Genomic DNA, 72,089 nt, shown 5'->3' on the forward strand with positions numbered 1-72,089 from the left:
CTCTATAAGTCATGCCCATCAGATCTAGGACACGGTCCCATCAAAGATATAAATCCACTATTCTGTTATGATCTTATTCTTCCTTGATTGTACAAATTCTACTTTAGAATCCCTGACAACAAACGACCTTTTATTTTATAGAGAAGTCCGTGATCTCTCATTTCTAATTCAAAAGTTATCCAAATCCCCTTATGCCATTGAAACCATCGTCCTTTCTTGTCTAATCAACCTTGACTCAGTAGAAACCTTCAAACTAGTCTCTTAGGAATGAGTCGGCATCCAAGTGTCCTTACTTGTCGCTATTTGTTCCATGTCGACAAGCCTGTACTCTGTCTGTTCTAACTTTCCCGCGCAGGTGACAAACAATGCCTTTAATTACCTTTTTAAATTTAGTTTGAAATTCCATCATAGATCTTACCTAGCCTAGCGAATCAAACAATCACCAATGGTCAATCTAACATTGACCTTCCATCGTGGCATGTGAACCCATCAAAATATGTGACGTAGCAATGCCATGTCATCCTTCAGCCTAATGTTGTCAATAGCCCCACTATCGGTCTTCTTGATCAGCCTAGGACACGTGACATCATCTCATGATGTCGTGGTCAATAACCTTCTTGCATCTTCCTTCATGAGGTTATGAGGGTCATTGGATTTGTTTTCACTTTACTTTATGACCACAGTGGCTGCCAACCTTTGCAAATTAAACGTCAAGCACCTTTTCGCCTGATTATAACGTCGTCATCCATTGAAGCACATGAAAATTGATGGAACCATTAGTAGTCCAGTCTTTACCTTCTAGGAACTAGTAACATCAAAGGTTTGAAAAGTCAAACCATTGGCTTAACCTTCCCTGCTGAGGACACGTGGCATCATCTCATGATGTCGTGGTTCTGATCTTCCTTGCACTTTCAACTGCGAGGCTGCGCAAACCATAGGATCTGCTCGTGGTTTACCATAAATTCACCAGCAAAAAATATATAAGACTTTAAACTTAGTAAAATTTAATGTCCTAACATAAATATTAAAGGGGACTCGACCATAGGGAGTTTTCACGTGCAAGCTTAGGAAAATATAAGTGGCAGACAAAATAATTAATTGCTAGGAAAATAACATGCCCCCTCGACGATAAGCTAGCCCTTGACCTAAGCGGAAAAAAATTAATGAAGGAAAATAAAAAGCTTAGGGTTTTTAAACAAAATGCATAAACCCTTAACCTTGAACAAATGGCAAAATTAATCCATAATGACCAATATTTTGACTAAGGTATGAATATTTTTGCATAGTCACTTTTAGGACTATCAGGTGTATGACTAGAATCTAGATAGAGATGATAGCATACCAATAAAAAGAGTCATGATGGAGAGTGATGAAGAAACTAAGGATGTGGATGACAAAAGTGACAACCCTCAAGTATCATGATAATGAATTTCTTTTCGTCTTTTTCCTGAATTAAAATCTTCTCTTTTTGACAAACGTCAAGACAATTTTTATAAATTTTGAAAGATCCATTTTGAAATTTTGCAGCATAATACTAAGGATCGAAAGTGTATACATATATTTGTACAAATTCAGCACATAAATGAATATATGTGTGTGTGTGTGTGTGTGTGTGTGTGTGTGTGTGTGTGTGTGTGTGTGTGTGTGTGTGTGTGTGTGTGTGTGTGTGTGTGTGTGTGTGTGTGTGTATGTATATATATATGTATATATATGTATATACATGTATCTATATGTATCTATATGTATCTATATATATGTATATACATGTATATATATGTATCTATATGTATCTATATGTATCTATATGTATGTATATGTATGTATATATATGTGTATATATGTATATATATGTATATTTATGTATATATGTATATATATGTATGGATATATGTATATATATCTATGTATATACATATATATACATATATGTATATATGTATGTATATATATGTATGTATATATGTATATATATATGTCTATATATATATACATATAAATATGAGCTTTAATTGTTAAAGCTTAAGCATGGAATAATAGAGCTAATATCATAAGTAAAAACTCCACTTCTTAATTGAAATTTAAAATCCAACATTCACATTGACTATGAACCAATTTAAGCTAGGTATCCCAATCACTACATACAAGAATTAGTGGTCCAGTAGAGCATACATGTTAGTTGAATGATGTGAAGGGATGAATTGAAGCACCCACATTCAAACCTTAGCATGTTATGTTCTTGGACAACACCATTTGTGAGAGTATGAGAGCACTACAAAACTTTATGTTGTAGATATCTGATAGACGTATTACTACCTCATGAAATGAAATAACACTTAGCTAATAATTTCCAAAGCTTAGAGTGTAGGGAAGCAAGTCTGTGGTACCAAACATAAAAATAAACAATGCAACCCTCAAAAGGAAGCAAGTTTGTGGTACCACATCTTGGCTAAAAGAGGGAACTATCTAATCCTATCCTAACCTAACCTATACCAAAAATAGATGGGCTAAACAAAACCATTCACAAGTTTTTCAAAACAACTTCCCTTGTTACCTAATTTATGACGTTTTGCATGATTTTGAATAAGAAGTTGAGGGAAAGGGAACATAGGTAACTTGAAAATTTCTTGGATGCCTCCCATGTGCTGGAGGTTAAGAGGTCTTTCCATTTGTCAATTCTATCCTCTAGTAGTAGGGGAAAAGGGGTTTTTTTCTTGAAAGACCCATTTTCTTTTTTGGAGGCGAACATGATAAAAGGGAACTAGCAACTCCCTTGTTGGGCTAGATGTGAAATAGGACATCCTTTTAAGATGTTGGATATGAAATTATAATTGTTTGAAATACATGGTCTATGATTTGTCCTTTCGCATAGCTTGTGGTTACTAACTCCTTTAGTGGCATAGGGATGAAGTTCCTTTGTTGTTTCTCACAATTTTCTATCTTATGAGATAATGCTTTGACCTCTATTAATGAGAAAAAAGTTCCAATTCATCCCAAAATTGAGCTTCATCCATCTCTTCTTTTCTTTCCCCTCGAGTAGGTAAATCTTTTACTTAATAAAAATTTATTACAGAGTCAGAAACAAATTTATCTTCTCATTCAAGGCTTGCTTAATTTTCAAAGCTAGTGTTGCATTCTAGGTGCTCATGGGGTTTTATCATGTTACCTTATAATTTAGGTACCACCTCTAGAATCAGTGCAGACTCATTGTCCTCTTCATCTTCAAAGAGAAAAAAGAATATCATGAAAGAATAAACATGACCCATTTATTTTCTCTTTTAGAAACAGAGTTATCATCTTGCTATTCAGGTTGCTCATTGCTTCTCGTCTTTCTCTCCTTATGTGGGTGTGGGACCCTATGATCTTCATGCTCTTCCACCCTTCTTATTTGTTTGTGAGATCAATATGATCTCCAAAAAATAGGTCCACCTTTGAATAGTGTGATAGTATCGAGGTGAGGAATTTTCAGAGGAAGAAATTTTCTCAAGCATGACAAGGAAAATTGATTTCCCTGAGTAGGTGTAGGTTCTAGTTCTAGATTTGATTTTTCTTTGTATACAAGCATGTCTTTGTTTTCTACAACCATTTAAGTTGTGAGAATTTCATCTTTCTTTCTTCTTCATTATTCCAACTCTAGTATCTATGAATGAGCATGATAAGCAAGCTGATTTTTCCACTTCAACTTCCCTAAACTATTCTTGGAAATTTTCTATTATCCCTTTGATATTGACATCAATGGGGTTTCTCCCATTGGGGTACAATGCAATATGGTTGTTTGGTTGGTAAAAGTGTAGCATCGTAAATTGTACTCCTTTAATTAAGGTGTCTAATTTCACACTCTCCTAGCACTCATTTTAGTATTTCTCATTCCTCTATGCATTAGGTGAACTTTATTTATTTTAATTTATATTTTTTCAATATTATGAGTCTTATTCCACTTTAATGCATCAACCCTTTATTATTTGGGCCATTAATTTTAGGTTTGCCCTTTATCTTTTATTATCCTAATTTATTATACATCTACCCCATTTCAAATATCAAGACATGTTTCCCCCATCTAAACATTATATATTTTTGCACAAACCTATTTTTGGCATTAGAATCCTATTATTTTGTATCCCTAAAAGTCAAGCTGAAATTGTCAGGATTCCAAGTTGCCCCAAGCATCATGGTTCGGTGCTTTTTTCCTTGAATTCTAGGAGGATAATAAGGTTGTCCTAGTCCTATTCAAATATAGCTCTATAAGAAAAAATAATTATTATTAGTTAGCCTAAAGGTGATTTTATTGTGAAATCCCTATATAAGGCATCCCTCTCAATTCATTTCATCATCTATTATTATCACATTCTTCTGTCCTCGTTATGCTATCATTTCAATTCAAGAGAAACACTTCAAGAGAAGATCTAATTCAAAGAGAAACAAGCTACATCAAGACATCTTCAATTATATTTCAATTATGATATCATGATGGATTTTATGTGATTTATCATGTTATTGTGTCAACACATGGAGGACTTATCCTAAGGACATTGCTTCATCAATTAAAGGTATAATCATTTCAATTCAAGAATTTACATTTAAATTTCAATTAGATTCAAGGGTTAATTCAAAACTTAGGGTTTGACATAGGAAAACCCCTATATGAACAATACCATTTCATCTCTTTCTGTGTGTAGGTGACAGGTTCAAGAACCAGAATTATAGAATATGGAAGAGAAGAGAGAGATGACCAAATACAACTTTTGTAGGAGCTAAAAGAAAAGGATTGGGTCACCCTGTTGGAACCCTAAATTTTGCAATTTTTAGAGTTCCAGATTTCAAGACAAGGAACAAGAAAAATTCCAAATACACACACACACACACACACACACACATATATATATATATGTGTGTGTGTGTGTGTATTGAATAGGTACAAGTAATATGTTTTATATTTGTTGAACAATATGAAACCATGACATAAACACAATAATGGGCATAAAAAATGGACTGTGAAGCATCAAAGGGGGTATTTACATCATTTAAAGACCATTTATCCATTATATACCCATAAAATAGCCTTAAAATACCTCTAATATGCCTAAACAACTTGTAAAGTGACAATTAATTACATAAACTAAGGCAATTTCGGGATTTGGAATTATTTTTATTTAAAAGGGGGGTATCTTTTCACCCAAAGAGGTATGAAAACCATTCAAACACATATATATGTGTGATGTAAAATGTAAAGAGAGAGAGAATATAGATACAAGAGGTGGAGGCAATTTTGTACTTTTAAACTTTTTATAAAAAATAACCAGCTGCATTTTCTTTCTCATATGTGTTGAGAGTTAACGTATTTTCAGAAGGCAGTTGCTTATGATATTATCTAAAGGAGATAAGGTTATTCATGTTCTTCTAGTGAAATTTTGTGTTTCATATTGTAGATTTGGATCAAAAAGATTTACTCGCGAATTGTAATTGTTCCTTGTATTTCTTCCTTGGATGGTCTCTTAAAAGTTAGGGTTAAATTCATTCAAGCAGTTTACAATATAGACATTGAAGTAGAGCTCATAAGAAATAGTAACTGATAGACTCATCGAGAGGGGGTGGGTTTACAAACTGTCTCATAAGTTTACACAATAAGTCCTAAAGAAATATAAGACTCTATAGCCCAAATAAGAGAAAAGGCATTGATCATTTGTAAACAAACCCTTTAACCATACCAATTACCCTTTACTTTTAAGCATTAGGATTAGTAGAGTAGGTATATTAGGTAATTTAGCCAAAGTGTAACATATATACTTTTGTAAGATACATAGATCAATACACACATTTGAAATCAGTTTGTTTAAGAAACTTATGCCATTCTGAGACTAGGAGATATCAGATTAAGACACTAAATCTGCAATAAAAAGCATTAGTTGAAGGAACAACTACTGAGTAGGTATACCCTCCTAGGTCTTGCAGAGCCTAAAGTGAGAGAGTTAGTAACCAAGTAGGCTCACTCTATAAGTTGGCCAAGTCAATTGGAGGGTTTGATCATAGGAGTTGGCATTTCCTTAGAACCTATCCAATCTGTTGATTTGAGACCCAACAGATTGGTGACTCTGCTAGGGAACATTTAAAAAAAAAGGTACTCTGCTGTGGGAAAGAACTTGTATACAAAATACAAATTCCTTTCGAGAAGAAAGGTGGCGACTCTGAAATAAGAAATTTTATGTACGGAAGGAGGTCAATAACACAAGGCCACCCCATAGTCCAATTAAACTTTGATCAGAAGAGAAGTAAAAGAAATCCAAAGGAGAAATCAATAGATAGTCCGATGGAACCTAATAATGACTTTATGAATGGGAAGTATAATCAGCACTATTCTGGAAATTTTCACGTCCAACCTTGAGTAAACAGAATTATACAGTTCCCACATACCCCAGGGACAAGGACTTCGTAGCTATGGATAGAGTGCAGAAAGGGAAATACCCTCCTGGCTTTGAAAATCACCATCCAAATTCAAGGACAGGGGCTTCAAGTTCCTCAGGCTCAAGCAAGGTGGATGCATCAGATCGTATGACAGACTTGATAAGGCAAATGATGGAAGCAGCCATTGAAATGAAAGATGAAGGAAGAATACAAGGATGTATAGAATCGTGTGATAGAGTGGGTATAAATATCAATGAAGATGATATTGATCATGACTTGGAGAGATACAGGGCAAGGTGTGAACAGGCAGCCCAAGGATCAAATAGAGGGAGAAACAGTACAGATAAAGCCAATGTGAAGAACAACACTTACAAGGTGTTTGAAAACCCTCTATACAATTCTAAGCCAAATAACTTTCCATATAATAATATATCTCTTGAGCATCAATACAATCACTTCAACAACTTCTCATACCCCAATTTACCTTCTAAGTATCAGCATAACCAATTCAATAACTTTACATATCAAAACCACTTTCAAACACAAAACCAATTTCCATTTGGTAATAACAATGTGAGACCAAACTATGGAAACTTCTTCCAAGGTGGATGTGGGCTGATGAATACAAAATGCATTAGGCAATTCGACTTTTTAGGGATGATGGTGTATCCTCATCCTATCCCTAACGAAATTAGGATTGCAATACCAAAGTTCACTGGGAGTAATGCCATCTCAGGGGAAGCACATTGCAAGGCTTTTGACACAGTTATGGAGGATTTTTGTCTCCCATATGATGATGTCAAGATGAAATTGTTCATACAGTCATTAATAGAGAATGCTCGAGATTGGTTCACAGCACTGCCGGATTTTTCAATAAACAACCTTACAAAATTCAAGAGACTTTTTCTTGAGCAGTATGGAGATCACAATAGCCCAAAGTTTGCCTTACATGAGATCATAAGCATCAAGAAGGATACAAATGAAAAAATGGCTGATTTCAATAAGAGATTTAATAGAGTTATGAATAAAATCCCTAATAGAATAAAACCAGTTCCTAGAGTCAGCATTTTGTACTACATGAATGCTTTTGACAGTAAAACAAATTATGAGCTTAGAACAAAGAATAATACAACCCTTCAAGGAGTCATGAAAGTGGCCATAACTATAGAGAATAATAGAAAAGCGGCTGGAACTATAGGAAGAAGGGAGGATGCAAGGTTGTTCAATCCAAAGGCCCCTAAACAAACAAAGGACAATGACAAGTTGGACAAGGTGTTGAATGTTCTCAAGGATTTGTCTGTCAGAGTAAATAAAACAGAGAAACAATAGTTTTATCACCATGATAGACCTAGATTGCATGATATGCCTTATAATACTGCATGGAAAGATGGAAAACCAGTGGATAAGAACTTGAAAGAAGGTAACCAAATACCTGATCCTTTGAGAAAAGTGGTGAACCAGGTGGTTGATGAAGATATGTGGTGCATAGCATGTGATATGCCTCATTCTCCTTACCAATGCACGGTGGCAATGAAGTTGCAGGGGAGAGAGGAAGAATATGAAGAATATGTAGATGATCATGCAATAAACTTACTATCCTTTGAGGATTGTGATTCATTTGAGGGGAGTGAAGGAAGTGATATAAATTCTAGGCAAATTAATCAGTAGTGCTGTATGCAACAAATATTCTCAGATGAGGAAGATGAAGTCAAGCTGAGGATCCCTACTAAAGAAGAACAAGAGAGAATTACTACAACCGCTGTTGAACAAGCCAAAAGGACTTATATGCTAAGGAACAAAACTATAAACCCTGAACAAGGCAAACCATCAGGTATGTTCATAAAGGGGACTAATAAAACATCCAAACTGATAACTAAGCCAAGTAAGACTCAGGGAGAAAACACAAAGTTAATTAGGGAAAAAGAGATGCAGATTTATAGGATGCAAAAGGGTGATAAGGACGGGATGATGGACACTCCAGTATTGCCTGCTACAACATCATTCGATATTGCCAACACCTTGACACAGATGAAAGTCTCTGTTCCATTACTTGAGATGATGATGTTCCCAGAGTACCGAGAGAAAACCTTGAAGGTGATCAATGGTGTATCTAAGGAAGAGACCAAAGAATATAAAACAAATGGCCAAATATAATGATAACCCTGTTCCAACCATATATTTGGGGTCAACAATAACAAAAAATCCCTCTCAAGTAGACCCATTTTATTTAACCCTAATGATTAATAACAAGAGGATTAAAAATTGCATGATTGACTCAGGAGCTGCTATAAATGTTATGCCTGTAGGAGTCATGAAAGAACTTGGAATGACAGTGGACACAAATTTTGGTAAATGTTACGCCATGGATAACCGCTTCGTCCCAATAGTTGGTGTGATGAAGGATGTTGAATTCAAATTAGTAGCATGTCCAGAAGCATCTTATAAAACGGACATCACCATGGTTGATGTCCCTCCTAATTATGGCATGTTGTTGTCCAGAAAATGGTCAAATTTGATAGGAGGCTATGTCCAGTTAGACCTATCATATTCTACTATACTGGTAAATGGACAGGAAGTAAGGATTGAGAGAGAACCTCGTTCTGAATACATTATCGAGGAGGCAAAACCTGTTGAGTCGGTATGTTTCATCCAGTCAGATATGGATAACTTCAAAGTAGAGTTGACAAAAACAAGAATGGGAGGCTTGACTCCAATTGAATTTGCAGTCAAGGAAAAGAAAGATCAAGTATGGAAGATGTACTTTGATGGATTATGCAACAAAGAAGGAAGTGGGGTTGGAATTGTATTTATCTAACCAGAAGGAGAGACGTTCAAGTATTATTTCAAACAAATGTTTGAGTGTACAAATAATATTGCAGAATATGACGCCTTACTCACTGGACTTAATTTGGCTACCAAGAATGGAATTAAATTGCTCAGTGTCTTTGGAGATTCAGAACTAGTAATATCTCAAGTTAAACAAAAGTATGCCTCTAAACATCTCAGGTTGAAACAATATAGGGATGTTGTATGGGATACCATGGAACTTTTTGATGCCTTCTAGATAAGTTGGATTGATAGATCAAAGAATATCATGGCTGACTTCTTGGCCAATGTCACTTTGAAGGAAAATGATATAACACTGAATGGAATCTTAGAAATAGAAATAAAACTCAGACCTTCAGTTCCAAATAACTTGTACAACTGGCAAGTTTTTCATGATGACAATGATTTGTTAAAATTCTAACACCGTGTGGATCACTACCAAGCACAAGCTATCAACTTCAATGATTTTGTAGAGATGACAGATGGGAAAGAGACTCTATTAGGACAAGAAATCATACAATTAAAATCTAATAAGATACCTAGAGGACTAGTCGCCCTAGAAAGAGCTTTCAACATACAAGACAAAGTCAAAATCAAAGGAGCCTCAGTCAAAGAAACTGATGTTGAGCAGATTAATTTGGGAAGCAAAGAATCACCAAGACATGTTTTTATTGGGAATAAATTGACTCCTAAAATGAAGCAGCGGTTAGTGATGTTACTCAAAAAATATAAACATGTATTTGCATGGTCTTATGATGACCTCAAAGCATACAAGGAGGATCTCTTCCAACATGAGATACCTTTTAAGCCTGATGCTAAACCATTCAAACAAAAGCAGAGGCCTCTAAACCCCACTTTACTCCCTAAGATGAAAGAGGAAATAATAAAAATGAAAGATGCAGGGATAATTAAACCTTGTAGATACTCTACTTGGGTTTCAAATTTGGTACCTATCAGAAAGAAAAATGGGGACATAAGACTATGTGTGGACTTCAGAAATCTGAACATATCATCATTAAAAGATAATTATCCTTTGCCAAACATGGATAATATGCCACGGAAAGTAATCATATGTGATCTACTATCCATGATGGGCGGGTTCTCAGGGTATAATCAAGTAAAAGTTAAAGAAGTTGAACAATATAAGACAACTTTCACAATACCATGGGCCACATATGTATATGCAATAATGCCATTCGGATTAACAAATGCAGGGGCAACATTTCAAAGGGCAATGGATGTAGCGTTTGCAAAACTGATTGATGTAATAATGGTGGTGTATCAGGACGATTTAATAGCTTATTCAAAAAGGGTTGAAGATCATTGCGATCACCTTGAGAAGGTATTCAAGAAAGCTTTGAAATATGGGATTTCCCTCAATCTGAAGAAATGTCATTTTGCAGTTGAAGAAGGGAAGCTCCTGGGACATATAGTGTCCAAGGAAGGGGTGAAAATTGACCCTGAAAGAGTAGCTGCAATAAATGAAATACCTATCCAAAAGACTATCAAAGTTGTTCAATCGTTTTTGGGACAAATCAATTTTGTCAGAAGATTCATCCTTAACTTTGCAGATATCATAAAACCTATAGTGAGGATGCTGAAAAAGGAAGCTAAGATTGATTGGGATTTAGAGGCATTAGATGCATTTCTAGGTATAAAAGGGGCAATATATGAGGCACCAGTATTGATATCCCCAGATTTCAATAAACCTTTTTTAATCTTTTCATTTGCATCTCATCATAAAGTGGCAGCGGTGTTATTACAAAAGAACTAGGACAATTGTGAACAACCTATTGCGTATTTTAGTAAGTCACTGAATTCATCCGAAATTAAATATGACCTAAATGAAAAACAAGCTTATGCCTTGGTAAAAGCAGTAAAACAATTCATACCATATTTGGTAGGTGCAGAATTTATAGCATATGTTCCCAATGCAGCGGTAAAAGACATATTCAGCCAGACTGAGGTCATAGGGAGAAGGTGCAAATGGATCAATCAAATTCAAGAGTTCAACATTGAGCTCAAAATTTCCCAAGTTACCAAATGTTAGGTCCCGGAGACAACTGAGAGGGGGGGGGTGAATCAGTTATCTAATAAATTCAAACCAAAAACCATTTAACCAACTTAATACTTAATACCGGTAAACCAGTTAAGTATGTCGGTAGACAGTGTTAACAGTAAATTGCTATACTGGTAAAGATTAATGCATGAAACATAAACATAAAGTCATCCACAACACATAACACTAATATTTGTACGTGGAAACCCTGTAAGGGGAAAAACCATGGTGGGAAACCTTACCCACAATCAGATAATACTACTACAGATAGTAAGTGATGCTCTGCAAAATGGACAAGGTTAGCAAATGACAAACAACACAAGACACAAGAAATCGTTAGTGTTAGTCAATCAAAAACTAATCTAAACAGGCATATCAAAAGAGATGCCAAAAACATGAGAGAATATTTAACTACAAAAGTAAATATGATGAGGCATCTCCAAATGCCTCCTAACATGCTCTTAGCTCTTTCTCCCTTGTTCCTCTCCTCTCCAAGTTCCAAAATAGTGTAGCTCTCAGCAGCTTTTTGCACTATGGATGCTTATGGAGGATTGAGATTTTAGTATTTTGCTCCAACTATAAAATGAAAAGCTAAAATACTAGATGCTATTAAAATGATTGATTTTAACCAAAATAACAAGATTTTAGTTTGCTATGCTAAATGCTCTCTAAAATTCCTAAATGCATACAAGTTTTTAGGATTTGGATTATGAAGAAATGGGCTCTATTTATAGGAAAAATGAAGCAATGGATGGTTGAGATTGAGCAATCTCAACAAGAGTCAGGATTGAATGATTTCAAATCCATGTGAAGGCTTTCAACCCAATCCCAGGATGACAAATGTCAATGTGAGATAGGTTGAGAGGAGAGGGAATAAACATTAAATGCTTGATATGACCTTGGGAGTTAAGGTCAAGGTTAGTTGAATGAATAAACTCTTTATTCAAAGAATAAAGCTTTTATCCAATGGATAAACTCTTGTGCAAAAGGCAAGAGGGATAAACATAGTCAAAGCAATAAATGTTTGGGGAGACAAGTTTGAAATAACCATAAATGGTTATGTAAGAGCCATATATGGTCATGTAAGAGCCATTAGTGGTTTTGGAAGACTTTGGAGGTTAATTTGTTGAACACACAAAGCATTAAATGCTTTTCAAAGACTTTTGAAGTCTTTGAGAAGTGACTTCATTTTGCTTAGGAATGTGACAATAATTAGGGGATGGATTAGGCTAATTAGGAAGGGGTTAGAAGAATCTAGAAGGGGATTTAGGAATGCAATTGGATTTGGTGGGTGAGGGAAAATAGGATTTTATTAAAATAAAAATTCATTTATTTCAATAAATGTGTGCAAGTTGCATTTGTAGGAAAATGCAAGTTGGGGGGATAATGATTTAAATAAATGTTTTTATTTAATTTATTTAAAAGAGGAAAAGGGGATTTAATTAAATAAATAGATTTTATTCATTTAATTGATTGTGAATTTGGCTTAATGAAATAATTAAAAGAAATTGAATAATTTATTTAATTAATAGGAGAATGTTTGGAGATGAATTAATTTAAATATTAATTTAATTAACTGATGGCTAGTGGATTTTTAATCAAATAAATAGCAAATATTTATTTAATTAAGCTAGATAGATTTGTGTGACTACATTTGCCCCTCTTTGAGACGGTGCGGTTTTATCGCGTCGTTTCAAAGAAAGAAAAATAGGTGTGAAGAAATGCCCCATAAAATATTAATTTAATGGGTGGTATGCCCCTTCGAGAGATGGGCCGAAAAATTTCAAAAAATCGGGTGATCTCTCGAAAAAGAATGAAAATTGGCAGGGTGTTAGAAGAGAAGGAGTCAGTAATATGGGTGAAAAATAGAAGAAATCGGGGGGAAAATGAAGAAATGGGGGGCTCGGGAAGTTTACGGGGACCATGGCTGTGAGCGGGGGGAAGTTATGGTGACGACGAAGGGTATAAATGGGGTGAAAGGGATGGAAATAGGATCATTTGTGACCGTGACCAGTGTGAAACCAGAGCTCTGATAGTGACATTTTGGAGGAGTGAGCAACAGTCAGGATGCTGGTACCGATTACAAAGCACGGATTTGAATGAGTCCGTCGGTTCCAGCGGCCAGATGAATTTTTATGCATTTTTGATAGGCTTTTTGCTGAGTCCAAGTTGAGTTGGAGCAATAGCGCTGAAACTATGGTTTTGGCGCTATTGCCCAATTAACTAGTACTACTATGCTGCAATGGCGCTATTGGCCTATTGTTTGAGTGCTTTTGAAATGTTTTAGCGCTATTGCATGCATGTTTAGGCGCTATTGATTAATAAGCGCTATTGAGTGCTTATTTGAGTGCTATTATTCTTAATTAGTGCTACTGTGTAGTTGTTTTAGCGCATTTGTAGTTTGAGCATTGTTGGATGGTTGATTGAGCGCTTTTGTTAGGGTTGTAGCGCTATTGTTAAGAAACTAGCGCTTTTGTTGTAAAAATAGCACTTTTGTTTTAGGATAAATAGATGCCCTAGTTTGGATGAAAAAAATCTCCTGATGCCAATGAGGGATGGATGGCAATGTGAAATGGGAGTTGTTTTGAACCATAGCAGCCTACTGAGACTTAGGTCATTTTTTTAGGATAAATGCCTATTGAAGTCGAGGTTGCCATGATTGCTTACTTGTTGAGACCTGAAGATACTTGATCAAAGTATCTGTTGATAGTCTAGGTTGAAACTTAAGAAAGTTTGAAACAAAACAACTGATGATGATTGATGAATGTCCATGTGCAGGAGGATCTAGGCATGTTGCAGTTATGCGAGAGACATCCTATGACACAGGGGTTGCAGGATTGATTGACAGAGGCGGAGATAGATTGTATTGCCGCGATTGGATTGTATGAGGTGATGCACATGCCCGTGATTTGGATGAATCACAGATTGATTATAGCGTTAGTCGAGCGGTGGCACAGCGAGATGTGCACCTTCCATCTAGCACAGGGGGAGATGACAGTGACCCTAGAGGATGTGTGGCGCATCCTACAGATTCCGATTCGGGGGGAGCTGGTCACGTATGACAGATCCTGGGGGACCCTTGCAGTTCAGAGGTTCTTTGATGAGGATGTTTTTATTGATGATGGCTCTATTGCTTGGGAGGAGATAGCTGCGTTATATGAGCCTCTACCACTAGTTCTATCAGGTATCGTGGGAGGACTTCTGTGTCCTGACAGGCGATCACATGGTTTGACCGTGGGTTGGGGGCAGGTGATCGAGATGATGATTACCGAGGGGACTCGATTTTCTTGGGGGCCGTGCATGTTGGCATACCTTTACTAGGAGCTTCATGAGGTGGTTTACTGGGGGAGTGGTTCCTTGGCAGTGGGAGTGACGCTGCTACATATTTGGGCCTGGGAGCACCTACCAATGACTCGACCAGTGAGTCTAAGGTTCCACGCAGTAGATTAGCCATATATGTTTATGTATAGTGGCATGATGAGTCAACCCCACTTAGGGAAGTTAGAGTGGTGGCGGCAGGCATTAGATGATCTAGATGCAGTCATATGGCGACCATACCTAGAGTGCGAGCCATGGAATGATGATGCAGAGGCACTGCCCTATGTATTTATGACCTAATTTCTCATTGGGAGGACCTCATACCATTTAGAGAGACAGGTGCCAGGGAGAGTGATGAGGCAGTTTGGACGGCAGTAGAGACTACCTAGTGGATCAGGGGAGTATGCACGAGTGATTCGGGAGAGGTATGCATGGGGGCCAGTGCTGCCATATGACCAGGCACTAGCGGAGTTTCGGATGCTACAAGCAATACCGTGGGACATACGATTGAGGGTCGTGGATGCAAGAGTAGCAAATGAGTATACACAGTACTGGGCGGCGCACCCGATCCTACGGATATCTAATCCAGCAAAGCCGATTCCGTATTTTGAGGATGAGAGGGGATGGAGACAAAGGAGGGTAGGAGGTCAAGGACTGAGAGAAAGTGGAGGAGGTGGAGGAGAGGGTGGAGGAGGAGGTGGTGGAGGAGGAGGTGGAGGTGGTGGTGGGTTGGGGATGCAGATTTAGTGGAGAGGGAGAGGTGGATTACCACTATGGATAGCACAGGGACTACTGATATAGGGAGGAGTTCAACTGGGTGGTAGGGGTATGGAGAGGGAGATCTTGATGGACAGAGGGGAGAGAGCTACTAGAGAGGGTGGTACAGGTGAGGCTGCAATGGATACCGAGGAGGGAGCCACGGGAGATCTTCGAGATCACATGATAGCACATTTGCAGACCCGGGTAGAGGATTTGGAGGCAGAGGTGGCGGCTAGGGATGTGCAGCTATTTGCACGGGAGTCAGAGCTAGCTGTAGTGCTGCAGGAGAGGAATAGTGCAATGGAGAGATTAGCAGAGCTACAAGAGAGAGTCTGGATTGGAGTAGGAGCACAGGGGCCTACGGGGGAGGTGATTAGGGAGATGCGGCGAGCATAGGCGGAGATAGACTACTGGTGAGGTTTATATGAGTAGGTGGTGCCAGCTAGTCAGTGAGCTCTTAGCTATTCTCAGATGCGGTAGGCTAGATCAGAGCAATCATAGAGGGTGCAGAGCAATGGGGGTGTGATGGGTCCTCTACGGAGGGAGAGATTAGGGGATGTAGGAGTGAGTGGGGGTTTGATGAGGCCTCCACGGAGGGATGGATCAGGTGGTGCGGGAACCAGTGGGGGAGTAGGTGGTGATGGTGGTACAGCATCTGGCCAGAGTGGCATTTGAGAGAGCATTTTTGCATATATGTATTTGTATCATTATTTATTTTTTGGACTGTATCTTGGATGGCTCTTGGTAGCTGATTTTTTAGACTTCATTGTACTTTGATATATGAGATGATATATATGAGGAGATCCCATATTTTGATGATATGCATTTGATTTATATGGATGTTTATGCAAGATGATGAGTTATTGCTTAGATGGATATGTGTACATGTATGCATTTTATGAGATGTTTCTTATATGCATGTTTTTATGATGAGTTATGATGTTGGATACTGACATATGAATGCAGGTTTATATATGTATGATTTATTTGATTTTTGATGTAATGCTTTATGTATGTAATGTCATGATGATGATGTATGCTTATGATGATGTATGAACAAGATGTTTGTGTTTCATATTTGTGATATAATGATGAGATAATTTATGCGATGATGTTAATGCAATGGTTGAATGAATGATGTTTATGTCTGGATATATATCTAGATTTTTGAAATGAATGGAATATGGATAAACAAAATGTAGAGTACAAATGTTTATATGATGATGCCTAAATGAATGCATATGTAAAAATGGATATATATAAAATGGTATGAACCAATGTCTTTTTGGAAACAAATGGTTTTATGATTCTAAATGCGTAAATATGTTTAAGTAAAAATGATAATATGAGGATACTACCACTGATGGTTTTAATAACTTCACTTTAATGCAATTAAAAAAAGAGGATAGTGAATGCAATGTGAATGAATCCTAAAAATGAGCATAATAAGATACTTAATAATGGATGAATGAATGCACTTTTTAACTATAAATGAATGTATGCAATGATAAATGATAAAGGATAATGAAATGATGATGGATAATCGACACTAAATGAATGCATAGTAAATGATTTAAAACAATCAAGGACAATTTTATCCTATGAATGAATCTAATTATTTATGATTTATGCAATGATGCAAATGATTAATGAAAACTAATGTAAAAAATGAACTATATGCAATGTTAAGTTAAAAAATGACATGAATGTACTTAATGAAAGATGCACCTAAATGCGACGATGATATGACCATGAGGAATGCAAGGTTTTTGAGACTTTGCATGATGCATTGATGATGTATCAGAGTACTTGGTTGTGATTGTATCCAAGACCAGCTTTAATGGTCATATTTGCATATAAAGCCTACATATGAATGAATGAATGGATGGGTGATATGCAACGGAATGCAATATATAAACAGATGAGATGAAATGATGATCCATAGTGCTCTATTTTCATCATTGAGCTTTTAAAATGTTGGAAGAGAATACAAGCATCTTGACATAATTATTCAAGATGATTTGAGTATTTCTTACATGGATTTTATATAGCAAGTTAATACAAACGACTTGATATAAGGGTCAAGACGACCAAAGTATTGCTTGCAGAACAGACAAGGATTATCTCCATTCATGCATGACTTGGATCATCCTCCTTGATCTTAGGCTGATCATATCCTGAGACAAGTGCATACCGTACTAAGAGATAAAAACCTTTATCCAAATTGGATGAGGGGGAAGGAACCAAAGGAAGAGCAATGTTCTTGCAAACAAATAGTATATAAATAAAGAATAAAGAATAAGGATCCTTGGTAATGGTTCATGCTCATATGGCCGAGGTATACGCTGTAGTCAACAAGCCGTAATGATCTATGACTGCATTCTGCATAAGATCATGTAGCTTGGTGAACTTCCCACGCAGACACCATTAGTACATGCCTCAGTACTTCATCGAAAATAATGTGCAGACGATACAAAATAAGGCTTGAAAGATCTCGATATACATAAACGAATGAATTACTCACAAATCAACCAAGTATTTGATAGCTTAACATAATTTTCTTGTCAAAGAAAATGTCACTTTTGTCTTTGTTTTGGTAAGGAAGGATGCATCCTTGCTAAAGACAATTTTGATTCCTTGATGTTGATCGTGTGGTTTGATTGATAAGTGGTCATCGTGTGAGTATTTTGTCAATGTTTGTTTTGTATATGTGCGGATGAGTATGTACAAGGTGTTGCCATGTTTTTTGTGTGATTTCCAATGGTTTTTTTTGTTGTTTGGGGATTTTGTATTGTTTTGAATGTTTTTGGATTTTGTGAGATGTTTTGGAATGTTTTTGGATTTTGTGAAATAGTTTTGAATGTTTTTGGATTTTGTGAGATAGTTTTGAATGTTTTTGGATTTTGTGAAACAGTTTTGAATGTTTTTGGATTTTTGTGAGACAGTTTGAATGTTTTAACCGAATGAATCACAAGTAATGCAGAATCGACTTCCATCAACTAGAGTTAAGGGCATTTGCCCCCAAGCTTAGACATGACTATTAAAAAGTGGGATGTAAGACACATGAAGTACTATCTCTATATTGCAGATCAAATAACAAGCCATGGTTTGGATGGATGGATGTGTGTATGTATGAATGTGATCGCAACGAGCCTAAAAGATAATGGAGCCATAGTCTTTATGAATGGCGCATGTTTGCCAGGTTTTCACCATCGCACTTACCCAAGGTGCCACCGGAGTGGTCGTTCACTGTTTGAATGTATGATTTTTCTTTACTTTTTGGATTTGTTTTGTATTTCTTCAGGACATTTTTCTAAATTTTTTTGGTATTTTTTGGTATGCAGGGGAGCCTGATGCTCTGTATAGCTTAGGTATAAAACCGTTTGAGGTGCATGCTGTTGATTGGATCTGCGAGTGATTCTCCTTCTGATGTAGCCAACTGATATGCCCCGAACCCGAATACAGCAGTGACAACATATGGGCCCAGCCAGTTTGATTCAAACTTGCCCTGATGTTCTCTGTTTGGTTGGTTGCGAGGATTCTCTCAGAGAGCAAGATCACCTACCACAAATGTACAAGGTCTAACTCAGTGATTGTAGCTTCTGCTCATGCACTGCTGATAGGCTTTGAGATGGTTGTATGCAGCTTGTCGCTTCTCATCAAGTAACTCTAAGTCCTAAAGATGGGATATTCGATAGGCTTCATCATCAATGAGATTATGCAAGGAAACCCATAGTGATGGTATCTCGACCTCAATAGGCAAGATAGCTTCTGCATCATAGACCAATGAATAAAGAGTTGCACCTGTAGGGGTTCGAATGCTAGTTCGATATGCCCATAGCGCTGGATTCAGTTGAACATGCCAATCACGGCCGACATCATTGACTATCTTCTTTAGGATCCTCAATATGTTTTTATTGGATGCTTTAGCTTGACCATTGCCTTGTGGGTAATAGGGAGTGGAAAAGCGGTGTTGGATATGAAATTTCTCACAAGCTTCACGGACATCCTGATTTTTTAAAGGAAGACTGTTATTTGTGATGATGGACATGGGTACACCATAGCGGTAGATGATGTAGTTGAGGATGAATGAGGCGATCTGTTTGCTGGTGACTTGGGTAAGTGGAACAGCTTCGATCCGCTTTGTGATATATTCTGTGGCAGTAATAATGAATTTATGGCCATTGGATGAAGATGGATGAATCTTACCGACAAGGTGAAGGCCCCATTGACAAAAAGGCCATGGTGTCATGATTGGTTGCAGTTCCTAGGCTAGTGCATGTATCAGGTCACCATGAACTTGACATTTCTTGCATTTTCTGACAAAGTAGTAGGAATCTTTTTCCATAGATGGCCAATAGTATCCATTGGGCAGGAGTTTTTTGGCTAGTGACGGACCACTTGAGTGAGTCCCACAAATTCCTTCATGGACTTCTTCCAAAGCCTTTGTTATCTCACCTTGTTCTAGACATCAAAGGAGAGTACCATCAAGACCGTAGCAGTATAGGGTTTCAACAGTAATGGTATATCGAGTAGTTTGGTGAATGAAGGTTTTACGTTGGTTATTTGATTGGTTGGGAGGAAGGGTGTGATCATGGAGATAGGTGTAGAACTCACAGTACCATGGGGATTCATAACCGACAAGGTGACATATCATTTCGGATTTGGGGACATCATAAGCGGGAATCCAAAGCTGTTCTACCAAGAACTCATAGCGTGTTGAATTCTGTGGAGGATCTAGGAGAGATGCGATGGTAGCCATAGCTTCAGCAGCTCGATTCTGATCTCTTGGTATCTGCTCAAAAGTGATAGTAGTAAATGATGTCTTTAGAGTGTCCACCATTTGCTTATATGGCATGAGTTTATCATCCTTGGTCTGATATTCATCTGTTGCTTATCGAATGACCAGTTGGGAGTCGCCATATACTTGTAGTTCTTGTAATTTCCATTGTATGACTAACCTAAGTCCCGTGACCAAGGCCTCATACTCTGCGATTTTTTTGGTGCATGGAAATGTGAGCCTGTAAGACTTCAGGATGCTATCACCTTGAGGTGTGATAAACAAAATGCCTGTCCCCGAGCCATGCCTAGTGTATGAACCATCAAAGTATAGTTTCCATGGTTGTGTTGTTGTGATCATGAATATCTCTTCATCTGGAAAATTGGAAATGAGAGGATGATCACCTATGAGGGGTGCATCGACCAACTGATCTACAATAACTTGACCTTTGATAGCTTTACGGTCCACGTACTCGATGTCCTATTCACTTAGAATCATTACCCATTTGGCCAAGTGGCCTATCAATGCTGCTTTGCTGAGTAAATACTTGAGTGGATCAATCTTTGTGATGAGTTGTACCTTGTGTGTTAACAGATAATGCCCCAGTTTAGTGGCTGCTAAGATTACTGCTAAGCAAGCTCGCTCAATAGGTGTGTAATTGAGTTCATAGCCCACCAGTGTGCGAGAGATGTAGTAAATAGCACACTCTTTTCCTTTTGTATTATGTTGTGCCAGTAGTACACCCAATGTTGTACTTGTTGTTGAAATATAGAGTAACAATGGTCTACTTGGATCTAGTGGGATCAGCAATGGTGGATTCATGAGATAGTCTTTAAGCGTCTGAAATGCTTGTTGGCATCGGGCATCCCACTGAAAGCAGATGTTCTTGTGTAGCAGGTGTGTGAATGGGTGACACTTATCAGCCAATTGTGCAATGAATCTTCGGATGGATTGAAGCCACCCTTGTAATGTCCTTAGCTGACTAATATTCTTTGGTGGTGGCATGTCCATGATTTCTTTTACCTTTGCTGGGTCAACCTCAATACCTTTGCTTGAGACAATGTATCCTAGAAGCTTCCTAGAGGTTACTCCAAAGACACATTTCTTTGGGTTGAGTCGAACATGATATTGTTCAGTCTATCAAAGATTTTATCTAAGATGTGGAGATGACCTTCTCTAGTGAGTGATTTTGCTAGTAAGTCATCAACATAATCTTCCATCATAGTATGCATCATGTCATGGAAGATGGTGGTCATTGCTCTTTGATAAGTCGCTTCTACATTCTTTAGACCAAAAGGCATTACATTCTAGCAATATCTGCCCCATGGACATGTGAAGGCTGTCTTATGTTGATCTTCTAGTGCGATCTTTATCTGATTGTATCCTGAAAAGCCATCCATGAGTGAAAGCATGGCATGTCCTGCTATCAGATCTACTATGATGTCGATATTTGGTAGGGGGAAGTCATCCTTAGGGCAGGCCTTATTCAGATCTCTGAAGTCAGTACAAATGCGGATTCCCCCTTTTGGTTTTTCGATAGGCACAATATTGGAGATCCATTCTGTGTAATCAATTGGTCTAATGAAACCAACATCTAGGAGTTTCTTGAGTTCTGTTTTGACTAGCACTGCAATTTGATGATGCATCTTGCAAAGCTTCTACTTGACAGGTTTGGCTCCTTCTGCGATGGTGAGGTGATGCGTGACTAAATCAAGATCAAGCCTAGGCATGTCTGCATATGACCATGCACAGTTGATCTGACGCTTTTGAAATAACTCTATAAATTTAGGTTGTTCTTTTGGAGTGAGAAAAGATGCCAGATGTATGAGATGAGGATTTTTCAGGAGTCCCCACATTGTATTCTTTGGTTTCCTCGATGAGAATCATTGATCATTCCTGTTGTGTACTAGTAGGGAGAATGTCAAACCCTTCATCCTCAGGTGCCTCAGAGAGGTTTTCACCGTTGGATATGCTCTTTCTTTTTACTTTTGTCGGATCAAACAGTGCCATAGTGTGATTTTCACTGGAAGATCCATGTTTTATTATTATATTTTTACAGCTGAAGGGTTTGGCATCTGCCCCAAAGTACGCTGCGCTATTAAGTTCAATGGCGAATCCAGCTTTGTAATCCCCGCTTGGTAGGTTATCCCTTAATTCAAAAAAGTTAATGATGGCCTCATCGTTTTGGAAGAAGTCAAGGCATGGGGGATTTGGCTGGTTCCATTCGATGAGTTCAGGGTGAATAATGGGCATTACTTCATCGATTAGGTTAAGTTCATTAGATGTATCAGTGAGGGTTAAGACAGTGTGGTGAAGGCCGTTGATGGTACTCTCCCTATCAGAATCAAGCGTAGGATGAGACGCAGGGCTTGTGGAAGATGTTTCTAGTTTAGGAACCCAAGTGGTCTTTATCTGTGCTTCTCCGTAAACAGGGATGTCTTTGTGTGGTGGAGGTAGTGATGTGTCTTCCTCATCTGAAGTATTAAGCTATACAGAATCAAATTCCCACTCATGTGAGTCAGTCTCTGAGTCACTTTCCAGCATCTGATTACTATACCATACTGGGATGTCCTTTGAGTTAAATACTGCAGGTGTGATTGGTTGATGTACCTTTGCAGTGATCGGTGCTACAGGAAGGTCGATGGGGATTAAAGAATCTGGTACGGGGAGTATTGGTAGTGTTGAATTAGTTGTTTCTGCTGGTACTGCTGGTGCCATAGATGTTGCTGCTAATGGTACTATTGATGTGATGGCTACTGCGAATGGGATTACTGGTTTGATTGGTGGGATGATTAGTATTGTAGATGGTGGTGTTGGGGTTTTGAGTCTCGGTGGGGCAGTTGGGATGGTGCTTGACGCTACTTTAATAATGAAAGGTGTCCTTTTTGCAGTAGGCTGACATAATGGTTTGCTGGGTTTTCCTTTGAATTTGAGTTTAGGCAAGATCTCTTTTTCAAAGCTTAGGCCTGTATTACCTTTGGGCTTTAATTCTGGCAGCAGAGGTTCATGTCGTCCTTGTTTGCAATATCCCAAAGCACTCTGACCATCATACCCCATTCTTTGCATAATGAGGAGGCCTTTGCCATATTGATCTGCAGGAAGCGTAGCTTGTGGTATATCAGTGGTGATGGGATCTTTATAGATCCATTTCGCTAAGTCCTCATCTTGGGTTTCTTCTTCTTGACTCTTTCCAAGGATGAAAGGCGTCAAAGCACATGCAGGCGTGATTAGTGGTTGCTATAGTAACTATTGTGGTTTACCATGTGTTCTAAGAGAAGTGGGCATTTGTCCCACACAAAAGAGTTGACTCAAGTTGTATTCCCCAAGACCTTCCTCTGCTATTTTCATTTTAAGCTTTTCTTGCTTTGGTATAGTGGTGTTCGAACTAGCAAGAGAGGTGGGACTTATATATGATGTGGAGGAAATGGCTTCTCTATTAATAGGAATGGTAATCTCTTGTTGATGGCTGATATTATGGCAATACGCAAAGGGATTTGCATTGCCCAGGATTGTGATCTCTACACCGTTATGTGGGAACTTGATACATTGATGGTAGGTAGATGGAACGGCTTGCATGGCATGTATCCAAGGTCTTCCTAACAATAGATTGTATGGCAGAGGAAGGTCCAGAACTAGACAGATGATGTGTTTTACCATAGGGCCCACTCGGATTGGTAGTACCACAGCTCCTTTGGATGAACGCTCTGCATTGTCATAGGCTTTTATTGTGATCTTCTTGCGAGGATCCACTGATTCTATGGCATATCCCAATGCTGTGACCAACGGTAGTGTACAAATATTTAGGCCTGCTCCATTATCAATCAAGACTTGCTTGATCCTATGCTAGTTGATAAAGCCTTCAATGTGTAGTGAAGCGTTATGAGGTTGCTAGAAGGATGAATTGTCACTTTCTGAAAAAGTGAGACAAGGGGATGCTTTTAGACTTCCAACAATGGCTTGGAATTGGTCTGTATTCAAGTTTGTAGGGACTGACGCCTCTTGGAGTGCTTGATCCAAGATAGTTTTATGAGATGGCGATAGGCGTAAAAGCTCTAAAATGGATATAAGCACAGGCATTTTGTCTAATTGTTCCATAAGATTGTACTACTTTAGGATGGAGGTGGTGCCTTGTGGGGCTGCCTTTATGGTGACCTTGCCACGATGTGTAACAACATTGCAATTTGAGTTGGGATTTTTGAAGGTTATAGTTGCAACTTGTTCACTGGCATCATACAGATGATTTACAGTGTAATTATATGCAACCTGTGTATAATCAGTGGTATCAGTGCCTCGCCTGGAAGTGGAAGGACCCCTTTGATCTTGTGATGGAAGTGGATTTTTAAACATCAGATGATCATTATTTTTTGTTTTTGGGTCATGTCCTTCAATTTCAATCTCTCGTCGGTCAATAAGATCTTGAATAAGATCTTTCAATTGGTGACAATTACTTGTCTTGTGTCCTCTCCCTTGGTGGAAATTGCAGTGTTCAGTATCTCGCCACCATTCGGGTTTGACCTGAGGCTCATAGTTTGATGTTTTAGGTAAAGTGACCAAATTTTGAGAAATGAGTTGTCGCAATACTGTTTCAATGGGCTCCCCTAAGGGAGTGTGTGTTCATTTTTGTTTTTGCTGATGAGGTCTAGGTTCATCGTGAGATGTGATGCGACCTTGATTGGAAGGAACATTTGTGTTATTCTGAGGTGGAGGATTCTGTCCTGCAAACCGAACCACAGGTTGTGCACTTTGTATAGTCCTGGCATCCACAACCCCATCGTTGATGATATTCTTGTTTTTGTTCCAGAAGCTTGGTTTATCACTATTGAAGCATGGGCGAGGACTATCCTTTGGTTCATTATAGATTTTGATGAGTCCTTTCTTGATGAGTGCCCGTTCACATTTCAAAACCTTGGTGATCATATCATTAAAAGAGTCTGTGTCTTTGACATCCAGGTGAAATTCCATTTCTTCATTTAAGTTGGAAATGAATATTTCCACTAGTTCTCATTCAAGTAACTGAAGAGAATGTCTGCTAGACATTTGACACCATCGTTGCAGGAATACTGAGAAAAGTTCACCTGGTTTTTGTTTAGTGTTGCACAGATCAGCCATGGTGATGTCACGTTCAATATTATGAGAGTAATGATCTAGGAGCTTCTGGATGAGTTCCTCAAATGTTCTAATGCCACCTGGTAGTCGGGAAAACCATGATGTGGTTGTTCCTCCCAAGATTTGGGGAAAAAGGCGCATTAGGTATGTGTCTTCATATGCTACTTCGAGGCAAGCAGAATGAAATTCTCTGACATGATCACGAGGATCTCCCTTTCCTCTATATTTTTTGAATTTGGGTGTTTTGAGTCCTCATGGAAAGGGTGGCATATAAAGATTCCTATCAAAAGGATAGGGACAGATGTCATTGAGTGAGAATTGATTAGTCTTGACACCACTACGAAGTTGTTGGGCGAGATCCTCGACTTGTTGCCGCAACATCTCCATTTCATTTGGAGGAGGAGGTGGTGGGTTACCTCAAGGAATGTTATATCTGATGGGATCTCTACCTCTTTCCTCTTCATGGTGACTTTATCATTCTAATGCTTGTCTTAATTGGGCAAGATCAAAGTCAGAGGGGAGTTTTGCTCCTTCTTGAGCGAACTTTAAGAAGTGAGCATCCGCATTGCTCCTGAGTATTTCGTCAAAAAGTCTGTTAAAGAGAGGGTTATGCTAGGCCCTTTCTATTATTGCAGGAGTAGGAGTACTTGGGTTTTCATCATTTGCATTTCCTTCAAGTGCTTCTTGAAATTTATTGAGATTTTCCTCTTCTTCTTCTTCCATTTCTATTTCTCATTGCCTTGACCGTGATCGGGTTTGGGCCATTTTGCTTGCAAGCTTTTGTTGAAGTTGTGTGAAAATGATGATGAGTTGTTGATGAAATGAAAGATTGATGGTTGGTGATTTGTGTTGTATGTGGATCTCTAGCACTTTTAAGGTAGATGTAACTAAAATTCCTTCTTTGAATTTCTTGCTTGTTTTGTTTTTTTTATAAGGTTTGATGTGATAAGGTGTAGAGAAATCTGAGATGTGTTACAGATTTAACTACCTAGTAATGAGAGGATTCACTCATGAGTTAGTTTCAACCTGCATAGATGTGTCTCTTAGGATGAGCTTATCCTAGATGTAGAAACAATCTAAGAAGTGATGTGATGTGTTTGATTCAAGCAATATCTAAAAAGAGAACTTGGGACAAGAACCTCTTAATGTTTTGAGAGTTGGAAAGGATTGATGATGAAGTGATGATGTATGAATAAGATGAAGGATGAAAATGTTTTTTTTTTTAACTTCAATAAAAACTTTGTGTCACAAATGGGACAAACTCTACCTCTTCCCTTTCGGGTGTTGGTGGTATTTCTCGAGCTATGTTGTATGTGATACAGACATTTGGGAAAAAGTTGGGATTAATCTTACCTCCTTGGTTTTTGTGATAACTCAGAGCTCTATATTGCATAAAAGCTCTATGGTTCAATGATTCTGAATCAAATTCGTTTGTTTTGCCTTGAAGGTAGAGACGCATGTGACGAAAAAAAACTCTATGGGAGACAAAGATTTGTCTATTTAGATGAAAGAATTTTCTCCTTTTGATCAAAGCCTTTGAGCTTAATGGTCTTCTTTTCAAGTTGATATTCTGATGACGCTTCTTCTTTCGCAAGATGTGAAGAATGGTCATAAAATTTGACTCTTTGTTGTTTTGCACTTTGTTTTTGATGTGTTTGGTTGTTTTGAGAAATGTTTGGTTGGATGAATACTTTGTTTTTTGGAAGTGATTTTTCTGATTTTTCTTTGACAAGAAAACAAAGCAAGCACAAAAACACAAGAATGTTTCCCCAAAGGCACAAATGAGTATGGGTCTAGATCAACCCAATCCTTGGATTTTTATATGACCCTTCCTTTAGATGTATTTTAAGGTGTATTTCCAAAGCCTGAAGTCAGCTCAATTTGCACTTGGTCTTGACTAAAACGAACACACTTCAAACACTTTTTATCCCTAAGGTCAAATGGCCAGTTGTGATAAATTTAGCCCACATCTTCATATTTCTTCGACTTTGGTACTACATACCCTATGAATCCAGCCTTGGCAGGTAAGGATTATGAAGAAATGGGCTCTATTTATAGGAAAAATGAAGCAATGGATGGTTGAGATTGAGCAATCTCAACAAGGGTCAGGATTGAATGATTTCAAATCCATGTGAGGGCTTTCAACCCAATCTCAGGATGACAAATGTCAATGTGAGATAGGTTGAGAGGAGAGGGAATAAGCATTAAATGCTTGATATGGCCTTGGGAGTTAAGGTCAAGGTTAGTTGAATGAATAAACTTTTTATTCAAAGAATAAAGCTTTTATCCAATGGATAAACTCTTGTGCAAAAGGCAAGAGGGATAAACATAGTCAAAGCAATAAATGTTTAGGGAGACAAGTTTGAAATAACCATAAATGGTCATGTAAGAGCCATTAGTGGTTTTGGAAGACTTTGGAGGTTAATTTGTTGAACACACAAAGCATTAAATGATTTTCAAAGACTTTTGAAGTCTTTGAGAAGTAACTTCATTTTGCTTAGGAATGTGACAATAATTAGGGGATGGATTAGGCTAATTAGGAAGGGGTTAGAAGAATCTAGAAGGGGATTTAGGAATGTAATTAGATTTGGTGGGTGAGGGAAAATAGGATTTTATTAAAATAAAAACTCATTTATTTCAATAAATATGTGCAAGTTGCATTTGTAGGAAAATGCAAGTGGGGGGGGGATAATGATTTAAATAAATGTTTTTATTTAATTTATTTAAAAGAGGAAAAGGGGATTTAATTAAATAAATAGATTTTATTCATTTAATTGATTGTGAATTTGGCTTAATGAATTAATTAAAATAAATTCAATAATTTATTTAATTAATAGGATAATGTTTGGAGATGAATTAATTTAAATATTAATTTAATTAACTGATGGCTAGTGGATTTTTAATAAAATAAATAGAAAATATTTATTTAATTAAGCTGGACAGATTTGTGTGACTACAGTAAGTGTAAATAAATGGGGTCTGCACATGCAGAAAGGCCAACAGCCTAGAGCTCACTACTCAATCACAAAATGGGAGTCACACTAACTACAATTGGATGGTTAAATCCAATAAGAATGTACTGCACAAAATAGCATCTTCATATGTTGGATTCAATACCGGTGTAATGCTGATATGCTTCTACAAAAGCCTAGCTTCTATTGGTATTTTGGTATGGTTTTGTCATTGATGTCAACACCTACTAAGTCAATCTAATTGTGCACTTACTATCTGCAGTAGAATCAATCTAATTGTGGGTAGGGTTTCCCACCGTGGTTTTTCCCCTTACAGGGTTTCCATGTACAAATATTGGTGTCATGTGTTGTGGATGACTTTGTGCTTATGTTTCATGCATTAATTCTTACTGGTATAACAATTTACTATTAACACTGTCTACCGACATGCTTAACTGATTTACTGGTATTAAGAATTAAGTTAGTTAATAAGTTTTTGGTTTTAATTTATTAGAGAACTGATTCACCCCCCCCCCCCCCCCCCCCCTCTCAGTTGTCTCCAGGACCTACAATTGGTATCAGAGCTTAGTCCTCTTCTTGCAGAAGTTTAACAACTTGAGGAGATCCAATGTCTACTAATTATTTCAGAAAGGATAGTCCTAAACTTGATGGAACCAAATATGGGATATGGAAAATCAGAATGGAGACACATCTGAATTGCATTGGTAAAGACATCTGGGAAGTTACTAAGAATGGTTATACTACTGCTGTAGTTGGTTAGACTGCTCCCACTACTTTAGCTAAAGATGAAGAAAATGATTGCAAAGCAAGAGAAGCACTCTTAAGTGCATTATCAGATCAACAAATCATGGGATTATCAGATAGGTCCACTGCAAAAGCTATTTGGGATCATTTGGAAACACTGAATGAAGGGGATTCCACAGTCAAAATTGCAAAACTTGAAAGCTTCTGAGTTAGGTATGAACATTTGAAAATGGAAGAAGATGAAAGGATTTCTGCTTTTATGGAAAGGGTAAATGAAATTGTTTTGGGTATCAAATGTTGTGGAGGAACCTTGAGTGAAGATGAGATTGTTTCAAAAATCTTAAGAGGTTTTCCACCGACATATAAAATGAAGGTTACTACTATAAATGAGTTGAGAACAATGCCTAATACATCACTAACTAGGGATACATTGATTGGAAAACTTTCAGCTTTTGAAATTGAGGAATTTGGTCTTGTTACTACTATAAAAATTGATTTGGCCTTCAAAGCATCCACATCATCTGCTCCATCCTTTGACAAATCAAACTGGAGAACCTTTTATACAAGAGAACTTGAAGAAACCAAGAAGGAGAATGAAGAGCTTGAAGAACTTGAAGCACTATTTGCAAGAAAAATGCCAAAAGGCCCAATTGGAAGTAAGTATGAAGGTAAAGCACCTTTTAAATTTTTTAACTGCAATAAGATTGGTCATATGGCTTCAAGATGCCTTGATAGACATGCTAGACTAAGAGAAGAAGATAGAAGAACATACAAACCCAATCCTGAATATCAGAGATACAGATTTAAGAAAAACAAACATAAATCTTGTTACATTGCTGATGAAGGTGTGACTGATGATTCTGATGAGGATCCAGTAGACAATGGATGGGTCTTTGTTGCTATAATAGAAGATCAACCGGTCCCTATTGCTCAACTGGTAGAACAAGCCCTAGCAGCTAAAGTTGAATCAAAGGATGAATGGATTATTGACTCAGGATGCTCACATCACATGATTGGAGACAAAGGTAAATTCTTGAACTTTCAAGAATACAATAGAGGTTTAGTGAGATTTGGAGATGACAAAGCCTGTTCAATCAAAGGTAAGGGCTCAATATCTCTTGATGGTAAACATAACACTGACAATGCCTACTATGTTGAAGGATTAAAACATAATCTTTTAAGTGTTGGTCAATTAGTTGAGAAAGGTTTTCAGTTACAATTTAAAAGTGGAAAATGCAAAATCATGAATAGAACTGGTTTGGAAATTGCAACCGGTAATCAGACTAGAGGTAATATCTTTCATTTGAATAATAGTGAAAAGGCATGCTTAATTGCACACATAGATGAAAGTTGGCTATGGCATAAAAGACTATGTCATGTAAATTTTGATTGCATGGTAAAAATCAGTACTTCTAACGCTATTAGAGATCTACCTAAAATTGTGAAACCTCATAATACAATTTGCAAGGAATGTCAATTTGGAAAACAAGTTAGAGCTAGTTTCAAAAGTATTCCAGAAAAATCCAATAATGCCCTTGATTTAATTCACACTGATTTATGTGGTCCAGCTAGAACTAAAAGCTTACAAGGTGATAGATATTTCATGCTAATTATTGATGATTATTCTAGAATGTGTTGGGTTACTTTTCTTAGAGAAAAATTGGAAGCACTTGGGAAGTTCAAGCTATTCAAAGCAATGGTTGAAAATGAAACCAGTAAGAAAATTAAATGTTTAAGATCAGATCAAGGAGGAGAATTCACATCTAAAGATTTTAATACATTTTGTGAAGTAAATGGAATCAAAAGACAGTTATCAGCACCTCGAACACCACAACAGAATGGAGTTGTTGAAAGGAAAAACTAAACTATTTTGGATGCAGCAAGAAGTATGTTATCAGAAGCAAATCTACCACATGTGTATTGGAGAGAGGCAGTAAGCACTGCTGTTTATACATTCAACAAAGTTCACATCAAAGGTGAAACCGGTAAGACCCCTCATGAACTATGGTTTCGTAATACCCTTACTCTTAAGTATTTCAGAATTTTTGGAAGTAAATGTTATATTAGAAGAGATGAGTATATTGGCAAGTTTGATCCTAAAAGTGATGAAGGAATATTTCTTGGTTATTCATCTAAGAGTAAAGCATATAGATGTTTTAATAAAAGATTACAGAAAATTGTTGAGAGTACAAATGTAAAGATTGATGAACAATTCAGAGGAACTTCAAGGTATATAGACTCTGAACTAGGAACAAAAATTATGACAAATGAACCTACAATAAATCCACCGGTACAGAATGATGATCCAGTTTCTCCGGTATCATCAAAGGATTCCACAGTAATTGAAGAACAACAACAGACTAAGACACCCCGGTATGTAAGAATGAATCATTCTCAAGATCAGATAATTGGAAGCAAATTTAAAGGAGTCATGACAAGAGGAAGATTGGCAAATGAAGAGGTATGTCTTATTTCTCAAATTGAACCATTATCTATCAATGAGGCATGTGAAGATAAATTTTGGATTAAAGCTATGGAAGAAGAATTAGGACAAAGTGAGAAAAATAATACTTGGACATTATATCCCCTGCCTAAAAATAAAAATGTAATTGGTACCAAATGGGTATTTAGAAACAAACTCAATGAAGATGGTAAGTTTGTCAGAAATAAAGCAAGACTAGTGTGTAAGGGATTTTCTCAGAAAGGAGTTGACTACAATGAAACCTTTGCACTGGTAAGCAGAATTGAGGTAGTTAGATTATTCTTGGCCTTTGCAGCCCACAAGGATTACAAAGTTTATCAAATGGATATCAAATGTGCATTCTTGAATGGAGATCTTGAAGAGGAAGTCTATATTGAACAACCTGATGGATTTTCCTTGACAGATGACAATGATATTGTTTGCAGATTAAGAAAATCCTTGTATGGATTAAAACAAGCTCCAAGAGCTTGGTATGCAAGATTGGATAAGTATCTTTTAAAGATTGGTTTTACTAAAGGAAATGCAGATAACAATTTATATTACAAAGTAACTAATGATGACATTTTGATTATGGAAGTATTTGTTGATGATATAATCTTTCGAGGAGAAGATGAATTATGCAAAGAATTTTCTCTTGAAATGCAACATGAATTTGAAATGTCTATGATTGGAGAAATCAAATTCTTTTTAGGATTGCAGATTTTACAGACTGATAAAGGCATATTTTTGAGTCAATCTAAGTACTTGAAAGAACTACTTAAGAAATTTGGGATGGAGAACTCTAAACCGGTAAGCACACCTATGACTACAAATGACAAATTATCTCAAAGGGATGAATCTACACCTGTTAATCCAACTAGATACAAATCTATGATAGGAGGTTTACTATATTTGACTCAAACCAGATCTGATATTATGAATGCAGTATGTATAGTTTCTAGATTTCAGAGTAATCCTAGGGAAAATCATGAATCAACAGTAAAAAGGATTTTTTGGTACTTACAAGGCACAACAAATCTTGGATTATGGTATCCTAAAGATGAAAATTTTGATCTATATGCATACACAGATGCAAATTGGGCAGGAGATGTGGATGATAGAAAAAGCACCACTGGAGGAGCATTCTTTCTTGGAAAGAGATTAGTTTCTTGGTTAAGTAAGAAATAGAGTTGTACATCTTTATCAATAGCAGAATCAGAATATGTTGCAATAGCAACAAACTGTACACAGGTACTTTGGCTTAAGCAGATGTTGAAAGACATAAAGGTAAAATGCAAGGAACCTATTACTATATATTGTGATAACACTGCAACAATTGATATATCTAAGAATACAGTATTACATTCTAAAACAAAACATGTTTCTATCAAACTGAATTTTCTAAGGGAAAAAGTTGAAGAAAAGGAGATTAAACTGGTTTATGTGAATACTAAAGAACAACTTGTAGATATTTTCACAAAACCTTTGCCTAAGGAAACTTTTGAGTATCTCAAAGATCAGCTCGGAGTCATCCCTCCACTGGTAGAGACTTAGATAGTTGATGATTGTCATTAACCGACAGAATTAAGTGGACAAATATTTTATTTCGGTATTTGATGAGGAAGCTACTTCTCAGGGGGAGTAGTTGGTATTTTTGTATGGACTTCAAATTTTGTAGCTTTGGCATTTGATGTCAAAGGGGGAGAGATATATGGAAAAACACATTATCAATTGAGGAGAGATATCTATGGTGATAATTGGTACAGGATAACATAAAATAACCCATGTTGCTCCCAGGGGGAGAGATTGTCACTTTAGGGAGATTGTTGGTTTTACACTTGGCATTTCTGTTTTGGCACTTTGATGGTTTTTCCATCTTGTGTTGCCATCAATGCCAAAGGGGGAGATTGTTGGTATTTTGTTATGGTTTTGTCATTGATGTCAACACCTACTAAATACACCTACTTTGGAGATCCAGCAACATTCACTGGCAAACAGTAAACTGTGCAACAGTTACCGGTATATGGTTAACCGACATGATATAATGTTCACCGGTACCTAGAATGACATGGAAGACACTTGGTAATGTCAAAGACATCATGTGGACACTTTATTTTGAAGTAATAATCATTGGTATATTCTTATTTGCATATTTTCTTTTACCGACAAATAGGTCCAGGTTATCTAGGGTTACACCGGCAGGTTTATCTTTTCCAGATTAGCATGGCACACTATGGAGATGATTTATTATTGTTGTAAATGCATTAAGCCAACATGTTCAATCAATTATTGCATTGGATATTGTATTGTTTGTAAAATGTTTTTATAGTAATATCTTGTAGAGCCAACCTACTAAAATTGGTCTTAGGGTATGGTATAAATGTAAGATTTTATTTGTAAGATCAAGTGTGGAATGCGAAAAAGAATTGTGTGAAGGTATATGCAAGATTAAGCAGAGGTATACATGAAGACATCATTTGAAGGTGAAGCTAGGTTTTTGTAGAAGCATATCAACATTACACTCGTACTAAATCTAGCATATGAAGATGCTATTTTGTGCAGTACATTCTTATTGGATTTAACCATCCAACTGTAGTCAGTGTGACTCCCATTTGTGATTGAGCAGTGAGCTCTAGGCTGTTGGCCTTTCTGCATGTGCAGACCCCTTTTGTACACTTACTATCTACAGTAGTATCATCTGATTGTGGGTAAGGTTTCCCACCATTGTTTTTCCCCTTACAGGGTTTCCACGTACAAATAATGGTGTCATGTGTTGTGGATGACTTTGTGCTTATGTTTCATGCATTAATTCTTATCGGTATAGAAATTTACTGTTAACACTATCTACCGGTACGCTTAACTAATTTATCGGTATTAAGCATTAAGTTGGTTAATAAGTTTTGGGTTTGAATTTATTAGACAACTGACTCACCCCCCCCCGTCTCAGTTGTCTCCGGGACCTACAGCTTCACCTTCAAATGATGTCTTCATGTATACCTCTGCTTAATCTCACATATACCTTCACACAATTCTTCTTCGCATTCCACATTCGATCTTACATTTATACCATACCCTAAGACCAATTTTAGTAGGTCGGCTCTACAAGATATTAAAATTAAAAACATTTTAAAAATAATATAATATCTGATGTAATAACTAATTAAACACGTCGGATTAATGCATTTACAACAATAATAAATCATCTCCATAGTGTGCCATGCTAATCTGGAAAAGATAAACCTGCCGGTGTAACCCTAGATAACCCTGGACATATTTGCTGGCAAAAGCAAATATGCAAATATGAATATACCAATGATTAATTCTTCAAAACAAAGTGTCCACATGATGTCTTCGATATTACCAAGTGTCTTCCATATCATTCCAAGTGCCGGTGAACATTATATCCTTGCAATGAACCATATACTAGTAACTGTGCAATAGTTATTTGCTTGCCGGTAAATGTTGCTGGATCTCCAAAGTGCTAGTGTTTCAATAGGTGTTGACATCAATGACAAAACCATACCAAAATACCAACAACCTCCCCCTTTGGCATTGATGGCAACACAAGATGGAAAAACTATCAAAGTGCCAAAATAGAAATGCCAAATACCAAAAACCAACAATCTCCTTTAAACAACAATTTCTCCCCCTAGGAGCAACATGTGTTTATCCAAAAGATTTATTTTCAATACCAATCTTTCTACCAATCTCTCCTCAAAAAATAATGTGTTTTTCCATAGATATCTCTCCCCCTTTGACATCAAATGCCAAAGTTACAAAAATCAAGTTCATATACAAAATACCAATCAATTCAATATACCAACTACTCCCCCTAAGAAGTAGCTTCCTCATCAAAGACCGGAGTAAAAGATTTGTCTTTCAATTTTGCCGGTTGATGACAATCATCAACTGTCTAAGTCTCTATCGGTGGTGGTATGACTCCAAGCTGATCTTTGAGATATTCAAAAGTATCCTTAGGCAAAGGTTTTGTGAAAATATCTGCAAGTTGTTCTTTAGTATTCACATAAACCAGTTTTATCTCCTTTTCTTCAACTTTTTCCCTTAGAAAATTCAATTTGATAGAAACATGTTTTGTTTTAGAATGTAATACCGGATTCTTAGATATATCAATTGCTGCAGTGTTATCACAATATATAGTAATAGGTTCTTTGCATTTTACCTTTATGTCTTTCAACATTTGCTTAAGCCATAGTACCTGTGTACAGTTAGTTGTTGTTGCAACATATTCTGATTCTGCTATTGATAAAGAGGTACAACTTTGTTTCTTACTCAACCAAGAAACTAACCTCTTTCCAAGAAAGAATGCTCCTCCAGTAGTGCTTTTTCTATCATCCACATCTCCTGCCCAATTTGCATCTGTGTATGCACATAGATCAAAATTTTCATCTCTAGGATACCATAATCCAAGATTTGCAATGCCTTGTAAGTATTGGAAAATCCTTTTTACTGTTGATTCATGATTTTCCCTAGGATTACTTTGAAATCTAGAAACAATACATACTGCATTCATAATATCAAGCCTAGTTTGTGTCAAATACAATAAACCTCCTATCATAGATTTGTATCTAGTTGGATTAATAGGCGTAGATTCATCCCTTTGAGATAATTTGTCATTTGTAGTCATAGGTGTGCTTACCGGTTTAGAGTTCTCCATCCCAAATTTCTTTAGTGATTCTTTCAAATACTTGGATTGACTCAAAAATATACCTTTATCAGTCTGTGAAATCTGCAATCCTAAAAAGAATTTTATTTCTCCAATCATAGGCATTTCAAATTCTTGTTGTATTTTAATAGAAAATTCCTTAAATAATCCATCTTCTCCTCCAAAGATTATATCATCAACAAATACTTCTATAATCAAGATGTCATCATTAGTTATTTTCTAATATAAATTGTTGTCTACATTTCCTTTAGTAAAACCAATCTTTAAAAGATACTTATCCAACCTTGCATACCAAGCTCTTGGGGCTTGTTTCAATCCACACAGAGCTTTTGTTAACCTGCAAACCATATCATTGTCATCTGTCAAAGAAAATCCATCAGGTTGTTTAATATAGACTTCCTCTTCAAGATCTCCATTCAAGAATGCACATTTAATATCCATTTGATAAACTTTGTAGTCCTTGTGAGCTGCAAAATCCAAGAATAATCTAACTGCCTCAATTCTAGCTACCGGTGCAAAGGTTTCATTGTAATCAACTCCTTCTTTATGAGAATATCCATTACACGCTAGTCTTGCTTTGTTTCTGACAACCTTACCATCTTCATTTAGTTTGTTTCTAAATACCCATTTGGTTCCAATTACATTTTTATCTTTAGGCCGGGGAACTAATGTCCAAGTATTATTTTTCTCACTTTGTCCTAATTCTTCTTCCATAGCTTTAATCCAAAATTTATCTTCACATGCCTCATTGATAGATGATGGTTCAATTTGAGAAATAAGACATACCTCTTCATTTTCCAATCTTCCTCTTGTCATAACTCCTGTAAATTTGTTTCCAATTATCTGATCTTCAGAATGATTCAATCTTACATACTGGGGTGTCTTAGTTTGTTGTTGTTCTTCAATTACTATGAAATCCTCTGATGGTACCGGGGTAACTGGATCTTCATTCTATACTGGTGGATTTAGTGTAGGTTCATTTGTCACAATCTCTATTACCGGTTTAGAGTCTATATACCTTGAAGTTCCTCTGAATTGTTCATCAATCTTTACACTTGTACTCTCAACAATTTTCTGCAGTCTCTTATTAAAACATCTATATGCCTTTCTCTTAGATGAATAACCAAGAAATATTCCTTCATCACTTCTAGCATCAAATTTTCCAATATACTCATCTCTTCTAATATAACATTTACTTCCAAACATTCTGAAATACTTAAGAGTAGGAGTATTACCAAACCATAGTTCATGAGGGGTCTTACCGGTTTCACCTTTGATGTGAACTTTGTTGAATGTATAGACAATAGTGCTAACTGCTTCTCTCCAATACACATGTGGTAAATTTGCTTCAGATAACATACTTCTTGTTGCATCCAAGATAGTTCTATTTTTCCTTTCAACAACTCAGTTTTGTTGTGGTGTCCGAGGTGCTGATAACTGTCTTTTGATTCCATTCACTTCACAGAATGTATTAAAGTCTTTAGATGTGAATTCTCCTCCTTGATTTGATCTTAAACATTTGATTTTCTTACCGGTTTCATTTTCAACCATTGCTTTGAACAGTTTGAACTTTCCAAGTGCTTCTGATTTTTCTCTGAGAAAAGTAACCCAACACATTCTAGAATAATCATCAATAATTAGCATGAAATATCTATCACCTTGTAAGCTTTTAGTTCTAGCTGGACCACATAAATCGGTGTGAACTAAACCAAGAGCATTATTGGATTTTTCTGGAATACTTTTGAAACTAGCTCTAACTTGTTTTCCAAATTGACATTCCTTACAAATTGTATTCTGAGGTTTCACAATTTTAGGTAGATCTCTAACTACCTTAGAAGTACTGATTTTCACCATGCAATCAAAGTTTACATGACATAGTCTCTTATGCTATAACCAACTTTCATCTATATGTGCAATCAAGCATGCCTTTTCATTGTTATTCAAATGAAAGATATTACCTCTAGTCTGATTACCGGTTGCAATTTCCAAACCAGTTCTATTCATGATTTTGCATTTTCTATTTTTAAATTGTAACTGAAATCCCTTCTCAACTAATTGACCAACACTTAAAAGATTATGCTTTAATCCTTCAACATAGTAGACATTGTTAGTGTTATGCTTACTATCAAGAGATATTGAACCCTTACCTTTGATTGAACAGGCTTTGTCATCTCCAAATCTTACTAAACCTCCATTGTATTCTTGAAAGTTCAAAAATTTACCTTTGTCTCCTGTCATATGATGTGAGCATCCTCATTCAATGATCCATTCATCTTTTACTTCAACTTTAGCTGCTAGGGCTTGTTCTACTAGTTGAGCAGTAGGTGTCGGTTGATCTTCTATTATAGCAACAAAAACCCATCAATTGTTTGTTGGATCCTCATCAGAATCATCAGCCATACCTTCATCAGCAATGTAACAAGATTTGTCTTTGTTCTTCTTAAATCTGTATCTCTGATGTTCAGGATTAGGCTTGTAAGTTCTTCTAGCTTCTTCTCTTAGTCTAGCATGTCTATCAGGGCATCTCGAAGCCATATGACCAATCTTATTGCAGTTGAAACATTTAAAGGGTGCTTTACCTTCATACTTACTTCCAACTGGACCTTTTGGCATTTTTCTTGCAAATAGTGCTTCAAGCTCTTCAAGCTCTTCATTCTCCTTCCTAGTTTCTTCAAGTTCTTTGCATAAAAGGCTTTCCATTTTGATTTGTCAAATGATGGAGCAGATGATGTTGATGCTTTAAAGGCCAAATCTATCTTTATAGTAGCAACAGGACCAAACTCCTCAATTTTAAAAGCTGAAAGTTTTCCAATCAATGTATCCCTAGTTACTGATGTATTAGGCATTGTTCTCAACTCATTTATAGCAGTAACATTCATTTTATATGCTGGTGGTAATCCTCTTAAGATTTTTGAAACAATTTCATCCTCACTCAGAGTTCCTCCAAAACATTTAATACCCAAAACAATTTCATTTACTCTTTCCATAAAAGAAAAAATTCTTTCATCTTCTTCCATTTTTAGATGTTCATACCTAACACAGAAGCTTTCAAGTTTTGCAATCTTGACTGTGGAATCTCCTTCATTTAGTGTTTCCAAATGATCCCAAATAGCTTTAGTAGTAGACCTATCTGATAATCCCATGATTTGTTGATCTGATAATGCACTCAAAATTACTTCTCTTGGTTTGCAATCATTCTCCTCATCGTTAGCTAAGGTAGTTGGAGCAATCTGACCAGCTACAATAGCAGTATAACCATTCTTTGTAACTTCCCAGATGTCTTTACCAATGCAATTCAGATGTGTGTCCATCCTGATCTTCCATATCCCGTAGTTGGTTCCATCAAGTTTAGGACTGTCCTTCCTGAAATAATTAGTAGACATTGGATCTCCTCAAGTTGTTAAACTTCTACAAAAGAGGACTAAGCTCTGATACCAATTGTTAGGCCCCGGAGACAACTAAGAGGGGGGGGGGTGAATCAGTTGTCTAATAAATTCAAACCAAAAACCATTTAACCAAATTAATGCTTAATACCGGTAAACCAGTTAAGTATGTCGGTAGACGGTGTTAACAGTAAATTGCTATACCGGTAAAGATTAATGCACGAAACATAAACATAAAGGCATCCACAACACATAACACCAATATTTGTACATGGAAACCCTGGAAGGGGAAAAACCATGGTGGGAAACCTTACCCACAATCAGATGATACTACTACAGATAGTAAGTGTACATAAATGGGGTCTGCACATGCAGAAAGGCCAACAGCCTAGAGCTCATTGCTCAATCACAAAATGGGAGTCACACTGACTACAGCTGGATGGTTAAATCCAATAAGAATGTACTACACAAAATATCATCTTCATATGCTCGATTCAGTACTGGTGTAATGCTGATATGCTTCTACAAAAACCTAGCTTCACCTTCAAATGATGTCTTCGTGTATACCTCTGCTTAATCTCGCATATACCTTCACACAATTCTTCTTCGCATTCCTCATTCGATCTTACATTTATACCATACCCTAAGACCAATTTTAGTATGTAGGTCGGCTATACAAGATATTACAATAAAAACATTTTACAAATAATATAATATCCGATGTAATAACTGATTAAACATGTTGGCTTAATGCATTTACAACAATAATAAATCATCTCCATAGCGTGCCATGCTGATCTGGAAAAGATAAACCTGCCGGTGTAACCCTAGATAACCCTGGACCTATTTGTCGGTAAAAGAAAATATGAAAATATGAATATACCAATGATTAATTCTTCAAAACAAAGTGTGCACATGTTGTCTCCGACATTACCAAGTGTCTTCCATATCATTCCAAGTGCCGGTGAACATTTTATCCTACTGGTGAACCATATACTAGTAACTGTGCAATAGTTACTTGCTTGCCAGTAAATGTTGCTGGATCTCCAAAGTGTTAGTGTTTCAGTAGGTGTTGACATCAATGACAAAACCATACCAAAATACCAACATCAAATGCCAAGGACTAGCTAAACTTATGGCAGGAGCAGAGGTTGAAGAATTTCAAGTAAATGAGGTTGGCATGGATGAAGCCAACTTTAGTATTGAAAATACAGCTTGGTATATAGACATCATGTACTATCTCAAACACATAAAATGTCTAGATGATATGACTGATAATCAAAAGAGAACACTGAAATTAAAATCTGCAAGATATGTGATCAACAATGGAGACTTGTATTGGAAGAATAGAGATGGGATATTGTTGTTATTCTTAGATGAACACCAGGCAAAGAGATCCTACAAGAGATGCATGAAGGAGTTTGCGGCGGTCATTTCTCAGCCAAAACTACCGCACACAAGATATTGAGAGCTGGCTACTTTTGGCCATGAGTCTTTAATGATTCCTATGCTTATGTTAGGAAGTGTGAGGCCTGTCAGAAATTTCTGGGCAAAATGAAATATCAAGGATCACTCCCACTAAGACCAATGCAAGTTGAAGAACCATTTCAACACTGGGGAATAGACTTTATAGGAGAGATATCAGAAATGTTGAGTGGAGGACACAGATGGATTTTGGTTGCCACAGATTACTTTACCAAGTGGGTGGAAGCAATACCTACTAAATAGGCTACTAGTAAAGTGGTGGTGAAATTCATATTGGAAAATATCATCACTAGATTCAGTGTTCCTGCAAGAATCATCTCTGATAACGGCATGGCTTTCAGGTCTGAAGAATTTAATACCTTTTGTGGAGAGTATGGCATAATAGTATCTCATTCATCCCCTTACCACCCTCAAGGTAATGGGCAGGCTGAGTCAAGCAACAAAAACATCCTAAAAATCATCAAAAGGGTGCTGGGACAGAACAAAAGAGCATGGGACTCAAAGCTGAATTTAGCATTATGAGCAGATAGAGTGACAGTAAAAAAATCTACAGGGAAGTCTCTGTATGAGCTGGTCTATTGTAAAAGGGCCAGAGTCCCTTTGGATAACCTCCTACCTGTACATAAATTCATAGCACATGAAGGGATAGAGATTGATGACCCTTTACAGGAGAGGCTGATGCAGTTGGTAGAGCTTGATGAAGTCAGGATAGAAGCATAGGAGCAAAACATTAAAATTCAGAATCAGATGAAAAAATTGTATGACAAAAGAACTGTTGGTATTTTGGTATGGTTTTGTCATTGATGTCAACACCTACTAGAACACTAGCACTTTGGAGATCCAGCAACATTCACTAGCAAGCAAGTAACTATTGCACAGTTACTAGTATATGGTTCACCGACAGGATATAATGTTCACCAGCAGGATATAATGATCACCGACACTTGGACTGATATGAAAGACACTTGGTAATGTCGAAGAAATCGTATGGACACTTTGTTTTGAAGAATTAATCATTCGTATATTCATATTTGCATATTTGCTTTTACCAGCAAATAGGTCTAGGGTTACACCGGTAGGTTTATCTTTTCCAGATCAGCATGGCACGCTATGGAAATGATTTATTATTGTTGTAAATGCATTAAGCCGACATGTTCAATCAGTTATTGCATCGGATATTATATTATTTGTAAAATGTTTTTATTGTAATATCTTGTAGAGCCGACCTACTAAAATTGGTCTTAGGTTATGGTATAAATGTAAGATCTTATTTGTAAGATCAAATGTGGAATGCGAAAAAGAATTGTGAGAAGGTATATGCAAGATTAAGAAGAGGTATACATGAAGACATCATTTGAAGGTGAAGCTAGGTTTTTGTAGAAGCATATCAGCATTACACCGGTACTGAATCCAACATATGAAGATGCTATTTTGTGCAGTACATTCTTATTGGATTTAACCATCCAACTGTAGTCAGTGTGACTCCCATTTTGTGATTGAGCGGTGAGCTCTAGGCTATTGGCCTTTTTGCATGTACAGACCCCATTATGTGCACTTACTATCTGCAGTAGTATCATCTGATTGTGGGTAAGGTTTCCCACCATGGTTTTTCCCCTTACAGGGTTTCCATGTACAAATATTGGTGTTATGTGTTGTGAATGACTTTATGTTTATGTTTCATGCATTAATCTTTACTGGTATAGCAATTTACTATTAACACCGTCTACCGGCATACTTAACTGGTTTACTGGTATTAAGCATTGAGTTGGTTAATTGGTTTTTGGTTTGAATTTATTAGACAACTGATTCACCCCCCCCCCCTCTCAGTTGTCTCTGGGACCTAACAAGAACAATAGAGAGAAAATTTAAAATTGGTGATTTGGTTTTAATGTGGAATGCCAGGAGCCAAGATAAAGGTAAGCATGGCAAGTTTGAGGCTCTGTGGCTTGGACCATATGCGATAATGGATAAAGTAGGGGCAGATTCTTATTTTCTCCAAAGTGCTATGGGAGAAGTTCAGGAACTGCCAGTACATGGACAATTCTTGAAAAACTTCTTTTCTTGAAAATAGCCTTCTCAATGTATAGTAGTTTAGGTCTCACCCCCATTGTAAAAACCACATTTCTTTTGATTTCGCCCTATATAAACCAGAGAGTCTAGATTCTTGAAGGTATCCATAGCATACCCCCATCCCCAGTCAGAGCCACTGTTGAGCATCAAATCTAAATTAAGTGAAATATCTTGATTTGAGAAATTAAATCATAGAAGCCATCTCTTTTTGGAGGAAATCATCATTTTCATTGATACCATAATGACCCATAAGTCATCGAACAAGTCTAAAAGCATTCGATCGAAGTATCCAAGATTCAAATAGTATCGATGAGACCCAACGATGTCTCATTGATATAAAAGGGGCATCAAAGAAAGCAAACATCGATTAACTTCAAAAAGGACTCATCAAAGACAGTAATTCCATCGATAAAAGATATCGAGGAAAGTGGAGATGGTTCTCATCGACAAGAAAAAGTCTTCGAGGATATAACACTATCGGTGCTAAAGGACTCACCGAAAGAGATGGTCCCACCAGCAAAAGGTATCGAAGAAAGCAGAGGTGGCCCCCACCGATGAGAAAAGGCTTTTAAAGAAACAATATCATCGATGCAAGATAAAGAAGATTCACCGAAAGAAGCATTCTCATTGAAAAAGTGATATCGATAAAATAGAAGAAAACTACATCGATGAATGATATCGATAAGGATACGAGTTTCGATGGGAGGACAAAAGAAGTCACCAAAGTCCAAAGTCTCTTCGACATGAAACCCGACGGACAACAAAAGGATTTCGATGAGAATATGAGTTTCAAGGAGACTAAAGGACGTGTCTTCGATACACATGGTTTCATCAATACAACTTTATTGGTGGAAGACAACAAAGAGAGGATAAAAGGGGCTTCGGTAAGACAACACATTCATTCATCGACGGAGCATAGTGATATCGATGGAAAAAGCATTTTGATGGAAAACTAAAGGGAGTCACCGAGGCCCAGGGTTTCTTCGACATAAAAAAGGACCGATGGATACCAAGATAGGTATCTGTGAGGAGAGGGAAATACTCAATTTGTTTATCTTCCAGCTTGTTAACAAACAATGTTAGTTACTAGTTATATGTCGAAAGGACACAATGCTTGGCGATAATGTATACTCTCATATAAAGGAGGGAGATTTTGTAATATGAAAAACAATTAGAGAAGGAGTAGATTATAGCCTCAGGCTTACCATTGTACTATTTTGGAAAATATATAATATAATCAGTCATTTTCCTTTGCGTTTATGTTGTAGATTATTGCATTTTCTGCAGGCAATTGCTTATGATATTATCTAAAAGGAGATAAGGTTATTCATGTTCTTCCAGTGAGATTATGTGTTTCATATTGTAGATTTGGATCAAAAATATTTACTAGCGAATTGTAATTGTTCCCGATATTTCTTCCTTGGATGGTCTCTTAAAAGTTAGGGTTAAATTCATTTAAGCATTTTACAATATAAACATTGAAGTAGAGCTCATAAGAAACAGTAACTGACAGACTCATCGAGAGGTGGTGGGTTTAAAAATTGTCTCATAAGTTTACACAATAAGTCCTAAAGAAATATAGACTTTGTAGCCCAAACAGCAAAGAAAGGCACTGGTCACCTATAGAATACAATTCATCAGTTCACATTTCATTTTAAAGCAATATGAGTAGCTGAATAGGAAATATAGAGTAGACTAGCAATAGTGTATACACATAAATTTCAAGCACCAAGATCGAATAGCTTCTACAACAACAATCTTGAACTCATCTGCTATATCTCCATCCTAGGAACTTATGCCATTCTGAGATAGGAGAAAGTTAGATCAAGACACCAAATCTTCTATAAAAAGCATTAGTTGAAGGAATAACTAGTGAGTAGGTATACCCGCCTAGGTCTTGCAGAGCCTAAAGTGAGAGAGAGTTAGTAACCAAGTAGGTTCACTCTATAAGTTGGCCAAGTCAATTGGAGGGTTTGATCATAGGAGCTAGCATTTCCTTAGAACCTATCCAATCTATTGATTTGAGACCCAACAGATTGGCGACTCTGCTGGGGAAGAATTATTAAGACTTTGATGTGGGAGAGAACTCTGAAGAAATAAATAACCTATGTCCTCTATGAAAGAGGTGGCGACTCTGTAAAAAGGAAAATTAAATGAAAAAGATCAGTAGCATTCAGTATGTTTCAATATCCATATTTTTATGGAGAAGCATCTTCAGAAAAATATGCACAGTGGCAACGACAACCACAAAGAGGCAGGAATATTCCAAGAAGTTTTAAGCCATTGGATTTTGGTAACATCCCTGAGTATCCATATGCATTTCCCTATGAGTTGAAGATCTGTATGCTGAGGTTCCATGGAGATGAAAGGGAATCACCAATTGGGCATCTAAAATCATTTTATTGGTTTATTGAGACCTTCAGAATCTACTCAAAAGAAACGATCATGAAATGGTTTGTGCTAACATTGGAGGATGTTGTGGAGTAGTCATTTAGCTTGTTACCCCCACAAAGTATCTCATCATGGGAAGAACTTGAGTGGTGATTCATGGAAGAATTCTATGGTGTAATTGAGGCAACACTTCAGCCGCTAGCCCCTCAATTGGTTCTCCATACCAAAATCAGATTCAATCGGATTATGATTGTGGCAATGCAATCTACAACATAAGAAGAAAGGAAGGTGAATCTATAGAAAAACTGATTGGCAGAATAATGGTGACTTATTTCCAAATGCCTGATAATATACAATTTAATTCATCTATACTGGAGGAATTGATCATGAGAGAATGTGGGCCTAACAGTTTGGAATCAGCATGTTCAATTTTTGAAGAGTTGAATAAAAAACTACATGATTTGCGTAATAAGAGTAACATCAACATAAGAGATGCAAATGAAGATGAATATATAGGAAAATCAGTTATCCCTTTGGAAGTCCCATCTGATGAAGAAGCAATTGATGATGTTTGTGAGTACAAGTTAGAACCTGAAGAAATTGTTGCTAACATTGATGAAGAATATTGTACCAGTCATGAGGAAAGTGAATCCATACCTGAGTACCTTGATGATACAATTGATGAAGACGAGGTATGCGAATTTGAAAATGAATTTCAAATATTTTCAAACCCCTTATGTGATGAAGTGATAGAGGAAAATCATACTCCCTACTGCCATGGTATGTGTGAAAAGGATTTTCATGTATTCTCAAATACTTTATATGATGAGGAAGAAATATTTTCAAGTAATACATTTTATACTAAGATAGAATCAACTGCACCAAATGAACACACTATAGCATCACTATTGCATGAAGAATTGGGAGTTGTTTTAGAAGCAATAAATGGCATGGCTGATTGGGATAGTACCAAGATGAATGATCATGATGTTTTTGAAAATGCATGTTGCTACATGCCCAAAATCAAGTATTTGATAGAGGGAAAAATAGATTTTCACTGTTGGGGCTTGAGGCCACCAAATCAGGTCAATGAATAAGGCACATGGTTTGCTCCACCAGAGATCTGAATTCTTGCTATGCACGTAAGGGGCATACATCCTCAGACAGAGCCACTATTGGAACCCTAAATTTTGCAATTTTTAGAGTTCCAGATTTCAAGACAAGGAACAAGAAAAATTCCAAATACACACACACACACACACACACACACACACATATATATATGTATATATATGTATATATATACATATATATATGTATATATATACATATATATATATATATACATATATATACATACATATATATATATGTATATGTATATGTATATGTATATATATGTATATGTATATGTATATGTATATATATGTATATATATATATATAAATGTATACATATATATATATATATATGTATATATGTATATATATATACATATATATACATATATATGTATATGTATATATATATATGTATATATATATATGTATATATATATATGTATATATATATATGTATATATATATACATATATATATGTATATATATGTATATATATGTATATATATATATATATATGTATTGAATAGGTACAAGTAAAATGTTTTATATTTGTTGAACAATATGAAACCATGACATAAACACAATAATGGGCATAAAAAATGGACTGTGAAGCACCAAAGGGGGCATTTTCATCATTTAAAGACCATTTATCCATTATATACCCATAAAATAGCCTTAAAATACCTCTAATATGCCTAAACAACTTGTAAAGCGACAATTAATTACATAAACTAAGGCAATTTCGGGATTTGAAATTATTTTTATTTAAAAGGGGGGTGTCTTTTCACCCAAAGGGGTATGAAAACCATTCAAACACATATATATGTGTGATGTAAAATGTAAAGAGAGAGAGAGAATATAGATACAAGATGTGGAGGCAATTTTGTACTTTTAAACTTTTTATCAAAAATAACCAATTGCATTTTCTTTCTCATATGTGTTGAGAGTTAATGTATTTTCAGAAGGCAGTTGCTTATGATACTATCTAAAGGAGATAAGGTTATTCATGTTCTTCCAGTGAAATTCTGTGTTTCATATTGTAGATTTGGATCAAAAAGATTTACTCGCGAATTGTAATTGTTCCTTGTATTTCTTCCTTGGATGGTCTCTTAAAAGTTAGGGTTAAATTCATTCAAGTAGTTTACATTATAGACATTGAAGTAGAGCTCATAAGAAACAATAACTGACAGACTCATCGAGAGGGGGTGGGTTTAAAAGTTGTCTCATAAGTTTACACAATAAGTCCTAAAGAAATATAAGACTCTGTAGCCCAAATAAGAGGAAAGGCATTGATCATTTGTAAACAAACCCTTTAACCATACCAGTTACCCTTTACTTTCAAGCATTAGGATTAGTAGAGAAGGTATAGTAGGTAATCTAGCCAAATTGTAACATATATACTTTTGTAAGATACATATATCAATACACACATCTGAAATCAGTCTATTTAATAAACTTATGCCATTCTGAGACTAGGAGATATCAGATTAATACACTAAATCTGCTGTAAAAAGAATTAGTTGAAGGAACAACTAGTGAGTAGGTATACCCGCCTAGGTCCTGTAGAGCCTAAAGTGAGAGAGTTAGTAACCAAGTAGGTTCACTCTATAAGTTGGCCAAGTCAATTGGAGGGTTTGATCATAGGAGTTGGCATTTCCTTAGAACCTATCCAATCTGTTGATTTGAGACCCAACACACCCCAAGCGGCTTGGCCTAGGTGTTGGTGTCCCAACTTCTGACATAGATTCTAGGCAACATTCTAATTTTGAAAGTTTCCTATTTGTCTACATTCGACAGTTCAAGGATAAAATCACCCCAAGCTTCTTGATCTTGTACTTCCAAGATAGGTTTTTAGGAACAAATTACTCATTGTTCCCTCACCTCCAACCATCTTTGTGTTTGCATACTACATCTGCAACTTACTATTTACGTTATTTTAAGCCAATTTTTCATCATTTTCCCTAGATCTAACATACAAATTGCATCATTTCAATTGCATTTTCAGCTCAATCAAAAGGAATATAATCCAGTTAGTAATTGACCCTCTTATTAGTATAATTAAGGTTGAATCTTTTGATTTCATTCTCCTTTCAATTTGATATTTGTGAAATAGGTATTTTACATAGCTAAACTTGTGAATCCTATTTCCAACCAAAACAAAAATAATTGTGGATATGGGGATGGGACATCTATATTTTCATGAAAAGCGGGGGAAATTTTGATGTTCATAAAATATTTCCATAATGAAGCACATAATAAGTAAAAAAAAATTAAATACCGTCCCATACAAGGATAGTAGGTCCATCTGATGTTGGGAATAGGGTACATACCAAGTGATTCATCCTTAAATATTTTGACCATGTAGAGTCATTGGACAGTAATAAAATAATTCTTTAAGGATGGAATGTCAAAAACTCTACTATATCTTCAACGATGAGAGCCCAAAAGGTTCCACTGAGTGTGCCATAAAAACTTTTGATCCCTAAAAAGCTCACGCTTTAATAAGGGAGATCCAAAAACTTCATAGACATGGGACATGAGACTTGATTACAGACTATGAAATGACCTCTAATATTTATTTTAGAAGACAAATCTTCATTTTAGAGGGGGGAGGAAAAGGGGAAGGGGAATAACATAAAAAAATAGCTAAAATAATACAAAACACCAATGCAAAGCTTTTACAATGCTTTAAATTCCCTTTTATGAAAATCATAAGAAAACATTAGTTTTCAGGAATGAGCACACAACATTACAACCCTTCATTGTTGATAGGAGAAAAAAATACACAAAGTTACATAGACATATAGTATAATATTTAAATCCCCTCATGAGAAGCACTAGCCAAGGATTGATAGAAACATATGGATCCTTAGGGATGTTCACAATAATTAACCATTCTTTGATTTCATTTACTAAAAAGTATATTCTAATTCCCAACCTGAAGAAAATGGAAGAGTGAAAGATCTCACATGGTCCATAGTTCATAGATTAACTAGGAAATATAAAATCAATGCAATAACCACTTCCATATCAAAGTGACATATGGCATATCTACCTAAATAAAATAAGTTAAAGGGCAAAACGAAGACATAGTTCCTTGCTTTATCTAAGAACAAACATACTACTTGGTCTGATCATAGCTGCAAATTACTTAGCTTAAAGAATATTTTAATTTTCTTCTAAGGATAATTCAAAAGTGTTGAACAACCTCTATTTTAAGAAAGCTCATGGGGTTAAACAGAATTTCTTCTACAAACTAAAAATGAAATTTTTAACTGAATCCATGTCTACATATCTACAACATGTTAATATTATCATAGCAGTCATTGCAACCGCTTTCACATGAGGTATGCATTATAACCCTTCCCCAAACGCATAGGCTCATTCTCCCGCTAAAGTGAGGGCTAAATGTAGCATCATAAACTATAACCCTGTACAATTTACACCACTTTTTGAGCCCCTACCCTAGTGTGACCCATTTTTTCTCTCATCCAAGCCTATTTCCAACCTTTCACCTTGAAACTGATGGCATATGTTCACACAGTGTTTTAAAATTCTATCCGAAGATAAGTGCACACCTTCTCTAGGTTGTTCACCTAGTTTTGGGTGGACAATAATGCCTAAGGTTCCATTGTCATAGATAGTAGTGCCCAAAGTGAATCTATCCTCCCAAATTGGACCCAAATTTGAATGTGTCAATGCACATTTCCTGCCTAATGGTTTCAAAATACGGTGTCTCAATTTGACCATTGGAGGTTGGCCTAATAAAGGAAATGCTTGGAGAACCCTATACAAGAGAATTCCTCCAGTTCATTTACACATCTACATCTTTCATCACAAGCACTATCATCTTCAAGTATTCAATGAGCATCAAAATGATATACCCTCCCACCATATTCTTCAAGCATTCTTTAATATCTACACACCATGGAGAAGCAAATTACTTCAATCATTATGCATGCATGCATTTTTACCTAGGCCACTCATGTCTTGTCATGTTATGGAATCAATACTTGTGATCACATTCAAAGAGAATTATATCATCAACCTGCAATCATCTATAGTAGATCTAAGGTATATCATTTAGCATATTGCTTCAGTATTTTAATTCACTTCAAGGGTTAATTCCAAACCTATGGTTTGACTTAGGAAAACCCCTATTCCGAACATATTTCTCCTCTTTTTGTGTGTAAATGATAGGTTTAGGAGCTATAAATATTGAATCAAACATTATAGATAGAGCCAATCAAATACAATTTTTGTAGGTGCAAAAAGCAGAAATTTCTCCAAGCTACAATGTCCAACAAATTTCTTCTGAAAATTTCTAGGGTAGCTTATGAGAATAATTATGGTTCCAAAACAGTTTATTTCATCAACATCTAACATTCCCAAGACATATTCTCCTAGAGCTACTTTGTACCAAGATTTCAAGCCTAGCTTCCAGTCACAAGTTCTTATCACCTCCTCATCTCTGGTCTGTGATTACAACTTCATATCTGATCTACAAATGCCTATTCGTATGAACTTAGGTCAAATTTCCATCTTTAGCCTTATATCTAGCATTCATCTTTATATTTTAGTATCCAATTCAATCCCCATAGAGGGAGCCATCTCAAATCAATCAGCATTCATCCCCTAGGGAGTGAATCTATTGATTCCAATCTCCATTTCATGTAAGGACTCAGTGAAATAAGTTTATTAATCCCTATTTCACCACTTTACACTTGTATATATAATTCATGACCACCTTCTTCTGTAAAAAGAGTAGTCATCTTCACTACAACATTGGAATAATAACATAATAATATTCTAATGATCATGATTAAAATTAGACTTGTGGCTATATTATTACTACATTCATCACAATGATCATTAGAATTTATGGTTGTTATTGTAACAACACATTATAATGGAATGAGTGTGGCATTTGAAAAGCCATGCACAAAGGATTATCATCTATATTATTGAAATTTGACCTCCTTAGTGGGTCTAAAGTATTTTCATTTGTTACTCCTTTAGGGTATTTTTCCACTAATTTTTCATTGTGGTATGTGGTATTGTACAATTGATCAAATAATCTAGGTAGTCTTTCATTTTTTGTTCTAATAAATTCTTTTATTAAATATTCCCTTCTCATTCTTAGCTGCTTTGTATCCCAATTCCTTCAAGGAATATATTACCTATTCCATTTTTTTCTTCAATAGTATCTAAGACAACATAGATTTATTTGGTCTCATATGAGCTACAATTTTGGATATTACTCTAGAAAAAATTGTACAAAAATAAGACATTGGTTTATTTACTCCTTTTGACATATTTGTAAATTTATTTATTGTGACCCTAAGATTAGTTTTATCCCCATACCATTCTCTAAAAATCCTTTTAAATTCTATCTAATATTCAATACTAAAATCAAGAAAAAAAATTATACTACTATGTAGCTATATCATCTAAAGATTGGATAAATAGCTTCACCAACGTGTCCTCTTCTTCATTTTTATATTCATCTGTTATGTTGTTAAATTAACTAAGGAGATCTTCCCTAGAGATAACATTATTCTCTTAGAATATCATGAGTGTAGATATCACTTTTGTAGGCACTAGATTAGTATATCTAGGTATCCCAATGAAATTTAAATGCCTATAGCTCTCTCAGTTCAAAGATGGCCTTGTTGGAGCTTATATTTGATTATTCCTAGCTTTGTCATGGTTCCTACTTCTACCACCAAGGTTTTGTAGTCTTCTATCACCCTACTAGTAAATATTATGAGGTTCTCAACTCTCTCCTTAAACATTTTTTATCCATATCAACTTAAAATCTATCCAACTCAACTCTTGGGTTAGCTACTTCTTTGGTAAGATTGGCATTATAATATTTATGATCTATCCTTATTCTAGGAAGTTTTTGAGGTTGATATTCCTTGGAAATTTAATACTCTTCATAACCCTATCATTTACATTATTAAGATCATCCTTGTACAAGAAAATATGTTCTCCTTCATCTTAGCCAAAATGGGTTCATTAGAACGGGTATGTACTTCTCCTTATTTTCTTTATTTTTTGTAAATCTATTAAAAAAAATGGCACTCAAGGTCATTCCATTCCTCACCACCTTGTCTAGTGGCTCTAGGTGTATAATTATCATTATGATAAATAGTATGATAATCTATATTTATTACACTATTATCCAACTATTCAATAGTAGAGGCAAAACTCTTAACTATATTTTTAGCCTCACAAATATTTTGTTTCTTCTTTTGGGTTCTCCAACTAACTTCGTGTCTAGGTTTTTCTTATACAACGATCTCAATACTTCCATGTTGAAATATTTATATATGTAATCTAGATTGCTTTACAATAAAGTCACCACCCTTTACTAATCCCTTTAAATATTCAACCAAAGATTAAAAAACTATCACAAATTTCTTCAAATATGATTAGTGCTATTTTATTACAAAACTATTGATCAACTAAGTGAAATACACTATACAATTGTCCTCTTCTAAGGTTGTAATAGTTAAAGGACCACAACAATTTATTATGCACAATGGCATAACAAATAAACTAATAATAGATAAAATAATTTTTTTGAAATATTTTCTCTTCATTTATAATGAATATGTCAGCGGTTGACCTCCTACCATCACGATAGTGTTAATCATGTAACACAAAGTCTAACTTGTATAAAACACTAATAACACTACAAGCATTAACTTTTAGATGAGTTTGATTTACTTTGATTTTTTTAGAGAGCTCAAACCATATAACTCCCTTTAACCCAATAATGTAATATCTACTTAATAATTTGTAAACTATTTTAGAGTTTCATGTCCTAGTTTAGAAGATTTTAACATGGCATACATATGCACAAAACCAAAAAAATTATTGTGCTCCTTAGATGTAAACTTATGAAGCTTTGATACAAAATACGCAAATGTGCACCTAGGATTCCATTCAATGCCCTAAACTACTTACAAAATTATAAATATAGATTAGATTGCACAACCAAATAAAAGTTATGCCTTATATTGATTGTTTTCTAAATATTTATATGACCATTAAAAATTAATTACATTCAATAATATAAGTTATAGTCGTATACATTTCTAATACATGAATAATTAACTTAGCAAGAATGAGAATTTTCCTAAATATCCATTAAAAAAATAAAAAATTAAAAAACCTTTACAACAAAAATTGAATTACATTACATAGATTTATGATTGAGACATGAAAGATACTAGTAACAAAGCACAAATGAAAGAAACAAGTCATTTTGTCATGCATTATATCCTCTAGTATTAAAAATATCATCTTGAGGTCAATGAACATGCCATGAGTCATCAAAATCCTATCATGAAGATGTGGTGTTAAGATGCTCATCAATCACACCCAAATTTGTGTGCAGAATAATGATAAAATACATGATTCAATTCACTAAGATAATTACTTTGGATGCGATGATAATTTATTTAGTATAACAACCAACTATACTATTTGGCATTGCTATGGTATCATTTTCCTTTGAATCCATTCTTTTTGGGTGCTCTCTAGCTAGCATAGAGATTAATAAACCAATAAATGAAACCATAACTATTTTTTATTGTCTTTATTGAAATTACTTGAAATTTATGCCAAAATTGTACCTAATCCTTCTTAAATTGTGAAATTTTTTTTATGTTAGCAATCAATACCTTTATTGCATGTCAAGATCTTCTTTAACATCTATCTAGCTTTCCAATATATTACGGTGAGTTAGTAGGAAGCCGATAAAAAAATAGATGAGAGTTTTATATTTTAAGGTCAAGCTAAATCCATACCTCATACCATCATTTATGGTTTTGGGAACCAATGATAAAAATGAATTCATGCCAAAAGGGGGAAGTCCAAATAAATAGCCCGAAGGAGTTATCAAAGTGTTGGGTTATCAAGGATTAAAGTTTGAGATTAAATCATATTTGGTACCATTTTTATGGAAGTCTGGTCCTTGAACTCCAATGAGAAATACACATAAAAATTTAATGAGCAGTGGGGTTTTGGAGGAACCAAGGAAGGATTATAAATATGGAACTTAGATTTGTGCAAGTTTCACTCTAAAGAACTATAGAAGAATTTGCGAGGTTCAAGAGTAAGACATACCTTGGAATAGGTATTAGGATAAATGAAATTTAGACAACCACAATGGAGAACACTTTAAAAAACTATATTTGGAATAATATTTAGGGACTCAAGGAAGGGATGGAAGCATAATAGAAATCCAAAAAATATATATACTTAAGAACTTTCAAAGGGCATGGCATCAAAATTCTAGGGATGAAAAGGAACAAGTACCCAAGTTAAATTAAGGATTCAAATTTGACTCTAAAAGATAGACAAATTATAAATTAGGATTTAAGGAGTTAGTTAAGAAGCAAATGGATTAATTCAATTAAGGATGGTCTAACTTCTCAATTTAAAAGATAGGCAAATTCTGACAATAGTGACAGTGAGGTAGGAAAAATATAGTATAAAATATTTTGTAAAGATATAACAACTTCTATTAATTTTGTCTTGTGAATGGGCAACATCGGGTGAATCCGAGTTTTGAAACATAAGTGAAGGAAGTGTGGTGTAAGCCAGAGGAAGGATGGATTAAGATACATTTTGATAGAGCTTCGAAAGGCAACCCAGGACCGTTGGGTATTGGATTTGTGGCAAGGGATTGGCAAGGTAATATTTTGGCAATTGGAGCACAACAAATTAAGGATGGAACAAATAAAATCACAAAGGAAATGGAGACTTAAAATGCAATTTGCTTTGGGAAAAATTTGGTCTTTTATAAACTACAATTTGAAAGGAGATTCATTAATCATAGTGAATGTAATAATATCAGGGAGGTGTCAGGTGTGGCATTTGAATAGAGTGATTTATGCTATTCGGAGTGAGTTGGACTTAGTATGACATTATCAAGTGGGGCATGTAAGGTGAAAAGCAAATGATGTTGCAGACACCTTGTCCAAGTGGGTGGTTAGGTTTGAAGGCATTGAAGAGGTACAAATTGAATATTTTTGAATCATTCCCCTTGATGGATTTTGAGGAGGCTCTCGGTTTCATCATAATGGCATTTATTAGGATGTAAGGGGAGTAATATTATGATGTGACTTGACTTCTGAGGGTGGCAATATATTGGCGGCTTGGGAGTACTGTGTCACTCTCAACTTTGTATGCTACAATCTCAGGTGGTGGCGACATAATGGAGGGGAATGTCCCTTTGTACACTGACAGACCCCAAACTACCTTCTTTGGAGTTGTGTCACTATTGAGAATGAAGTGACTTTTCAAGCTTAAAGATGATGAATTCATTAGTGTCATGGAGATGCTACTCGGAAAAGTTTTCTTAGAGGCAAAACACAGGTTTTGGTCAACAATGGACGTGGTTACCATGGTGGTTGCATGGGGTCTGGAATTGGGGGACTCTACAAACAATGTACTGTGGGTGGTGTGTTCAATTCCGTATGATAGTGGTTGGTGGGTCTAGACTTGGTGCTTGAATATGCAATTCCAGGGGTGAGGTTTGATGTCAGCAAGGGCTTTGAGGACCTGGTGTTGGTAGAGTTGCATGAGCATGTTCCATTTATGCGATGGTCGATGAGTTTCAAAATGGATGAATGGCATGCAAAAGCCCATATTGCTTGGGATTCTTTAAAGATTATCCTTAGGTAGAGGGAGGCAAGGAAAACTTTAAGAAGCCCCCCAGACAAGGTGTATAAACCTGGCGAAAGGTGTATAATTGTCGAGGAAAATATTAATTTTACTGGCAAAATTTTGCAGTTTATGGAGAAAAAATAATAATCTCCATTGGCGAATCATTCATGATCTCTCAAAGTTTGTGACAAATCCTAGCGAATTGTAATGTTTTTAAAACCCAAAAATATATTTGCATGGGTGAATTGTAATGTTTTTAAAACCCCAAAAAAAATTGCATTGGCGATTTCAACCTATTTTGAAACCATAAAAAAAAATATATTGGTGATTTCAACCTATTTTCAAAACATTAAAAAATAATATTGGTTATTTCAACCTATTTTCAAACCATAAAAAAATATATTGGCGACTTCAACCTTTTTCCAAAACATAAAAAAAATATATTGGAAAATAAAAATAATTTTCAAAGTATTAAATTAATTTTGTGGGCAAATTAGATCATTCATTGATCTGCAACTTAAAGTGGAGCATGAGATAAACTATCACACTAACATTACAGACATGGAATGAAAAGCTGATTGAAGAATTTTAAATTAATTCATGTCAGAAAATAGATACGCATGTGCCAAAGGTACATATGAGATTATAGCAACTTTTCTTCAGATCTAAGTAATCTGATATTCATTAATAGCAATAGGAAAGTTGTTTGAGTAATAGGGTCGATGCGATGTCACATGCCTCGAGTCATACGTGCCACTGCAACTAAGATAATCATTATTGACTGGAAGGTTGCAGAAATAATCCTAATACTAAAGAAACAAGGGCACGGTGGTAACACATGAAGCCATGGAAGCCAATATAAAATTTTTATATGCAAGCGACAATCGCCTCATGGCTTTCAGAGGGGAGGTCAAGCCGAAAAGGTAGAGTAAGGTCCTTAATGAGGTGGATGAATTCAGTCTCAGAGAGATACGAGAAATAATGGGGGAGCAACACCTCAGCTATGAATTTATCTATCAGGTAAATTGTGATATCCCAGCTATATTCTCAGCCATATTTCTTAGGATAGGAATTTGAGAAAGTCATGTGATTTTGTTTGGCCAACTTTTATTTAGAGAGGAATTTTTACGGCTTTTCAAAATAGCAATAGGTAGTGTGGATGATACCCTAATGATTTCATACTCGGAAGATTATGGTGATAAGGGAGAAAATGTGTGAAAGAGGCCCATTCTAGAGGTTAAAGATGAAGTTAAATTTGCAGAAAGGCTTCCTATCATGTGTAGGAATGCGGATTTTATGTTAGTCTGGAATAATATTAAGGATGCACCTCATTGTAATTGGTGGGCGGATTACTTAAGGGAAGAGGGTTTTGAGGTCCTAGAAAACTTGCCGAACATACCAATGGATAAGATACAAGAAATCTTGAATGTATATGTGTGTGTGTGTGTGTGTGTGTGTGTGTGTGTGTGTATATATAATTTATATTCATATATACACATATAATGGAAGGGATACAAAGGCTGAGATACATGTTGATTATAGGTATGAGGAAATGCCAACTTTATGGAGGAGGGAAAACATGTACATGATAGAACACCTCCATATATATTACATAAAAATCCATAGCATATAAAATCATAAGAGTATTAAGAATGAAAGGATCAAACACCACAATAGATAGGAATACAACATAATTAGTAAAATGTGCATGCAACTCAATTAAAGGGAATATCTTTTGAGGATCCAATTCCATGATAGATGTTATAGACAAAGAAGTAAGAACACATTCTAAGGTTGGGTAGGTGAGATCAAATATATATAACACAATGAAAGCCCAAACCCTAAACAAGATGTAATAATGAAACATAAATGAGGGTAGATCCAAACTCTAATAAAATCTAATATAAAAAGAATGCAATCATAAAATTAGATCTCAAAAAAATCACTTTCATAATCAAAGGCAAACAAGAAAACATATTCATCCACAATGAATCAACTATTATAATTGGAAGGTCACTTCTTTTGTGACATCTCCATATTGATGCAAGTATCATGGTATAATAGACTATATATGTGATCTCTTATTGAGAGAATGATCATATAGACAAGAAAACATTCTCATCCACAATGAATCAAATATTATATCAATTTAAGGATCACTTCTATTGTGACATCTCCCTATTTTTATTACTTATGGATGTTGTACTTATTCACAACTCACTGATTTGACACAAAGGAGATAAATAAGCTGCAAATCATCTTGTTGACATTATATAATCACTTCCATCATACAATGTTCAGAGATTAAAAATTTGCAACTCAAAGACTCGAAGAACACCATTCAAACTTCTATATTTCTCTATAAAATTATAAATAGTTACAGAATACTCATGTTACCATGTATCTTTTGTTGGAATACAATCAATCCAAGAATAGTGAGAGGGGGGGGGGTGAATCATTGTTCTGTCGGTAATACAAGATTTTAACCTTTTATAACATACACATATAAACCGGTAAATGAAGAAACATATAACACGAAGTAAATAAACCAGCCACATGAATGAACACCATAACACACTGAATTTATATGTGGAAAACCTCAAAGACGAAAAACCATGGTGGGATTTGTGACCCACAATATAAATTCACTGGCCATATGAAAGATATTACATAGCATGGGGGCCTACACATGCATGAAGGCACACTGCCTAGACCACACTACTCAACACAAAAGAGTCTCACTAACTACAAGATTTTGCTGAGATAAAACTGTAATGGTGAACTCACAAAATGCATCTGCAATTCCAAAAAGAGTTCTGGTTAAATCTTTGTTCTATACCGGTTCATAAACCCTGAACCCTTCTACCGATATCTCCTTTCCTCCAAGAATTCTTTAAAAACCATCTACTGATCATAGCATGATATTTAATTCTCATACAAACATGACCTACATACATATCCTTCGCATCACCTTGTTCTACTACCTTGTCATATTACAAAATGACCTAATAGTACTGACTTATATACCCTTTACAAACAATATGCCTAAGTCAACTTACAATACAAAAATATATTCAATGTCAGCCCTATACAATAATTAAAAAATGAGTTTACAAATAAAACCTTTCAGATCCAGACTGATGTTGACTTCACTAAAGTGTTGGATACCAGTGCCAGTGATGACCCCGAGTACTCTAATGCTAGTATCTGTCAGTGTATGCCTCCAAATATCGGTATATGCCTTCAATAGAATCTTTTTGCCATCAATGACAACATATGAATCCAATGAGTATCAATTGGCAACAATTTCCCCCTTTGGTATTGATGGCAACACTCATGTGAAAAATGGATTCCCTGCCAGTTCAACTGAAACATGCTCCCCTTGAGCTGATTGACTCTGTCTGCAATATACTCCATCGATATCCTCCCCCTAGGATTATATACATATTTTTCACATAATATACACTCCCCCTTTGGCATCAATGCCAAAGACCAGTGAAATAATTGAAAGAATAAATACAGATTACTTTACCAGAGCTTGAGGAATCTCAAGATTTTCGGATAAGCTTTCTCTAGCAACTGTACATAGGTATCCTAGCTAGTTTTGAATGTTTCAGATATGGATACAAGTCCACTTAGTAAATGTGCAAGTGTTTCTTTCTTAGTGATTTCTATCAGTGTGGGCTTCACAAGCATATTCATACATTTCCTCTTATGTACACCAAGTGAATCCAATCGTAGACACACCAAACCTTCGAGACTCCTTGCTCTCCGAATGATATTGTTTGTTTCCTTTTCAAAAGAAAAAACTTGGTTCTCCAAATTCAAAATTTTTCCATCAATGGAACTTGTAAGTGAAGTCAGTCTATCAAAAGAATTAGCAATATTAGCAATATTTTCATGTAATTATTTTAACCTCTGATCTACATTTGTTGTAAAAATCTCTATATTACAACAGACCCTGTAAATGTTAGTACACAGTTTCAAAGAATTTCAATTAGTACAAGTTTCTCTTCAAACTTCCTCTTTTCTGTCTCAATAATCTAGTCAAAAGTGGCTTTCTTGGCCAGAGTAAATTTTTCAAGTGCTTTCTTGTCAGAAATCTACTGCAATGATTGAAAGTTTTTTGATATGTGCGTTGTCAATGCCTTAAGCTTGCTGGAAGGGCTTGCTTCATTTTCAATCATACAATTAGGAATCAATCTATGCAAAATTGTTATTGATTGATCTATTATTCCTTTGTCTACAGATCTCTCCTTCATTAGCTTTTGAGTAGCCATCATCATTAGCTCTATGGGACTCATCTCTCTGATTGATTTCTTCTCAACTTGAGAAGTGTCAATTGCCAAAATTTTTATTGGGGAATCAACTATTGGTTCAGTCACCTTTTCCTTATCCTCCTTATCCTCTCTTGTTGTATCCCTTTTCTCATCCTCTTTTGAACCAGTGGCTTCACCACTTGGTGCAGTATCTGTTACTATCGGTAGAGTATTATCCATAATATTATCTGTATTATGTACATTATCTATATTACCTCGCCCAGACTATACAAATGTAGTCTCTGCTGGTTTAGTCTATACACTCATCAGTTTTAGGTTCATCTGTTGATTCACTCAAAATTTGATCTGAACTTCCCATAATTCCTTTCCCTTTAGATTTGTCCAGAATGGTGGGAGCAGTTGCCTTAGCAAATTCTTCTTGAGAAGTGAGGAAATCAGAATTCTTTTGAAAGAATTTGGCCCAACCATCTCTGGTCTCATTTATTATCTCATTAACTCTACCCATCATTAGGCCTATTTGCCAGGTTTTGCTGCTAAAGATTGTTCTATTTGCAACATCTATACACCTTTTCATTTCCTCATTATTTATAGCCACACATACTCAAAATTTCAACTTCTTTAATTTCTCTATCCCTCCTTATTGCATCTAATCTCCTTGCATATAACTTATTATATAATGATAAAGGAATTTCCTTCAAAATATCTACCAAATCCTTCTTATATATGTCGAAATATAACAAAATTTCTTCTTCCATTTCACTTTTCTCATTATCATCTAAATCTTTATAGAAATTTGACACATTCTTCAAGATTTCATCTTTAGTTACCTCATCTATCAATTCTGCACAAGTCATTGGGGGGGTGATGATAACATTACCAGGTTCAATTGCTTCATCAATCACACTCTTTTTCTTCTTCTTGGGGGTTGCAGGAGCGGATGGAGCAGGATGCCTCTTCTGAGTAGGTTTCCTTGTCGGAGGTGTGGATGGAGTTGTTACCTTTATAATTAGCTTCCTCATTGGTTCCACCTTCTTCTCCTCTATCAGAGGATTGTCATCTTTCTTCCTCTGTACCCTTCTGAATGCAAGAGGTTTATTATCCTCTAGATCAAAGTCAGAAGTCATAGAAGAAATGAAAGTTTCAGGTCTCTTCATGTCAAGAGCACTAGTTTTTGTCTGTTGATATACCGGTTTAGATCCAAAACCTACTTCTTTATCTATCCTATGAATTACATTCTGAACAAATGTAGACATTTTGTCTATTTTCTTTTCTCTTCTTTTCTTGTTGAAACCAATTTTAACCTCAAGAACCTTCTCCTCTGTAGTGCCAAAGTGTTCAGTCTTTTCATCCAAAGGAGCATCAATCAACATTTTAGCATATAGCTCCAAGATTTTGTCATCTAGTTCATAATCCAATTCAATGACCCATATAGTTCTAGGTTCCATAGCTTCCATGACTCTCTCATCTATTTTTACCATGAAGCAAATATCAGTGGAGTATTTCTCCACAATGTGTTTAGAGATTCTCTCCCTTAGTCTCATGCTTTTTTGAATTTTTTTGAAGTATCCCCGAAGCTTCTCATCCCTGTTACTACCAAGATAGGTGATTGCATCTTTGATCTGCATACCTATCGGTATGTCATGAGCCCAATGTTTCTTTCCCAAACCTAGTATCTCATTCATGAATTATAATATCAAACAAACAATAAGATTGCCAAACTAGAAAGTTCCTTTCTTAACACCTTTGATCTTGCCAAGATTAATCATTAATTCAATCCTTAACCATTCACACAAGTCATACTTTTCATTATTCTTGATCATTTGGTGTGTAACATGGATACAAGAAAGGGAAATAGAGTTCAATGAAATTGATTGAGTTACCTTGTAGCCAATGATCATGCTGGCAAATTTCACATCTATTTCTTTGATGGTGTTGACCCTCATTTATCTTCCATCATGAGTTGCGCTAGTGAGCTTCTCAAATGCGGAGTTGGAGATCTTCTTACCTAGTTCTTGTCTAACTTTGGGTAAGTCAGTGACTACCTGAATTGCTTCTTTGGTATGGACCCTGCTCAGAACATATCTGATCACTTCATCCTTGAATTCTGGTATATACAGGATTCCGGTTAACCCTAGATCCTCAATGATTTGATATTTCGGGTTGATTATTTTGGAGCTTCCTAGTATCATATATTGATACATTCCCTTGATTTCCTCAGTGTCTAAACCCTCCAATGTGCAATGAATATAGGCACTGACATCTTCCACATAAACCATGCCATCGGGAACCTTCAAAAACGCACCAGTAGAGTCTTCCTTCATAGCAATTTGGGGAACTTCCTTGAAAATAGACCTAAGCCTATCCTTAACCTCAACAACAATGGGATTCACAATGAAAGTAGGAGCAGATCATGATCCAAATGCCATTTCAAAGAAATACCTAAAAAATAGTCATCAGTTGAGGGGTTTTGATTACTTCTCAGATAACTGCTAAAAATTCTTTGGAATGCCTTTGCTCGCTCTTGATCGCCTATGATTTTTCTTTGCTTTGCTCTAGTTTTCTCAAGTGATGGGTGAGTAAAAATGAGTCCATTTTGCCTTTTTATCAATGAGTAAATCCTAATTCATCACTGTCATAAATTTAGCAATGTACCCTACCGGATGTTGGTTTCATAGTTTTATGTCGAGTAAACCTCCATCAACGATCAATACCACTCTCTCGATCTCTTCTAGATCTCTTCTGGGGAATATTCAATATTTCCAATGAATTTTCCAACCCCTAAGGTGTATGCCTCAGTTACCAGTTGAATTTCCTGTCGGTGTAGGAATGCTTTGTTCTATCGGTGGAGTTACAGGTGTAGTTACCGGTGTAGTTGCATCTCCACTTGGTTCTTCAGATTTTCTAACCCATCTCTTGGTGTGATCTTATTGTATTTCATCTACCTTCTGCTTTCCTTTCTCATTTGCTTTATCATTTCTAACCTGTGTAGTCTTGCTTATGCAGTACTTAGCAATATGACCTATTTTGTTGCATGCATAACATGTAACATTGTTCTTTTGAATTGATTTGACATGTTCGATGTCATTCCTTAACCTACATTGATTAGCCAAATGTCCAAAATTTCCACATGTATGACATTTAACATTCATTCTGCAATCTTCTGACTTATGACCATATTTCTTGCAATTTGTGCATTGACCGAGAACTGAGTTGTAGTTTTGATTCGCTCTATTTCTACATTGTCTAGCCATATGCCCAAATTTACTACCAACAAAGAATCTACCATTGAATTTGTAAGCATTAGATTGCCTTACTAGCTTCCTCTAGTCTGATGAGTTCTGCATACTGGTTGTCTGATCTTCATTTGCAGTACCGGAGCTTTCACCTTGTACAAATCCAAGTCCTCTAGAATCTTCACTTTGCATTTGTCTTTTCAATAAATCATCCAACTGTGCAACACTAATTCTGAATTTCTCTTTATACTCACTTGCAGTAGTTAGATCATCTCTCAGAGTTATTATTTGTCTTTCAATCTCTTGTTCATTATTTTGGGATTGTACCAGATTACTTTTCAACATATCATTCTCATGAGCCAATCTGCCACATTCTTCATATTTGTTCTTCAGAGATACAACAAGATTTTATTCCTTCTTCTTTCTATCCTCAATATCTTTTGATAACCTCATAGTCAGGTCTTGCATTTCATTCTTCATGAGCATGTTTGCTTGACTCAATTTCTGACATTGTTCGTTAAGTTCTTTTTCTTCTTCATCATCCTGGTTTTACAAAAGTTCCTTTCTCTTAGCTTGAGCTGATGATAACCTTTCTTACAGAACAAGAATGAATTCATTAGCAGAATTCAATTCATCTTGCAGCTTTAAGTTCTTCATCCTTTCAACATCATAATCCTCAAGTACCATCTCAAGTTGCTTCTCCATAGCCATATTCAATGATTCTGGTTTTAGGATCTTTCTCAAGCTGTTAAACTTCCTCTGAGGTACTAGGCTCTGATACCAATTGTTGGAATACAATGAATCCAAGAACACTGAGAGGGGGGGGGAGGGGTGAATAAGTGTTCTGTCGGTAATACAAGATTTTAACCTTTTATAACATACACATATAAACTGGTAAATGAAGAGATATATAACATGAAGTAAATAAACTAGCCACATGAATGAACACCATAACACACTGAATTTATATGTGGAAAACCTTAAATAGGAAAAACCACAGTGTGATTGATAACCCACAATATCAATTCACTAGCCATATGAAAGATATTACATAGGATGGGGGCCTGCACATGCAGAAAGGCACACTGCTCAAGACAAAAGATTCTCACTGACTACAAGCTTCTGCTGAGATAAAAGAGTAATGGTGAACTCACATGAAAATGCATCTGCAATGCCAAAAAGAGTTCTGATTAAAGCTCTATTTTGTACCAGTTCATAAACCCTGAACCCTTCTACCGGTATCTCCTTTCCTCCAAGAATTCTTTAGAAACCATCTACTGATCATAGCATGATATTACATTCGCATACAAATGACCTACATACATATCCTTCACATCACCTTGTTCTACTACCTTGTCATATTACAAAATGACCTAATAGTACTGAATTATATACCCTTTATAAAAAATATGCCTTATGTTGGCTTACAATACAAAAATATATTCAATGTCATCCCTATACAATAATTACAAAATGAGTTTACAAATAAATTTTTTCAGATATAGACTGTTGTCGGCTTCACTGAAGTGTTGGATACTAGTGTCGGTGATGACCTTGAGCACTCTAATGCTAGTATTTGTCGGTGTATGCCTCCAAATGTCGATATATGCCTTCAATAGAATCTTGTTGCCATGAATGACAACATATGAATCCAATGAGTGTCAATTGCCAACATCATTCCTATCAATGACTGAAACCTATGATGCAATAAACTTGGACTTTACAAAATTTCTCAATCCTTTCCTAAGTGATCATGGTATTCCTTTTATAACCAAGGAATACAAACAAGCTACTGATCACTTAGGAAACTGGACATTGGAGAAACAACTAAAACTTTGACTTGGCACCTTTGTCTATTGGTATTCAGGATAACGTCTTTAACTCAATGAAGGTCATTCACAACTATCACAATGAAATCAAGATGAATTTTCAAACACTTATCCTCCCTGTTAGCATCACTCAAGTGCTAGGTCATTCTACTCCTCAGAACAGATAAAAACAAAATAATCATTCAAATTTTAGTTTGGGCCCTTTTTCCCTTGTTCATAATTATTTCCCATCTGGCTACTTCCTTATCTGTAGGCCAAGAAAACTTCGTAACCTCCTCTAACTGTCCAATGGCCTCATTCCGCTAAGCATTAGTTACAACCCATGCATCAGCAACAAACTTAAAAAAATCCACCTCAGCCTTGTATAGTGCATCCAACACTTCATTAAAACCAGGAATATCTATGTCATTGCCTAGGTGGAGTAAAGTCTGTATATTGTATACTATCATCTCCAATTCATATTTCCAAACATCCAATTGCTTCATATTTCCCTCTTTGTCATATATGGCAACAAAAAAAACACTATAGCCATCAACAAATTTCTGCAGTTTTCCCATTATTAGCTGGTCCTTGCCCTTGAAAAATGAAAACAAAGAGTTCATAGTGCCTACAATCTCTCCTTGGTGTCAGTTATTTTCTCTGGTAGGTCATCCTTGTAAACTATAGAAACTTCCAATTTATCCATTAATTTGTTCCTTCCTAACCACACATTGAATAATGGTTCCAAAAATGAAATGGTAGAAAAACACACATAACCAGCTTCCTTCAGAGAAATGTGAAAGTTATGAACATCTTTAATTTTACCTTTTAACATATCAATTCTATGTTGGAGAACCTCCAATAGAGAAAACACCCCTTTCTCATTTTTGGTTTCCTCCAACATCTCTATCCTCCCAGCATACTCCTCAAGCTAAATCTTGATCTGGTCAGGAAATGCAACCTCAGTAGAAACATGAACAAACTCCTCAGGTACATTGGTGGTAGCATCCACTATCTCATATTGGCCAAATTTTCAGTCAACTCCTTGATTTGTTCCTCCATCACTGCACTCTTCATTATCTCTTCTTCATACTTCTTTGCAATTACAACTAGCTCCTTATATGTTTCAACATATCTTTTCTGCAAGTCCATTGTTTTAGCTTTGTTCATATAGGAGACATGTGCCATTAAATATACAATTTTATTATCCCCAGTCTCTTGTAGATCCCAAATTAATCTGTCTCCCCTTCTCTCCCCTTGAATATTCATGATATGGGGCTTATGTGTGGCAGGGGCAAGTGACCAAATTGCAAGTCTCTTGGAATTGGGATCAAATCCTGATCCTCTTACAAAATCTCCTACAACAACCTCTGATCTGAAAAAGAGGATCTAATTGCCTTCTGATTTGTTCAATAATGAAGGTGGGGTGAATGTCCCACCTAGGCAACAACAACATTCCACTATTTTCTACAAGGAATCTTGTGTGTTCCACCATTAAATCCTCACTATCAGGATCATACTGCTAGAGGGCTTGAACAATCTGTTCATTTTTCTCTTTACCTCCCTCTCCCCAATCCAATTATTTTTTTAATTCATTCTACTTAAGTTTGATTAGGAAACTTTTGAACTCATCTATTTTTATGAAAGAACCATCTTCCATAAAAGACTTTGATAGCATAATCCTTTCATCCATGTGAGTAGCTAAAGGTAAATCCACTTCTCCCACTTCTTCTTTAGCTGGCTTCTCCCTAAGCCTCTATCTAATAGCTTGAAAGCATTTACCTTTCTCAAAAACCACTTCCTTAGTAGGGTCCTTCCTTACCAATGCTCCTCGTTGCTAAACCTTTTGTCTTTTCATAGGTGGTTCCCTCATAGATTCCACCAAGCATCACCACTCAACATCCATTACTAGCTAATCAATAAGCATATCGCCTTGAGAGGAAAATTCATCCTATGGTTCTTGTGGCTCCTTTTGTCCTACCATTTGAGCCATTAAGTCCTCATAAGCATTGCACATCTTCTCCATTCTTTCAAAATAACCCTCTTGATGATAAAAACCAAGGAAAGTGGGGTCACTCTCTCTGAATTCTTGTTCTAACCTCATCAAATTACCCCATTTCCTTCTTCTCTCTTGCACAATAGTCCTTTCCATCAAATTCCTGACTACATCCTCTTCATCAAGAGGCTCATGATGTTTCACTTGTACCCAAGGTGTCATTCTCTTTAGTGCAAGTTTTTTTAAACTGGCCAGGGTCACAAAACCTAGAATAAGTAGTTACCATTCTGTATTGTTTTAACCAATTATTAATTTAATCTAAGGATTTTTTGCCAATGGTAAAGTTAGGAACTACCCACAACCTAGGCAAAAAGGTGCCCTTTCTGTGAGGTAATAAATATTCTTTATCAACTAAAGTGATCTGCCAAATGAATTCAATTATGGCTAATCTCATTGGAACAAATTTTGGTAAAATGTGTTGGGGTTGAGGACATCCATATACCCTCATGATAGTAAAATTATCAAAGAAATAAAAATCCCCCCAGTTATGAGTAATGGACCAATTAGGGACAAACTATTGTGGCCTCAAAAGCCTCCTCACACCTAGGATAAGTCTTTCTTTATTTGTTCCTAACATATATGTGATAGGTAAAACAATCCAATTTTGAAAATAAAGAAAAGAGGAATCATAAGTTCTACTATTCCACACATGTGCCCACTTTTGTACTGGCATAGGCATGTCAAACTCCACTCTTTCCAATACCAATTCTTTGTCCATCTTGTCTGCATTGTAGTACAAAATCAGGTACATCAATATGGAATAATGCTTGAAATTATTGACAAAAGCATTCTTCTAGATGTCCACCAAGGCATCATGGATGTGCTGTACCAAATATCCCACATAATCATAATTTGTATTGAATTTTATGTGTTGGATGTTCATTGCCATCATTAGAAGCTCAGCTGGCACTGTACTGCTCCCATCCATCCCCAACACCTTACATAATCCATAAACTATGCACTTCATATAGAAATGGAAAGTACTAAAATAAAACGACTCCTCCACATTGTTAGGAATTGGAATCAGAGACCGACTGCTAGACCTAGGCATGTATCGGGGAATTGCGTGCTTCTTCAGAATATTCTTATGATTCTCGTAATCCTTCTTTTCTCTATCTAGTTCTATATACATGCAAGTTGCACTAGATATCTATAAAGATTCAACAAAACTGACCCTATTGATGGTAACTAGGGTAGATTTATCCTTCTTTTGAATTACCCTTATTATAGGGCAATATGCCTTCGCCAGCTCTCTAACCAGGTCCACATCCATGTATACATCAGGCACAACCAGTCTAGCCATGTTCAAGTTCCAAGGATTAGACTTGGGCACTCCCTTTACCATGTTGTTCTAGAAGTACGAAAAATAGATAAGCACTAGAATCAGGGGTCTCTAGGTTTCTACACTGGTTGCATGTGTCTTTCTAGGCATACTCATTCATGGACAACCCATTAGATGTCCCTGGCTGCAATTCAATAAATTCTTCTAAATACTTTATCTTTCCAGTTGATTTCCTCCCCGACTCTTGAGAACTGTTGCTACTCCTCGTTCTACTCATCTTCTTAAAGAACACAACTTCAAATTCTGCACAATTATAGCTATACTAGAGAACTTGATACCTTCACAACCCTAGGGCCTACAACTTGCAGTTGCAGAGAGAAAGCTACGACTCATGCTGTCAACACTTGGACCAAGGTTCATAAATCATTGCGAGTGAAAAATCCTTAACACAATCCTTCCTTTATAATTTTTTGGCCTTGAAAGAACTGGCCATCATCTTGGCCATTAATGCTCATGCATTCAGCCACTAAAAATTTAAAATTGCAAACTAGCCATAAAAACAAAATCATCATAATGTGTTGTATGCAAAATTTAGAAACTATCTTAGAATGAAATTTCACTTTAGTATTTACTTAGCAAAAGGCACCAAAAAAATCCACATGTCAATTCGTCATTTGTCCCAACCCTTTGTTTCCATACACCTTAGTAGTCCTCGTCAAGTCATTAAAACACGTGGCACATTGTCATCAACCCTCTACTTGAAAGATTTCCCATTAGAAAATACCGTGACCTAGCGACAAGCCCTTACAGCTCTATCTCCAACTCACAAGCTGAAAATGCTAAGCCTTCATAACCTCAAGAGCTAGCGACTAAGGGCATCTGAACCGCCACTTGCCAATTCTCAACCTTTAAATGTTAAGTCCTCATCACTGCAACGACGTAGAGATAGTGGTAACTTTAACCCTTGCCACGTACTCACCAACATAAAAATGTTTATCTCTTAACTGCTAGCACTTCACTCGCAAGCTCGCGGCTTGACCACCTCTTTAGACATTTAACCACAAAACTTAACCACAAACTGTCTAGTCACTAGGTCGCGACCTAAAATGCTAACATTAAACAAACATGAGAGCTAGAGATAACTGTATGAAATGACTTACTTGCTAACTCTTGTGGCTATAATGCATGACATCAGACCAACTTGAGACCTCGCAACCAAAGCAATTTCATTAACAATCTCCATCTCGCTAACATAAAATGCTAACACCCAAAAGGCTAGACATCTCATGATGTAAACCCAAACCAACTTGTCACCAACTTGTGGCTTGATCACCTCTTTAGATATTTAACCTCATGAGCTGGCGATAACCATAAAACTTAACCACAAACTATCTAGTTGCTAGCTCGTGACCTAAAAATGCTAACATTAAACAAACATGAGAGATAGCAACAACTGTATGAAATTACTTACTTGCTAACTCTTGTGGCTATAATGCATGACATTAGACCAACTCGCGACCTCGCAATTTGAACCCAAACCAACACTCGCTAACTCGCCACTTAAAATTTTAAACATAAAATTGATCTATGAGTTAGAGATGAAACATAAAACATGTCTGACTGACCGTTTGACAACACTTGACGTTGACATGGACAAATAAAGAGAGGACAACTCATATTTTCAAGGCACGACAACTAGCTAATGAATGCAAAAAACAAACAGAAAACCTAATCGCCATGAACATGACCAGAACTTAGGAAAAGACACTTCCATAAAACCACAAAATAAACCCACGACATGAATCGAAGCTCGGCATGACTTAGCCTAAAAAATTGCAGTCCTAATAGGTGTGACCCTTGAAGTCAGACAAACTTTGTCTGGTCTTCCCAATATGAATGGTATTGGGGATTTTTGAATTTGGACAATTTGAAGAGGGGAATATATCATATTTTAAGACGAAGATTATGATCAAAAAGGACATTTTGAGCCTTGGAGTTGGCATTTTCGAAAAATGGAAAAGTGTTGTTCTAACATTATGTTAAGCATTTAATGTAGAAAGGTTCTAACAGTTATGCGATATAAATAATTTTATAGATCTTGTGACACAAATTTTTGTATTTCATGTTAAGCATAATGTGGAACCAATTTACCAAAGATAATAGATATTCAAACTTCATATAGAACTAAATATTTTCTCTTAGCTCTAAGAGTCAAGACTCTAAATTTCTTAAACTAGAACTAAAATATATAGTAACAGTCAATATGCAGTTACAAACAGCTATCAGAAACTAAATTCTAATTGTTTACTAATAATTCAAATTCACAATTAAAAATATGAAATAAGTATCCATTCTAATTGACAATTTCAAGGAATACAATATAAAAAATCATCAACAACAACTATAGTTTTGTTACTTGTGAATTGTAATAACTAATATGACTCAAGAAGTGTAGTATAAATACTTAAAAACTAACTGCTAATTCACTTCAGTGACTCGGTCTGGACTTTGAGGCTTCTACATTCCAAATGGACTCAAGATCCCGAACCTGACTAGTACTAACAGGTCCATCTTCATTCTAAGTTGGGTATTCAATAATTTCTTTGCCTTCAATTTCATGTTAACTCTGAGATCCATCATTTGTCTCAGCACTAGCAGTAGCACCACCAACTTTTGAAGTGTTGTACAACCCTCGTCTTTCGTGCATGGAATTCTAGATTGTCAGTGCCCTATCATAAGAAAAATCTCTAACATTATACTGAGTTACAAACAACCTCAAGCAAGTTTCCAAATTTTTGTGTAATTTGTTTCTGATCTTTGATTTCAAAAGCCCTAATGTATTGAAAACTCTCTCATCTTCGACTGACCCCAATATCATTGTTTGACATAAATCAGCAAGTTTGAAATATTATGGTATTTAATTATGCAATACTTCACTCTAATCTATCCTTTTCCAAAGCCTTGTTATTGATCCAGGTTCAAATGGATTGTCGAAGTTTTCCAACTGTTGTTTCATACACAATTAAAACTGTTTACATTGTTTTTAAAGATGATTTGAATTTAAAATTCCTTCTATTGGTTGTCCATTGCAATATGCATCTTTTAAAAATGTCAATATCAATTCGTCTAGTTTTTATGAAAGACCTTTGCATCAATTGGATTATCTCCAAATGAATGCCAAAATTAAGGA

Source organism: Cryptomeria japonica, chromosome 7 (assembly GCF_030272615.1).
Source record: "Cryptomeria japonica chromosome 7, Sugi_1.0, whole genome shotgun sequence".
NCBI lineage: Eukaryota > Viridiplantae > Streptophyta > Pinopsida > Cupressales > Cupressaceae > Cryptomeria > Cryptomeria japonica.